We start from the raw sequence: 55,809 nt of genomic DNA, 5'->3' as shown, positions 1-55,809 counted from the left end.
TTAACACATTACTGTCTTAATATTCATCCAAACTTTGATAAACCTTTTTCATTAGAATTGACCAAAACGAAGTTATGTATTTGAGGGCGGATGTGGCTGAGGGGTAGAGTGGTTGTCCTCCAACCTGAAGGTCAGCAGTTCGATCCCCAGTCTGACCCATATGCATGCAGAAGTGTCCTTGGGCAAGATGCTGAACCCCGAATGGCCCCCCATAGAATAACAAAGTTCTGCAAATAGATGCACTGTATGAATGTGTGTGTGAATGTAGAACTGTACTGTAAAGCACTTTGAGTGGTCATCAAGACCAGAAAAGCGCTATATAAATACAAAACCATTTACCATTTACAACTTGATGTGATGTGCCTTGGACTTTAACTGTGCACTTGCAAAAACGATTAGATGAGAGTTGCACACATCTATTTTGAATTATCACAATTTCATAATTTTATATAATATAATAATTTAGGCATTATAGCAACATGAATTAATGCAAATAATCAGTGGTTAAGAGTCTGTAAAATGTCCTCGGAACCCAGATAGTTGTTCTCTAAAACTATTTAACAGGATCCTATGTCATTGAGTACGTTTAATTGCAGTTATGGACAAATATGTAGTTAAAAACAAAATACAAACAATACATGGTATAAAAAACCCTTTTCTGTGGTCATATTTCCTTCCTGCATTGTTGCTGGGGGTTTCTATCAGCTCTTGTGTTTGTGTCTTTATCTCTCTATAAACGCTGCAGTTGTCACCTCTTGTCAGAATGAGGATCCTGGCCCTCGGCCTCGTCTGCCTGTTTTGTTGTAATGCAGTTCGGGTTGAAAGGCGTCGTCCCGGCTCAATCATGTCCAGAAGGAAGAATGAGACTGATGTCCAAACCAAAGCAGCACGTGAGTCATTAGTAAAATCTATGTTGGTTTCATCCTCAATTTCTCTCACAAAATCAAATAGATCTTTAAATCTGGTTTAGATTACGGCTTGAGGTCACTTAATCACAATGTACCTCCATGTCTTTCATCACAGAGAACCCTTGCAAGGCCATCCCACTGGATTTTGTCTTTGTCATCGACAGCTCCAGAAGCATCCGTCCCAATGACTATGAGAAGGTAAAAACCTTCATCATCAACGTGATTCAGTTCTTCACGATTGGCCCTGATGCGACACGGGTTGGTCTGCTCCAGTATGGCAGCGTGGTCCAGCCTGAGTTCTCCCTCAACAACTACACCAATAAGGCAGAAGTGGAGCAGGCAGTGAGGAACATGGAGCACCTTGCCTCAGGGACCATGACCGGTCTGGCCATTCAGTACACCATGGAGACTGCCTTCACAGAGGAAGAGGGAGCACGGCCGGCAAACCTGCACATCCCACGAATTGCTATGATTGTGACTGATGGGAGGCCACAGGACACGGTAGAGGAGCCTGCAGCTCAGGCGAGGCAGGTTGGCATCCAGATCTTTGCTATCGGAGTGGGCAGGGTGGATATGAACACCCTGAAGGCCATAGGGAGCGAGCCTCACTCTGAGCATGTTCACCTGGTGGCCAACTTCAGCCAGATAGAAACCCTCATCTCTGTGTTCCAGTCCAAACTGTGTGGAGGTGACGAATTCCATATACTTCTCTTTTCAATCATTTATGCAAGCATGTGCAAATCCATGAGTTTGAGTCTATGTGTCACGTATATCCCTGCATGCATTAGTTTCGGAGATGTGTGAGGTTTTGGACCATCGGTGCCAACATTTCTGTGTGAGCAGCCCTGCTTCGTACCGGTGCCAGTGCAGGGAAGGGTTCATCCTAAACCCTGATGGAAAGACATGTACAGGTGAAGGAACTGTTTTTTTTGACACACTCACGTCAACAAAGCAGCTTCACTTTCCTAGACAATATAATGAAGGGATGATTAATGGAATTTCCAACATAACAAGCCCTCTTGTAACTCTACTTTGAAATGGTGCATTTAAGGTAAGAGAAATGGAAAGTCGTCTATTTGCTGCGCATTCGTCTATTTGCAGCGCGTGTGTCTATTTGCAGCGTGTTTCTGTAATGTGTTGTGTTGTGTTGTGAAATTGATGAAGATGTTTTCTTACTTTGCTTGTGTTTTGTCAACTTTCATGTGTTTTGTCAACTTGCATGTGTTTTCTTAAGTTGCTTTTCGTTGAGCTCTCAGGGCCACCGTAAATTTCTATGGGTGTGTGTTTTGGTGCAGCAGCAGACACAGTTAGAGCTGGAAAACATGGTGGAGCAAAAGAGCTAAAGAGACAAACACTTCTCTCAGCAGATGCGGGAGACCAAAACAGAACTGAAAGTAGCATGAATACTATTCTGTATGTAGTGGACTTGTGAACAATTTGTTTGCTGATACTTAACAGATGATAATCAATATATCAGTGTCTTGTTTACGGCTTGTTTTGCCTGACAAATCAAGCAGTTGTTGCAGTTTTGATTCCTGTGTAGATGGAGGATTTCTCTCCATGTTGTCAATGTGGTGGATCAGCTGTGAACACATCTGTACTCACCTGCCTGATGACTACAAGTGTCACTGTCGGCCAGGTTATCAACTCAACATAGACCTAGACATATAAAAATACATCTCTTAGTTTACTGGGCACTTTTTCCATCTTTCTTCATCTTGATTTCTTTAGTCCTACCAATTAACTGCATATTGTATTTGAATATGATTGCCTCTAAAGCCCTATAATCCCTAAATAACCATAACAAAATTATATACAGTTGCATAGACATGACAATATTTTCAGCTTCATTCAATCAGCGTCTTTAAATTCCTTGAACCAGACCGACTGAGGATTTTTTAATTTTGAAAGCAGACCAGCCATACAAATTATAATAATCTTATATTATATTATAATCATTTTAGTTTTGATGTAATATTGTGTTCCCTCAGTAGATAATGTTCACCACCTCAATATGGAAAATATGAGACTTTAAGTTTTTGCTGAATAAGCAATGGTGCGTTAGGATAAATATGGGCAACATGTGTCATTTTGATGGGCATCCAATTTGAAGTCAGCATTCCTCTTACTAGAAAGGAACCTCCACCCACGGCTGGAAAACGTGTCTTTTGCTACTCTGTAGGCCATTAACAGAGATGAAGTGGGGGAGTTTTCCTGAAGGAAGTGTGCTTTTGCTATCATCAGGGTGGATGGTGAAACGTGGAGGTGTATCCAGGGTGTCATAGTTTCTCCAAATCAAAACAGGTATAAAGTTTGGATCTTTCCTGTCTTGGGTTCCAACACTGCTACTTTACCAGAGTGAACATTGATTTTGAGTTGAAGGATGATTTATACTGGTCTTTTGTCCATTTTGTTCTTGTATAGTGGTTAGACTATACACAGTATGTGTCAATTCGCAAGTCCTTAATTTTGCAAAAGCTGTATCAAAAGATATCCTAGTAAATCCAGCAGCAGCACTAGAAGTAGAGCAATGAGATGAGTCTCCCTTTGGAAATAAACCACTGGGACCAGGGGAGCTGTGACTGTAAGTATGTGTCAGTCCTACATCTGCATGGATATGAGTGGGGGTAAATGACTGCAGTAAATGACTTTGTCATGCAGCAATCAGGTAAAAGTGACTAAAAAACAGCCACATACAGCATCAGCAGACCAACGAGGAGCAGGTTGACACAAGGCAAATGAAGACTACAAATGAAGTCTGACTTATTTGAGTCCCCACAGAAACTTACAATCTCTCTGCTCTTTTCTGTTTCTATCTAATGGCATTCAGAAATTGATTACTGTGCTGACGGCACCCATGGCTGTGAGCAGGAGTTTATTAACACCAACGACTCCTGTGTGTGTAAATGCAGAAAAGGCTACATACTCAACCCTGACGGAAAAACTTGCAAGAGTAAGTGTCAGATGCTTTTTATCCAGAACTTACGCTATATTTGAAAAATTAACTATTTTCTTTATACTTTTAAAGCAAGACAGCACTTTGAAAAAAGATGAGTTATTAATGTGTAAAGCTGTCCAGATGTGTATATATTGCAGATGGCCTTGTTATCCTACTTTAGTATAAGTTTTATACAATTTGTCTCGAAGTAGAGAAATAGTGCAATGGGGGAGGAGGCATATTGATGATTTGTCAGGAGTTAGATCTTGATTCATGTAAACAAAGCAACAATCTCTCTGCTCATCTCTAATTTTATTTATTTTGTCCATTGTCCCCCAGAGATTGATCACTGTGCTGATGGTTCTCATGGCTGTGAACAGGAGTTTGAAAATAAAGACGACTCATGTGTGTGCAAATGCAGACAAGGCTACACACTCAGGCCTGATGGGAAAACATGCAAGAGTAAGAATCCAAATGCTTCTCTCCTTGTTTTGCTGTAATGAGAGACAGATTTGCATCAGATTCTCAGTGTAAGACAGCAGCTCTACCACAATGAAGTCTTATTGATTTATAAATATGCTCAAAATGAATATCTGATGTAGATTTCCTTGATCCTATGTTGCATTAGTAGAAGAACAATTTGAATTTTGGGTTGAGTCCAAATGCCCAACATGACAAAAAGCATTTTAAACTATTTTTCAACTAAATTCTAATAATTATTTAAATTTGATAATTAGCTGGTCACTCTATTGGCTTAAATGCTAAAGTTGGTCACGATCAGATACCAGCCTGATCATTATATATTTGTCTGGGGTTAAATCTTTCTTTTATGATAAATGGGCTATTTTTGTATAGTGCTCCAGTCTTATTGACAGTAAATGCTTTATAGTACAACCCACATTCACCCATTCACAGCACTATTATATGCTGCATTACAATATTTACTATTTACACACTTTCGGCATAACCGTCATATATTTATGATCAATATCTTGACCAATTAACTTTCATGAGGCAGACTTGATCAAATCACAGACCTGGTGAGTGGACGACCTGCCTCCTGAGCCACAGTCTCTGACAGATTGGAATGAAACCTACAACCAGCAAGTTGATGCTGCTGAGAAGAAATATTATTTTTTTATGAATGTAATTTTGCATCGACATAACATCATAAATGTTATTTATCATGCCAGTCGATGCAAAACATTTCTCACCAGCCATGAGGGGTTGAAATGTGTTTTTACACATCACAGTAGGAAGATCTTTTGTTAAACGTTATAACTGTGGAATAACTTCTGGGAGTGATCAGAAACTTCATCAGGTATCATCCTCCATCGATAATGAATGTACTCGTAAATGTTGCACAATCTGTTCCAGTTGTAGAATCTAATGGTGGCTACAAATTTGCTAATGATGATAATGTGGTTGTGAAGGTCACTTGCTTTTTGAGATATCTCACTGTGGACCGGAGTTTTGTCTGGACAGATGAAGACCCATCCACAATATACTCACAAAATATAAAATACCTTTTCTGTAGTTCTTTTTAAGTATTTATATAGCACTTTTCTAATCTTGATGAGCTCTCAAAGTGCTTTACAGTACAGTTTATTCCCACACAAATGAAAACAGTGCATCGATTAGCAGCACTTTTTTAATTAGGGGAAATCCGGGGTATCTTGCCCAAGGAAACTTCGGCATACAAATGGGGAAGAAGGGGATCGGACCGCCTACCTTCTGGTTGTAGGAGGAACATGCTACACATTCTACCCCTTTAGCCACAGCCGCCTACAAATATGTTTTTGACTGATGCTGTTCAGATGATACATTCAATCACCACTGGTGATAAATCCTTTGTGTGGGTCACACTGGCAAGCAGTTTAGAGATGTTTTTCATTTTCTCAGTAATTACTCCTCATCTGACTGTACTCCCTGCAGATACTTATCACTGTGCTAATGGGAAACATGGCTGTGAGCACGACTTCATGAACACTGAGGATTCATGTGTGTGTAAATGCAGAGAAGGATACACACTGCGACCTGATGGCAAAACATGTCAGAGTGAGTCCAAGTAAAATGCACATAAAAGATATTTCATGTTAGCATATTTATTTGCAATATTACAATTTAATTCTACCAATAAGTCTACATATACATACAAGTTATCCTACACCTATATGTATACATATACATATACAGTACATACAAATACACTGAATGGCTTGATTATACATTTAACCTTCTAAAAAAGACAGAAACCTATTTCAGAAGTTAAACATCCATCTGCATGTTTTCAAATGTTGCTCTGAATGTTTCTCCGCCCTGCTGCACTAGTTATATGTTAAATCATTTTGAATGAATTTATTATCCAGTCGAGAGGTCGGTGTTATCCCCAGCCCTCACTAAAAAGACAAACTTTTCCTTTTCCTAGATGAATGGAATATTCTGTGTTCACCATGATGAATGTCTTCAAGTTGATAATGTTGAAAAAGGATGACGTAAAATAGCAAACAACAAACAGCCAAAAAATAATTAATTTTTATAGTTTTAATTCATTTTAAAGATAACAACACCCTTAATTTATTTTATAAATGTATTTGTCTCTGTTAAATTAAACTAATAGGTCTGGATCTATGTCAGACTGTGGACCATGGCTGTGAACATCAGTGTGTCAGCACCACTGATTCTTACGTCTGCAGATGTTTTGAAGGATATATCTTGGCTGAGGATGGGAAGAGCTGCAAAAGTATGATCTTAAACGCCTTTAATACAGACCATCATCTTTAAATGTTCACTTATGTACTGATAAATTAACCATATTTTTTTATATCCGTGTGTCTGACAGAGCCAGAGTGTGGCCATGGAGTCATGGATCTGGTTTTTGTGATCGATGGCTCGAAGAGTCTGGGCCCTGCCAACTTTGAGCTTGTGAAACACTTTGTAAACGGCATTGTGGACTCGCTGGACATTTCCAAGACAGGTACACACGTCGGCCTTCTTCAGTATTCCACCAAAGTCAGGACCCAGTTCACCCTGGGCCAGTACACCAGAGCGCAGGACGTCAAACAGGCTGTGGCCCGGATGCAGTACATGGGGAGAGGTTCTATGACGGGCTCAGCCTTACGTCACATGTTTGAGTTTAGCTTTTCAGTCAAAGAGGGTGCCAGGCCAAACACTCCACGTGTCACTGTTGTGGTCACTGATGGGAGATCCCAGGATGATGTCTCTGAATGGGCGACTAAAGCAAAGAACTCTGGTTAGTTTTACATTGGAAATTGGACAATTTGTGGCGTTACAAATTTTAATTAAATTAACTTTGCTCCTATGGCCATTTGCTGCTCATCATGTTTTCTTTTACTTCCAGGGATCACCATGTATGCCTTGGGTGTTGGGAAAGCCATTGAGCCGGAGCTGAGAGAAATAGCCTCCGAGCCTGATGAAAAGCATCTTTACTATGCAGAGGATTTTGAAAAGATGGGAGAAATTAAAAAGAAGCTCAAATCCAGGATATGTAAAGGTACACACACACAGCTAAGGTATCTGAACTACTCTGTCAAACCATGAGTCAATCAATTAAAAATGTATTTGTTTAGCACATATTCACAAATCTCGATTTGGGGTTTACAAGGTGCAACATAATAGCTCCTTAATCCTCGACTTCAGTAAGGAAAATTAACCCCAAAAAACCACAGTGCTCTATTAACCAAAAACCAGCTATTTTAACACAACAGGCTCCAAAATGTTCGCCAACATCCCTGCTCAGTAGTCTTGGCTTTAAGTTGAGTAAATAATGTTGAATCACTGCCACCTGCTGTGTGTTCATAGCATAATGCACTTACTATATCTCTCCCAGCTTCACTGCATCGGGGGAGGAAAAGGGTAAGAGAGTGAAGGTGAGACAAGAGAAACTGATTCAAGGACAAGAAGATTTTTCATCTTGTTTATTTTCCCCCCACAGACAAACCAGCTGATGAAAACATGTGCCAGTGTGAGAACGTGATCATGTTTCAAAACCAGGTCACTGAGAAGCTGAAGAACCTATTCCAGAATAATATCCTTTTCTTCATAATTATACAAACATTCAGCATAGGTTTGATGGTAAGTTTCTGGGGTATATTCTAATTAGAGGAGCTTTCTAAATAAAGTTTGTGTATCTGCCTCTAAAAAGAGACACCAGGGACATAGGAGACACATTAGCACTTTTTGTTGTTTCACACACACTGCACCTCCAGTAGTGCAAAAAAGACTCATGTGACACTTGTAATACAAAATGGAATCATGATCTAGACAAACACTATACAATTATGACTTTTGTCTGATGAATTTAGAAGAAAACATGACAGAGCTTTAAAGGAATAGTTCACCTTAAAATGCACTCATTCTCTACCCCTATGCCGATCGAAGAGTGGGTGAAAAGTCCACAAAACACTTCTGGAACTTCAGAGGTAAACAGCGTAGTAGCCAGGTAGCAGCCGAATCTAATACAAATGAAGATATTAGTGAGGATTAGTGGGTTTGTGGACACTTTACAACTGAAGATAGCTCACTAATATCTTCAGCTGTATTTGATTTGGCTGCTACTCTGTTTACCCCTGAAACTCCAGAATTGTTTTGTGGACCCAAACACTTCACCCACTCCATTTATATAGGTGAAGGAAAAATAAAACAACATGTATGAAGCTATAAACTAAGCTCCCTCATAAATACTGATGGGTTGGTTCTGACTAATCACAACACCTACAGTATAGAAACAACAGCCAATGGGCTCCAATGCAAATACAAGTTGTGCATTTGTTATCATACTTAAGTATAAGTACAAAAGTATTGACAACAACATAGGTACAGGTTTAACATTAAATGGCACCTGAGACTGGTATACATTTTACAGTATACAGTATATCAAGCTCAAGCTTCTTACTTTGCATACAGATAGCTAGTTAAGTCAAGTTGTAAAATGTTGAGTAAAATGTTTTTGATAGTTTTACAGTTATTTGGATTAAACTATTTGAGAAATTTAAATACAATGAAAATGTATTCGATTCAATAATCGAAATATTAATTTGTATCTGACACAGGTTATCTGAAACATTTGGGCGCAACGTAAACGCTGTTTGGAACTAGTACTTTAACATAACAAATAGATTGTACACACAATGGTAATCTGAAAAGAAACTAAGCTATAAGATAAATGTAGAGGGGTCTATTTGTCTCTGAAATGTTCAAATATAAAGGAGGTCATATATACATCATGAGATAGGTAGAACATATTACTATATTATTAAGATAAATAATGCTAAAAATGATAAGAAGTGACTATATATATAATGATAATATAAAATAGAAGAATCACCTTTGGCAATCCTTGTTTTTACTTTTGTGATAGTTTAAACATAAAGTATTAGAAACTTATGTACATATGTTGTGTCTTCATTTGGATCTGTGTCTTTCCTTAATCTGCCTACTTGAGACCATGTCCAAAAAGCTGGAGAAACTGGAGAATCAAGTTGTGCACAAATAAAAGGCTGAAACTCATCCATCAGCATCTTCAGGATCCCTTGAATCCTGCTCGGCAAGTTACAGAAATGCAATGCTTTCTGCGGAAGCTATTTAAACACTCTTGTATGCAACACAATGTATTCTGTGTGTTTTCGGTATGTAATGGTCTTTATTGTATTATGCCAAGTCAATTATTAACTCTCTGACACAGAAAAGTGACAAATAAAAACTCATCATGTTTTTATCAGGTTTTGTGATGATGTCTATTGGGGACTTATTGTCACAGAAAGTACAGAATGTACTAAAAGCTGCCTTGTCAATATTTAAACAGCACACCTTCAGTGACTCCAAAAATAGAGTCAGTAGAGAGGGAATGCCTTGTTAATGTGTTTCTCGAAAGTCAGAGGGGGCACTCCTATAAAGGGGAGGACACACTTCATGCACATGTTTGTCTCCTCCTCCCCCTCCTGTATGAATAGAGTGACTGAGCAGGAATCAGTCTAGGAACGTTCAGCTGGAGTTGCCTGTGCTGCTCTATATGCTCACAACAGATCCTTTTCTGGGGCCAGAGGGCAGGAGGCCATGCGCAAACACACAGACAGAGAGATAATGGTGCCCAGTTACTCTTAGAAACTAAAGAGAGATTCACTGTCCATGTTTTTATTGCTTGGAAGTCTTTGTTTAAAGAGAGCACTAGGACTTGTGTTGGCTCCTCAATAGCTTCCAGGTTCTTGGATCACCTCAATCCTTATTGTCAAACATGGGGTGCTCCTCATCCAGTGCACAGACTGTGGATCAAGAGAAAAGACCAGGTACAAAGCCAGAGGAGAGCAATGGAGACACAGCAGGTAAGAAGAGATCACATTTATGTTGAGTAATGTATCTTTGAGTTAGCTTTGAAATATGATATATGCCAGCATATATGTGTGTGTGCGCGTTTTACTCTATATATATTCACGCTGAGGCTGATCATACATAGAGATGTGCAGTAGTTGCTCTTTACTTTCTGAGTCAAGCCTTGCTAAGGGGTGCATGCTGCTGGTACGTCTGGAACACTGTGTGCTTTTTCAATTATTCTGCTGCACAGCATTCTGCAGTGGACAGAGAACTGTGGACATGTTGAGCCATTTTCTCATCACTCTCCAGAAGTGGTTGGTATTTTAGTCTGTCATTGTTTTGCATGACTTACTCTGATTTATAAAAACTGTAAAACTGAAGTGAATGAATGAAACATGAGAAGGAGCTGACTTGCATGATCATGTGTTACTTTACTTTATTCTACATCATTCCATAAAGTGAATGGGGATCAGATTTATATAAATTGCTAGATTTTAGCTCAGGCTGAATACAGCTTCTTCAGTAGCACAGAGTGAATCAACCTGGGAACTCCTAGCAGTCTCTCCTGAGGCTGGAGATGTGGCCCAGCCTGTTTGCTGCCACACTGCAGTGGTGTGATTTGTGACTTCAGATACCTTTAAAGCTTTGCACATGGAATCTATGTTCAAGCCTATGTAGACGCCCACCAAGAAGCCTGACACAGTCCATGATTGTCCATTCATAGGTTCGACAGCCCATTGGCATGTGGCATTGTCATGCCAGGCACAGCTGCATGTACAGTATGTTCTCACTGCATTCCACCCACCCCCTCCCTATACATACAACATGACATTTACTCCCCTTGTCTTTTTCACATGTGATGTGCTTTTGTTATAGTCAAATTAATGATTTAATTTGCATAAGGAAAATATGATAATAGTTGTTTCTGAGAATGTTTTTCCTAAAGTATTCCATATACTTATTAGAGGTGGCCAAGTTACTCTGTGTTAAAGTAGTGCATTTCCATCTTCCACTTTGTCACAGTGTGATGTTTGTGTTGGGGCATTGTCTCTACAGCTGCCCAGCCAGGGTCACCTGGAGGAGCTTGGATCACTTTCCAGGCTCTGACATCAGCCCAACAAGAAAACCACTTATTGTCCAGGCAGTCATTTGTAAAAAGTGGAGTTAAATCACACAGTATACAGTCTGTTTAACAAATCAACTGTATTCCGTCCAAGTCACCACTGGTCCCATCCCCCGTCAGACCCCTCTCTCCCCCGCCCACTTGTGCCTCTGGCGAGCCATGCCACTGTTTTGACTGGTATCTCTGTCATCTTTGGCTGCTAAATCATGTTGACACACAAGCCATCCATGTCTGGAGGGATTGTCTCTGTCTCGACCCAACCATACACTTTGACTTTCCAGCACCAGTTCTGGCCCAGTTCTCAAACAGCCTTCTATTCTGTGTCATATTTGGTCCAAGAGGTAGATTTCTGGCTAACAGTTGGAGATTGATTCTGGAAATCTTTTAAATAGAGTCGAATCACTTCACAAGCATTTCCAAATTGCAGAAGAAGCACTATCCAAGGCTTCACAACATTAGAAATGTCATAATCTCCGCTCAAATGAGAAAGTTTAAAACCGGTCTCACTAAACCTAGAGACCCAACTTGCGTGTTCTTCCACTGGCTTATTGTCATTCGAGTTGCCAGGCCGTCACATTCCCTTCCACCCATCACTCTCAGCTCTTTTCACCCCTTCTGACAGACTGATAAAATCAGGAAGATGCAGTGTCGAAACCATCTGCTCATTCAGCCGACTGCACCCCTCTAGGTGATCTCATTTGTTAACAATGTCCACCCAGTTATCTGCAAAATAATAATATACCTCAAAAGTTTCTGTTGTAACTGAGATGTGCATTGACATTCGTGACATTTGAGTGAAAGTAGCCAACCTCACTATAGCCAAGCTTTACTTTTACCGGGGATTGTTCACACGCACAGCTTTAAGAACAGGGTTCAGTAGATAAGAATGAAAACATAATCATTTCTCTGAAGGCTGGAAAGCCATTGTCATATGCATCTTATTTCCTTTGAGAAATACTTACTTGTCCTCAGGGCTTTTGGGAAAACACAGGCTTCAATAAATCACTCTTTCAGCCACGGAAATGAAAGGATGCTTTTCTCAGCACGCACTCTGTTTGCCCCATATTTCTTATTTCCTGCATTCCACGTTGAGTTATATGCTGCATCTGCTTCATTCATAGAGTGAGGTTTTACATGTTTAATGAGTTAAAGTAATCCAAATTAATACATCATTGCTCATCTGCACATAAAATGGATTATTGGATTTATATGAAATTATCAAATTGAAATCTGTTTAAAAATAAGTATAATGTATTTAATCAAGAAAGGACAATACAGAAACATATTGCAACTAACACCTTGCAATTTGCTCAGATAATACAATTTCTTACTCTGATTTCATGGTATGAAAATAGTTAAATTAATGAGGGATGTGGTAATTAATTAACTAAACCATACAGACTAGTTTTTATTCAGAATCCCTATCAAGTTTACAACTATTTATGTAAGTAACATTCCCGAAGGCTTGTTTTGTTGCTCACTGTTGTCTTCTAATTAATGTTATATATTAACAGGGCATAAACAATTGGGCTGATGTGTCTGGGCTGATGAGTATTGATCAGTGTCACAGGGTTAAAAATATTCAAGCTTTTGCTGTTCGTGTCTTGACAGGAGTCAGAAATGGTATCATTGCAGAAGATGCACAAACCATCAAGGACCAGATGCAGCTGCCTGTGCAGACTGCCTTACCAGATGATCTTCAACCAGGAACTGATGATGAGGCAGAGGCTGTGTTAGTGGCCCTGGAGGCCCAGGAGGATCTTGGCTCTGGAGAGGACCTTCTAGCTGCTATGGATCCACAGCCAGAACCTGCTGCTCCTGAAGAGCCAGCTCTAGAGGCTCCAGCTGCTGGTCCAGCAGAAGTCTCCCCTAAAGCTGAGACTGCTGTTGTGGCATTGGAGGCATTAACCCCAGGGGATGAAGCTTATCCTGTAGAAACTGTAGTGACTGAGGCCACACCTGAGGTCAGAGAGGAGTCTCCCAAAGTTGATTATGTTGTACTGGAGCAGGCAGAGGCCCCTGCATTTGTTGAGGAGGTTTCTGTTGTGCCGGCTGAGGCCTCCCCTGAACCCTCTACCCCTGCTATTGAACCTGTATCTGAGCCAGCAGAGGCCCTAGTGGTGTTGGAGGAGGCAGCAACTGAGGTTGCTGAGGCTCCTGCAGAAGAGTTTTCTCCTGTGGAGGCAGAGGCTCCACCTGACAATGCAGGAGCAGTGTCTCCTGTAGCAACACCAACTGAATCCTCAGATGAAAGTTCAGCACCAGCACCAACTGAGGCTGCAGCACCAAGTGAAACTTTCGAACCTGCTGTGGCTTCAGCCCCAACTGATGCTGCAGCCCCAGGCGAAGCTGTAGAACCAGCTGAGACTGCAGCACCAGCCCCAACTGAGGCTGAAGCACAAGGCGAAGCTGTAGAACCAGCTGAGGCTGCAGCACCAGCCCCAACTGAGGCTGCAGCACCAGGCAAAGCTGTAGAACCAGCTGAGGCTGCAGCCACAGCCCCAACTGAGGCTGCAGCACCAGGCGAAGCTGTAGAACCAGCTGAGGCTGCAGCGCCAGCACCAAATGAGGCTGCAGCACCAGCACCAAATGAGGCTGCAGCACCAGCACCAAATGAGGCTGCAGCACCAGCACCAACTGAGGCTGCAGCACCAGCATTAACTGAGGCTGCAGCACCAACTGAGGCTGCAGCATCAGCTGAGGCTGCAGCACCAGCACCAACTGAGGCTGCAGCACCAGCACCAACTGAGGCTCCAGTACCAGCCCCAACTGAGGCTGCAGCACCAGCTGAGGCTACAGTACCAGCCCCAACTGAGACTGCAACACCAGCACCAACTGAGGCTACAGCACCAGCACCAACTGAGGCTGCAGCACCAATACCAACAGAGGCCCCAGTACCAGCACCAACTGAGGCTGTTGAACCAGCACCAACTGAGGCTGCAACCCCAGGCGAAGTTGTGGAACCAACTGAGGCTTCAGCACCAAGTGGATCTTCAGCTCCTGTAGAGGCTGCAGAGCCTGTAATAGACACTGAGATTGCTGCGGCTACTATTCCAGAGATGCTTGCATTATCTCCTGTCACAGATAAAGCAAGCACTGGGACTCAGCCAGCTGATACTGCCCCACCAGCCATTTCAAAGCTGCCCGCAGAAGTAGCCCCTGAAGCTTTACCAGCAACTGTGACCTCTGAGTGCAAGGTGGACAACGCAACTGTAGCCCCTGTGGCTGACCCAGCCCCTGAAGCAGAATTATCAGGTATGCCTAAAGATGACTCTTTTTTTCCCATCCAAACATATATTCAATTGTCTGCTTGACATGACCTAATTAAGAAACTCCTCCTAAAGCAAATTGTATCTATTGCAATTTAAAACTGTATTTAAAGCAGTATATTTTTTTATTAGCTACATGTGACAGATGAACAACCTGAATGTGGTGTAACAGCAATGGTTCACTGAAGGGTGAAAAGAATAGGATTCCAGTGGACAATATCTCAATGATTAGAGATTGCAATGACTGTGGCAGGTTTCTGATGCTCAGTGATTTACGTGATCAGACCGAACTGTTTAGCAAGACAAACCTGTCATGCTACGTTTGGCTTTAAGAGATCATCGCTTCTTTTAACCAGCCAATTCCTCTTCTTACCACACCTGCACCACAAGATAGACAGGGTTAAACAACATCACTCCCTTACAGGTACTGCAATTGGTAACTAAGCGAGTATCCAACACATAAATGACAAGCAACACTACTCTCTCACTGAACCATTCAGCTGTTGTGCTGAACAATCCCTCACATAGGGTCCCGTTTGAGCCCCTCTGATTGGTTGATAGTGACAGGATGAATTGGATATTGTTGGGCGCATGAGGCTGAACTGTTAACGTAGTGTGAGACACAGAAAGCAACCATACACACTCGTCTTGAATTTGTCGATCATAGCAGTAACATATTGTCAGCACAACAGCTCCAGTCACGAAACACTCACTCATTGTGCTCATTGTGAGCTGCCAACACAATGACTATGCTCTGCAGCTTCTAAGTATGTAAAACAATACAAACATCATACAGGCCTTACAGCATTTCAGTCACCAAGATCAGAACTCATTCTTGGAGAAATGTAGGTGATTGCTGTAGGATGATGCAAGATTGTGCCCTTTAGTTTATTTCAGCTATAACTTGTATGTATACAGTATTTTCTCATAAATTAAACCAATGTATTTCATTGCATATATGGTTCAGACCATAGAAGCAACAAACTAGAAACAACTGTTGGGTTATTTCAGAAGAAAGGTCAGGCCAAAGAAACCAACTATCCATTGTATCGATTTTCACAGTTTATCAAGCACATGTATAAGGATAACCACATCCTAGTTCTCAGTGAAGAATACAGCCCATTCTTGCCTGTCAAAGAACATGCTGTACTTTTTAGGGCAGCACGTGTGGAAAACGGGTCTGGTGTGGATGAGCTTGCATAACTCCTGCAAGACTCCTTCGCTAGAGGCTACGCTGCGTGCATGCCAGACCAATCACCATACAGCACAATGCGTGTGTGTGCGTGCTCGACCACAAGTAAACCAGTTTGACAGAAGCAGATGTGGTTAAGGAGGAATGTTACCTTTTTTTCCTTCACCCCTGTGGGCTATTATGACACCACTTCCAACAAGTTTGATTTCAAAGACGCTCTCAAAGTGACCTCAGCATGAAAGGCAAGAATGTGGCTTGTTTTGAATAATCATGTCATATATTGGTTTTCTCTTCTTTTTTCTCTTGTGTGTGCACGCAGTGGTGTCTGAAACAGGAGCTACAGAGAGCAAGATAACCAAAGAAGGTTGAGTTGGTAAGTGCACAATCACAAACCACACCAACTCCAATGCCAACACTGAGGGATCAGAAACACACATTCATTCACTCACTGACGTGTGAGGGGAGCCATCACATGCTTTGTAACCCTGCAGAACTGCAAATCAGTGGTGGAATCAGATGTAAGAAAGTACATTTATTTATTTACTGTACACTTTTAATGTGTCTATAATTTACATTAGTAGCTTTGTTTCAAGGTACTTTTTGCTTTTACTTCACTACATATATTGGCAAATATCTTAACTTTCACTACATTTTCACAAAACATTGTGAGCGTTTACCTATGAAATGGAATTCTGATGCATTCAGAGTCGTAAGGTAACATTAGACCCGGTCTCCTTCAGCATCAGTGACAATACACTTGAAATGGGTTTGGAAGAAGCCACCACCAAGACTCTGCCATGAAATAATATGACATGAAATGTTTTCACTAGCATCATCTGCAGCATTCTTTATTAAAAGGACGGAGTCTGTGCCTGTATTAAACAAAAGATGAAGTAGACACAGTTAATTATTTAAGGAATAGGCTACACTCTGCAAATACATTTATTTTTAATACTTAAATTAAGTATATTTAAAAGCAAGTACTCCCTACTTTTAAGTGGTACTTTAAATAAACTTGATTACATTATTGCCTTTTTAATTGCACTTTTACTAAGTTAAATATTTTTTTACTTTCTCCATCACTGATGAGTAAACTGTATAATGCAGAGCAGCATGAACAGAAAATGTATTGTTAATTTAATTATATGACAATAAAGTCACTTAATTGGTAATGATATTTGACACAGAGAAACATTTGAATGCGGATAATAGACCTGAATGTCAGATGTTTCATTCGTCTTATTTTCTTATCCTTATCCAGGTGGCCGAAATCAACCAAATAATGAAAACTCCCTATAACCTACAAATTCAATGTGAACTGGAAGGAAAGAAAGACAAAGCGACCAAACAAACACTACATTTACAGGATTGTCTCTTTAGCTCTAACCAAACCAAACTACACCAGATACAGTAATATGAAATGTGCCTTAATAACTTGTCTTATAGGAAAAGATCAGGATTTTTCCTACCTTTTGTAAATAATAAACCTTCATGGTGAGTTTTCTTATTGAGACCGGAAGTGCCATGAGCCAAGTGTGGGATTATGTATGCAAATAATCACAGGTAAAATGACAGGACGGTGCAATACAGTGGAGCTAAAGCGAACTCTGCTTTAGCTAAAGCGGCTGTCGAGAATGATCATTAGATAATTTAAAGTAAAGCTTCTGAGGAATACAAGCCAAACACAACTGTGAATAAAATTGTGCAAAGAGATTGAGGTAACACCAAAGTGTCATGATTTTAAAATTACCACATTTTCACAGATTGAATTTGTACTGTTTCTGAAATGTATGATCTGCCCCTTGTACTCAATTTTAATTTCTGCCTTTCTAATGATAATAATTTGATTAATAGAAATGTCAGTGCTAAGTGTTGAGTGTACAAAGTAATAAAGCTAAGCACTGGAGTCAAATCCATGCATTCTTAAAAAATCGATAATTTTTTAGTTTACATTGAGAAAGCTTGAATAAATGCGTTTTGTAAGGGAATACAAATACACACATGGAAGTTGTTGAGTATGTAGATAATCCAGGTATTAATATAACGTCTTGCCATGTGTGCAGCTGCACTATACCTGACAGACATTCATACAATTATCTCCCAGAAAAATAAGGGCATTTCCAAAATTTAAAAATGTCTCGAGGCCTGGCAACTCTGGTGTACGGTTTTTGCTCTGATTTATTTTTTCCTCTAGGTGAATGTGTACCAAAGTAAGAAATCACTTAGTGGACATTGTATCCAAACCCTGCACACTGTGTTGATCAAGGTCTTCGGAAATTATTTAAATTGCACAAGATGTGTCAAGAACTCTATTGTAACAAAAATGTCTGTTAAGATGTCGGATATCTTCATCTGTATCTTCCTCTGTTATGTATTCCTTCTCTGAGCAGTCTGTGATTCTGCTAACCTCTTAGTGTACAGAATAAAGTTTTACTTACTAATACATGTGTTGTTGTTTATTAACTGAAGTTGGACTGTGTGATGTTTACTTTGCATAAAAGCTGCCTCACCCTCTCGTCTTCAATTTGTCAGATGATGCCACATGATGCAACAAACCCATTAACTCAATTTGATCCTCCATCATTTGGCATTAGGATAACCTGATGGGTATAGCTCGTGATGACACATGCTGCCTGAGAAGATCAATACAGCAATGAGCCTGACTGCATATAGTCTGCAATGTGACCCACGGCACACATTTATTTGTGACAACAATACATAATATTGATCTATAATAAAAATGATGTATACTAGTATGAACATGCTATACAAGATTGATGTCTTATCAATTCCATTGGTTGGTCTACAAAGCAAGGCACATGTATTTTTATCATTGTAGGATTTCCAGATTTCTTTTTAATTTTTTGTTAGGAAACAGTGGACAGAGGGCCCAAAACAGCAATTGCTTCAATCTCAACCAGTCCACCCTACAAAGAGAGACAGGGAGAAAAAAACACAGCTTTGGGTTTGGTTGAATTCACAAGAAAGAAAACCAAATGAAAAGAGCTTTAAATCCTTAAAAAACATAACATACTCTCGGGAGTGCAGCAACCTGGTAGGCAGCTCTGGCTGGGTAGTTACTGCTGAAGACTAGCGAAAGCAGCACAGAAAATGACAAGGTTAAGTGAGTGACACATGATTCTTTCAAGAACTAGCCAGTGTTGTCCCCCTCTGATGTAAATGTATAATCATCAGCAACCCGTATAATAAAAAGTTTATTTTGGCTCTTTCTCTTACAAACTGATATAAAACAAACCGTTTTGTAAAAGAAAAATTTGTTTGTTCCATTGTCCATCAGTGTGTGCAAGCAAGCACTCGTCGTATTAATTCTTAATATGCCAGATATTTAAATACATGCTTTGTATAAATTGCTAAAACCTGTAATGTAAAGTGCTTTGAGTGGTCATCAAGACCAGAAAAAAGTGTGTAACTACAGACTAATAACCATCTGGATAATCTCTTCAGAAGTTCACAAATCAAATCAAAATACACACTAACAAAGCTAAAGAGAGAAGAAAAAATCCTGGATTAACTCCCTTAATGGGAAACCGCTTGAAAGGTGAACACGCTCTTGGTCCATACCCTACCATTAAAATTTCTATGGAATCAGTTCAGTAGTTTATGTAATCCTGCTAACAGACAAACAAACAGCAATGAACACATAACCTTGTTTGTGGAGGGAGTAATTGGGCAACTCATATTCAAAATCAAAAACAACCACATTATGTGACATATGATGATAAAAAGATTTCTGGGAAATGTGTGTGCAATCAAAGGATAACTACATACAGTAAGAGTCCAGCACACAGTTTGAATGTGTCACTGCATTTGTTTCACTGCATCTATTCAAAGGTCATGTACAACGCATACTGACAATGTCTCTGATCCTTCTCTTCTTAGTTGTGCTGAACCTGTAGCAGAATTTAAAGATTTGTCATTCTTACTGGTTTGAAACATTTAGGTGACGTGTAAATCCACCATAGCTCAACCAGACTTCCACCTCATAGGAGAAAGTGGTAGTATCTTTAAGTTTTCAGTATGTACAAAGGCAGTGAACAGGGTCTGTGTCCAAAACAACATAAGAAATGTCACCTACTCAGTAATGAGGTCCACCACATCTAGATCATGCAGTGCATCTAGATTAGCCTGACACCCAGTGGCAAAGTCTAGACAGTACACTCTAAGTGATGAAGCTTTGCTTGTGGTAGCGATCATGATCATGGCAAGGTTTAGACTAGGAATAATGATCAGAGTCAAAACGACATGTAAGCAGTGAAAAACTAGCAAAGATAATATGCATGACATTAAATGAATCCACCATACTTACACTGCTTGTAAACATTGTTGACATTAGTGAAGTCGTTCATGTCAGCAAGGAGCACTGTGGTTTTGACAACTGCAGGAAGGAAAGATTTGATGTTCAGTCAGAAGTTAAAGTTTTCCTATGAAGCAATTTTATAAGTCACTTAAAATATAAAACTTCTGAGAAAGATAGTTTTTTCTCACCATTCTCATAACCGCAGCCAGCAGCTTTAAGGATTTCATCCATATTTTCAAGAGCCTGGGGGAAAAGTTGTTTTAGTATAGGTGCTTTGCTCTTCAAGCTTTTATTTTGTTGTGCCATTTATAAAAGAAGTAGTACAAAAATGGAAATTATATGTTCTGTAAAGCGAGGTTAAAATCCCTGAGCTTTCCAATAATAAGTTAAAGTTACATACTGTGTGTAGTCATATTGTCGTACCATCTTAATGGATGGAGAGAATAATTGAACATACTTCAAGTGACCAAGCAATCACATTATTATCATCTTTACAGTGGTGAAAAACTAAATTTAGTAATGTGCTCTACAGTTTCCTGGTTGGTTTTGTGAAGGGTCACCTGTCTGGTCTGAGCCTGAACACAACCTTCCACCAACTGACAACTGGCAGGATCCATCCCCAGCTGTCCCGAGATGTACACTGTCCGATCTACCACCACTGCTTGGCTGGAACACACACACAGACACACACACAAACACACACACACAGACAGACACAGACAGACACTCACATTCAATCACACACACACACACACACACACACAGACAGACACAGATAGACACTCACATTTACACACACACACAAATTAGTATCCCCATTAGACTAAAACGCTGCTTTAAGGTTTAAAGTATTCTTGACATTACAATAGTGCCATTTGTAGAAAGCAGATAGTAAATCCAGGAAAGAGGACACAGTTTAAATTTACCAAAGATGAGGAACTGAGTTTGGGCAAGAGAAAGAAATTGTGTTACATTTTTTATCATCATTATTTTTATTTAAAAAACACCCATTGCCAATCAGAAGCTATACAATTTGACCAAACATTAGAAGTTAAAGTTTCAAATATATAGGAGAAAACTGAAAACTATGAGTATAGTCTGCTGTTAATCTTAAAGGCTTGGTGTGTAAAATTTACTGATATCTAGTGGAGAAGCTGCATGTTGCAGCTGAATACCCCTCAACTCACCCTCCCCTTTTGTCGACGTGACAATAGAAACTGTGGTAGTCTTCAGTTGTCATGAAAACTCAAAAGGTGTTCATTTTGTCCGCTCTGCTCTACCGTAAAAATCATGTCGGCCTCCTGATGTAAATATACATGATTTAAATATAAAGGGCCCATTCTACAGTCAAGAAAACAACAGTTCATACACTAACACGAAATACACTAGTGAAAATACCACTAGCATTATTTATTTTATATTCAATTTCTGCCAGTAGATACCTTTACCTTCACCTTTAATGGTTTAATCTTTCAGTCTTTACAATCCAGACAGCTGCACTCTGAGCCTAAAGGCTCATGTCATTGGGTGACCACTGCTCCACCTCCAGCAACATGTCAGCCTCTGAACGGAACAGCGAGTTAAATAATGTAACACAACTGTGTGATCATGCTGTCAAACTTGGTCACCAGCACTCTCTCTACATGTTACCATCTATCTGGGCCTTTAACGTGCTTTGTTGACATGGCTGGGTCACACAGCTCTTCTCACCTGTACGAGCAGATAGCAGCAGGAGCTCTGGATGTGCTGATAATCCTCCTGATCAATGCAGCCATTTCCCTGAGGCCAGCAGCACAACCACAGACAGTGTTGAACTGGGTGAAGTTGTGAGGAGAGGAGGAGTTGAGAGGATCACTGGAGGACGTCAGGGCGGATTTACCGTAAGTAATGTTAAAGACTCACAAATTACTATCACTGGAGGACGTCAGGGCGGATTTACCGTAAGTAATGTTAAAGACTCACAAATTACTTTTTTATTCTCTTCATTTTATCACCAGTGAAGGTATACAGAAGTGTTGCACACTCATATTGAACCAAAGTGTCTGGAGAAATAACACGATTAAGATGGAAAACACGTTTAAGTTTTTGATCTGGATATCGTTTATGTCGTTGCGCCGATAAACTACAAACCCCATGAGCATCACATATCCGGAAGCCAACACTCGTCAGCCAGCGTGTAGGGAATTCACATGGTAGCGTTCAACAGAGAGGAGGCTCCTTTTCGGAACATACAGTCCTGTTCCTGAACATATAGGTGAACATATGTTATGTCGTTAACATGAGTGTCATTTGTTTTCACATGTTTTATTCTTATCTTGTTCATTAAAGAAACGTTTCGCTTCTACGTGGAGTAACGTGACGTGGTGTGCTAGCCGCCATTAGCAGCAGGCATGGTGGCAACTCATGCAGCCACTGAAAGACAGCCTTTCGTTTGGCAAACAACACGTGTTTTTGCTGACGTCTCAAACGTGCTCTCCTGTAGGAAATGTCCGCTGCTAAAGTGAAGATGCGGGCGAAGAAGCTGAGGGACCAGCCCGCCAGTGTGCAGTACCCGTCCTCTCCCGTGACTGTGGAGAGCAGCACACAGAACGGAGGAGACCCTCGGGACACTGGTACCTTCTCTCTTCACTGTGTTTCTTGATGTGTCCTTTGTGCAACTCATCCATTTCTCCACTAGAATCCGTGCTGCTGCATAGTCAACGTTTCATAGGGTCAGCAAAAGTCACCTGATCAGTGACTTTGGATGTGATTTCATTAAATGTTAAAGGTTCCTCAGGAATCTTAGCACCTATTGGTATACTATCCATTACAGCAAGTTAAAAACTCTCTGCAGGAATGTCTGACTCCAGAGCTGCAGGATAACTATTATTATTAAATATAATACCTATTATTACTTAATTACTCTATGAACTGTTGCTGCTATCATTAATAATCAATAGCTTATTTACACTCTTACTGTTTTAATTAGAGCTAGTCAGAGCTGATACCTGATGCTTCACATGCTTTATTTTTCTTCAGGTGTGAAAAGGCCTTCAAAGACAGGGCCACATGATTATGTAACTATAAATACAGGTGCCACTGTAAGACCCTTACTATTTCCACTTTTATTTTTCTCTATCATCAAACCAACACCACCCCTAAGGGGTCACAGCCCCAGGTCTTTTATGCCTAATCTAGCATTGGACGCAAATTCATATTTGTCTGTACTGCTGCTTATATGGTAAAATAATCATCTTCCCAAAGGTGCAACTGGAGGTGAAGGTGCAACTGGAGGTGATGATCCATCTGACGTGAAGTTACCTGTAGAGAGGCAGAAGAACCGTCACCAGCGGGATGGGTGGGTCCGTGGACACCAGAAAGATGGAGCCGTCTACGCCAAAGACATGTCCAAGTACATCTCTGGTAAAGACCTTGTCCGAAGTGGATTTGCATAATACTGTCACTACCCAGTGGTTGTACACTGGTCTGCTGGTTATAGGGGATCATAATTTATCATTCATTATAGTGCATGCCACCAAATATGTTCTCCTTAATAATTATATTTTCACTTTCCTGTGCTGCAGTTGTTCTGTTCTTCTTCTGTTCATCTGAGAATTTAGAAAGTCACAAAATGAAAGACACAAATCATGAAATTGCTCATGAATTTAAATCAATGTCAGTCAGATTAATGGTGTCTCAAATTTCACTCTCCTACCCAGGTGGGGCTTTTGCGAGGGCCAGGGCAGCAGAGGTGAAAACCATGTTAAAAGCTGTCAACAGGACAACAGGCAGCTGCCATGTGTTTGGAGCCCTGCCTAAACACATGAGGAGACGGGCCATGGGCCACAGCGTAAAGCGGCTCCCTCGCAGACTGAGAGATGTGGCCAACAGAATGGTAAGAACATGTTTATGTGTAGCATCCTAATGTCTTACCTCACATTCAACGTGTCTTGTTTCATACACAAAGGCTGTTCTCCTCTGAGTACCTTTATGACTTATTTTGTTTCCTTCCTCCTGTAGCATGAGAAGAGCCTCCAGGCTGGCTCAAAGAAGAAGAAGGAACAGACAAAGAGCAAGAGCCGTAAGGCGCGCCGCCGGCATGGAAACCTGCTGCTTGAGTTCAACCGGCGTCAGAGGAAGAACATATGGCTGGAGACGCACATTTGGCACGCCAAGCGCTTCCACGTGGTTAAAAAGTGGGGATACTGCCTCGGGGACAGACCCACGTACAAATGTTACCGCCCGTGCTATAGAGCCATGAGCACCCACTGTTTGCTGCAGGTGACCACACAAACATTCCTTGCTTCACATATTTAGGATTGTATTTAAAGGGCCCATATTGTGTGATGTACATTTTCTGGGCTTTTACTATCTACAATTACTTGAAGGGGGTCAATAGGGACCCTCAAAGTATGAAAACAATGAAAACAGTCACTTCGCAGACTTTTTCTCTCAGTCCATTCTAAGAAATATATTATCAAAACGTCTCGTTTCCTACTTCCTATCTGTCATTCGGGATCCCACCCACCCGGTAACAGTCCAGCGTCCGAACCCACCACCCATCCACACCGAACGTGACACCATGCAGACATATTGCTGAGCTAGCAGCTTGTTAACTACCACAGGCTAACCACAACAAACAACACTGAAGAAACAGTGGAAAGTGGAGGGATGCAAGGAAGCAAATTTGTCCGTGCACATTCCTCCTACGTTAATGTTCAAGAACAGCGGTTACGCTTTATTTCTTCTGCTGTTTCTTGTCGGTGTGCTCTGAAACTCTGTATTTAAACTCCTTATTTGAACTATGTTGTGAAACTCCGTACTGTAACTCGGGACGTTACTCATACATTGGCCCACTGTCCTGCTAAAACTTGAACAAACAAGAGGACAGTGTAACTTACTGTTCAGCAACATCCTGTTGTAACCGACTGTAAATATGTGAATGGTCTTCTATGGCTGTATCAAGTTAATGGAGTGGCTCAAGTGGCAGGCAAAACAGCCTGTTCTGTCTGCAGCTCCGGAGAAGGGCAGTAGAGAGGACATGGAAATACACATTGCAGTATAAACCAATGATATATCATCTTAGGGGTACCAATACCTAAAGTGTAATCCCAGAAAGGGATACAATTTGGGCCCTTTAAGGGATATTCAATATCTCAAATAAACTCATCTCAAATAAACTCATCTTAAACCTTCTGGTTCTGTCCTCTCAGGACCTTACATATCACTGCTGCATAGAGCTTCAGGGAGAGGAAGACAATCTGCTGGCATGTCTGTCACAACTGACAAGCAAGGAAGCTGGTAAGTATACTGCCCAATTGCTAATACATGTTATTTTGTCTTTCTTCCCCTCCACACTTCAAAATTACCAGGAGAATATTTTCCCTCAAGCACTCTTCCTCTTTGATTTAATTTGTAAGGCTGCACGATTGATCACATTAACATCCTGATCTTGATTCAGACCCACAGGCAATCTAATATCTAAATACAACCATGCTACTGCCTTTATTTAGGGAGTTTAGCTGCACTACAAAACAAGCACTACTACTTTCTTGCTCAACCAATGACAACATCTCCTCATGGGATTTAGAGTAGCACAAAACTAGCAGTGAAATAGAGGTAGTGAGAGAAAAGCAGAAAAAAAGTTTGTTAAGGACAAAAATTCTACCAAAAAATGAATCTAGTAGATCCAAGCAATAAGAGACCTACTGTGTTTGAATTAAAAAAATATTGCCTTGTTCAGAGCTAGTATTAACATCCATCCTTTAATGTGTCTCCTGTGACAACATGTGATCAGGTCTCCCTTCCCCCACTGTATGTACAAATAATCATGTTTATAATTTGTGTTTTACCCAGCTTTATTTCTCTTATATTTGAGAGAAAATAATGATCTCAATACTAAGCAAGAAACTCTTGGTGGTGGTGTGTGTTTTCAGGTCCTACATTTGCCGCAGCACTGTGTATATCAGGGCGAAGACAGGGCAGTGTGGTGGTGTACAGAGCGGGACTTTACCCCTCGCAGCCATTGGGCCCTGTTACCTTTCTCTGGAGACCCCGTACACAGGGCTCAACTCACAGACAGCTGTGGATCTGGGCTCATCCCTCTATTAAACAGGTATGCAGGCTTTTTAAAGGTCTGAATAATCGCTGTTGACTCATGCATGCGTGTATATATTATGCAAATGACAGATAGATTTTTGGAAAATATTAGTTAGTGGAGAAACAAGGTTCTTGACTTATACTGTACACTCCTTCCAGGACCTTCTCTCTGAATTACAAGGGGTGTGTCAGTGTTTTGAGGCTGTCGTCCCTCCAGTTGTGCCTGTGGTTACACCTGCTGAGGTTGTCCCCAGCCTAGAACCAGAGCTTCAATCTGAAAAGGCCCCTGAGGCCACACAGACCCTCAGGACCAAGAGAAAGCGGAACTGTAAGGATGCCAGTGAACCTCCTGCCAAAAAGATCCTGGGAGATGGAACTAGATCTCCCATCACCCCGGTCACATGGAGGTCCAGCTCAACTGGAATAGTCATAAAGTCAGTATTATTTACAGGTTTGATTCAGGTACAAACTGAGCACAACATATGAATTTCTGTTTTATTTGCAGTGTTTGTATTTCACTTGTGAATTTCTTTCAGTGATCTCACAATGGAGATTGTACGCTATCGCCTGATTGGACCACAGTCCCATTCTGTTCTAGCAGAAACTTTGGAAGCTGCTTCAGTCTGTGATGTAAGGATTTTGGTGTTTTCAATGTGAAATCAGAGAGCCTTAGATATATATGTATTTCCAACCTATAAGTGTGTTTTTCTTTATTCTTCTCTTAAGGAAATTAATAAATCCCAGCCATCCTCCCTTTGGTGGCCTGAGCACTGCAAAGATGAAAGCAAGATGAATCTGCATCAACAACAAGCTGACATCTTTCATATACTGAAAGGTTTATTATTATTTCTCAGTGTGAATTAAATATTATTTTAGTATCTCTGGATTAAAATTGTAACATCTGACATGTATATATATCTAACAGTGAATGTTTCAATTCACCCAGACATCTATTCAACTGGAGAGCTCCCCTCAGGCACAGTGCTGGGTCTGACTGTAGATGACCCCAGGCTGACTTTACCCACCAAGAAGGTTAAAGCTTTGCCCTGTGTAGAGTCAACACAAGGTAAAATCTGACCAACCAGACAGGTAGAGATCTGGGCAGTTGCTTTACAGTTGGAGATTATTCAAGGACATACAATTTACAGATTTTTTTCAAAGACTTGAATCATTCTATAATTATTCTATCATGCTCTGTTTCCTAACGTGGTCTTGTATGTCATATGGTGTGCAGATGGATGTAATATTCCCTTGCATACACTATATGCCAGAATAAGGCTAACTATTTAATATCACATGTATTGGTAAGCCAAGAATCCATCTGTTGCATCCTTTCCTGAGGTTGTTTCAGTGAGTGCACATCTGGTTCTGAGCTCCGGGGGGCCTCTGCCTGGCCATGCAGATGTTCTAGGTTCGAATCCTGGCAGGACCCTGTACTCCAAACACAGCCTCAGGGACTCTCAGCAGCTGATTCACTGGTTTTACCATCACAGTGATCTTGAAAGTGTTATGTCAGTGATGATACCATAGGCAGTATTGTCTGGTGCTATGTCATTGCTCACACACAGCCTTATTTATTTAGCTGGTTGTTTGTAAAAGGGTTGATGCCTTCGAAGGGAAGCTATTCACTAACTGGGCAACCCTATGAAAATATAAAGGTACTGCTTTAAATTTGATATTCAAAAGATCAGCATCTGCAGCCAGGATAAAATGATCATGGCTTAAAATAACCAAGTAAAATAGTCTCTTCCTCAGTTTCTCTGTAGTTTTTTTTTATTGATCTGCTTACTGGATGACATACAACCCCATGCCTTCTCACAGTCTGTAACTCAGTAGCCTGTAGTCCTTTTCAAATTCATCCCATGGCTCCAAGAATCAGGTTACAGAGTTACCCTTTTCCATTTCGGGGGTTTTATACTTACGATTTGCACGTAAGTATATAAGAAAATAGAATCACTTACTATATGGGCTGTCCTCATGTCCTTTAATGGAATAACAAATTCTATTTATTTATTATATTCCATATTAATCGTTAAATACACTTTGAAAGACTCTTTAAGCGGATTATCGGACACCATAGACTTCATTAAGGCCATGGCTGAGGGGTAGAGTGGTCGTCCTCCAACCTGAAGGTCCCCAGTCTGACCCATCTGCATGCCGAAGTGTCCTTGGGCAAGATGCTGAACTCTGAATGGCTCCCATAGAATAACAAAGTGCTGCGAATAGATGCACTGTATGAATGTGTGTGTGAATGGGTGAATGTAAAACTGTACTGTAAAGAGCTTTGAGTGGCCATCAAGACTTAAAAAGCGCTATATAAATACAAAACCATTACCTTAACCATTTCACACGATAAAATCTAGCACACATGTATTTTTTTTCTGTGATAAAGAATGCATGGGTATTGTATCTACAGGATGCATATTTTACATCTCAACAATCCTTTCTTGCAAAGAATGACTACTCCATTAGGGGTATTGTTGGTAAATAATATGAGAATGAGGTGCTAGTAGAGCAGTGTTAATTTCGTTGACGAAGACGATGACGAAATATATTCGTTAACTACCCTTTTTTCCGTGACGAAGACGAGACGAAGACGTAACGAAAACGAATCTTTGAAAATAACAACTATGACGAAATTTATTTTAATTTTCGTTGACGAGACGAGACGAAAATGTTGGTGGATGACTAAGTCACAATAATTTTTAAAACATCATCTGGTCAGGCTGTCATGAAGTATCAGGAGCGGGCGAGTGAGTGTTTCTGTGTGTGTCTGTGTGTGTGTGCGCCCCAGATAGCGCTCCAGTCCGTAGCTCCGCCCCCCCGCCCTGCGCACTCGCTCAGAGAGACACAGTGAAAGCAGAGCACGTTCTCGTGGAGCAGCCTCTCAGTGACCGACTGCTTCTTAACTATGGAAACAGTGAAAACAAAGAGTTTCTCTGGTCTCAGCTGCTCAGAGATCAGCCCTTCAGCTTCTTCATCAGAGCAGAAGCTGCAGTTGGTTTGTACCGATGTTCAGTTTCTGTGTCCGGCTCCAGTCTGACCTGCTCTCCCTTTTTGTTTTCACATTTAAAACTAAATATATATTTTTAAGCTATTAGGCTGCAGCTATATGTTTTTATAGAAAAGGAGTTTAATGTGGCTATTAAATGTGACTAAAACTAGACTAAAACTAAGAAGGATAAAAATGACTAAATGTGACTAAAACTAGACTAAAATGGAATTTGTTTTCGTCGACTAAAACTAGACTAAAATGTAATTTGTTTTAGTCGACTAAAACTAGACTACAACTAAGAAGGATAAAAATGACTAAAGCTGACTAAAGTGACTAAAACTAAAATGCATTTTCGTCAAAAGACTAAGACTAAGACTAAATCAAAAATAGCTGCCAAAATTAACACTGTAGTAGAGCAAGTTGTTCTTTCCACTGCAGGAAGAGTTTTAGTTTCATTTGGATTTTGGGTTATTAATCATTAGAGAACTTCATATGTCAGTGATGTTACTGATTTTGGTCATACAGCAGCATGCCATGTGTTTGTGTTATGTGCTTCTTCCAGATGTGGACGAGGAGAGGATGAAAGAGCTTGTTTTGCGAGGAGTACCAGAACACTGTTGTCAGAGTTTCTTGTGGGAGCAGTCTGTGCGAGACAACGTCACTGATAACAAGATGTCAGAGCAGGTGCATTGTCTTTTCTTAATGCCAGAGTTGTTCAGTAATTATTCAGTAATCATTCTTTCATATTTAAGCCAGCTCCTGTATTTTTTGAAATCTTGGATAATCTAAAACGTTATTCTAACCCTGTGTTTGATCTACAGGAGTTGAACCATAAGAGAAGCGAGGTGCTGGTGCCGGGCTCCAGGCTGAGCCCCACTCCCCTACAGGGTAGAGTCCCCATCCTCCTGGTTCACCAGCCTGGCAAGCAGGTGGGACATGAAATGACCTCCTGGGGTGCTGGATGGGACCTGCTGCTTCCTAAAGGCTGGGGCATGGCATTCTGGATTCCACTGGTAGGTAGCAAGGACAGTTCTTTCATTTGACTGAAACAGACTTTTGTTTTGGCTCAGGTTCGGCAAGGACTCGGAGCAATTTTAGTTTTTACAACAGTGATTTGCGGAGATAAGATTCCCTGTTTCCTTTGCATCTTGGATGTGTATACTAACAAAGTTCTTCCATTTAGTACATTGTCCACTACATCTAGTCCAAATGTTGAAACAATTCAAATGAAGTGAAATGTGGATTTTTTTAAACAGGTGCTATGTGGATGCCTGTACATACACTCCTGATCAAAATCTTAAGACCAGTTAGAAAATTGCATGAATTTGCATTTTGCACTGTTGGATCTTAGGAAGGTTCTAAGTAGAGCTTCAAAATGCAAAAAGAAGAAATGGGAACAAGAGACCAAAAGTTGTGAGCAGGCAATTTATTGAAAACAACAATTTAACTCAAATAGGCTGTTCATCAGCTGATCAAAGGTTTAAGACCACAGCCTTTAAAAGCCAAAATCTGTGCAAAAATGTGGATTCCATGTCATTTCCTGTCAAGTAATCACACTGTGAAGATCTCTTGATGGCAAAGGCAAAAAAGCTCACCGTCTTTGAACGTGGTAGGATTGTTGAACTGCATAAACAAGGCCTCTCACAACGTGCCATCGCTGCTGAGGTTGGACGCAGTAAGACAGTCATTTTGCATTTCTTAAAGATCCTCAGGGTTATGGAACAAAAAAATCAAGTGGTAGACCCAAAAAAATCTCAGCGGCGCTGAGCCGGAGGATCCGAATGGCTGTCCGTCAAGACACGGGACGATCCTCGTCCCAAATTAAGGCCATTACTGGTGCTGACTGCAGCCCAATAACCATCAGGCGGCATCTGCGAAGGAAGGGCTTCAAAAACAAGAAACATCTTCAAAGCCCACGTCTCCTTCAACGCCACAAAATTGCCCGTTTAGACTTTGCAAGGGAGCACCAAACATGGGACATTCAAAAGGTGGAAGAAAGTTTTATTCTCTGACGAGAAAAAATTTAATCTTGATGGTCCTGATGGCTTCCAACGTTACTTGCATGACAAGGAGATGCCACCTGAGATGTTTTCTACGCGGCACAGTGGAGGGGGCACCATCATGATCTGGGGTGCTTTTTACTTCAATGGAACAATGGAGCTCCAGGTCCAAAATGCAAAAAGAAGAAATGGGAACAAGAGACCAAAAGTTGTGAGCAGGCAATTTATTGAAAACAACAATTTAACTGAAGTAGGCTGTTCATCAGCTGATCAAAAGTTTAAGACCAGAGCTAAAAAAAAACCTCCTAAAACAAGTGTCGAAAACTGACTCAGTAATGAGTAGCTGCACCATTATTTTTGATCACTTCAAAAATTCGTTTTGGCATGCTTGATGCAAGGGTTTCCAAAAGGCTAGTGCGAATGTTGTGCGAAGTGGTGAAGATGGTTTCACGAAGGGCATCCACTGTCTGGAACTGAAGTCCATTTTTGTAAACTTCCCTTGCCATCCATCCCCAAATATTCTCAATTGGATTAAGATCAGGGGAACACGCAGGATGGTCCAGAAGAGTGATGTTATTCTCCTGGAAAAAAGTCTTGGTCAGACGGGCATTTTGAATTGGAGCGTTGTCCTGCTGAAAAACCCAGTCGTTACCACACAGACGAGGGCCCTCAGTCTTGAGGGATGCCCGCTGCAACATCTCCACATAGCCAGCTGCTGTTTGACGCCCCTTCACAACCTGGAGCTCCATTGTTCCATTGAAGTAAAAAGCACCCCAGATCATGATGGTGCCCCCTCCACTGTGCCACGTAGAAAACATCTCAGGTGGCATCTCCTTGTCATGCAAGTAACGTTGGAAGCCATCAGGACCATCAAGATTAAATTTTTTCTCGTCAGAGAATAAAACTTTCTTCCACCTTTTGAATGTCCCATGTTTGGTGCTCCCTTGCAAAGTCTAAACGGGCAATTTTGTGGCGTTGAAGGAGACGTGGGCTTTGAAGATGTTTCTTGTTTTTGAAGCCCTTCCTTCGCAGATGCCGCCTGATGGTTATTGGGCTGCAGTCAGCACCAGTAATGGCCTTAATTTGGGACGAGGATCGTCCCGTGTCTTGACGGACAGCCATTCGGATCCTCCGGCTCAGCGCCGCTGAGATTTTTTTGGGTCTACCACTTGATTTTTTTGTTCCATAACCCTGAGGATCTTTAAGAAATGCAAAATGACTGTCTTACTGCGTCCAACCTCAGCAGCGATGGCACGTTGTGAGAGGCCTTGTTTATGCAGTTCAACAATCCTACCACGTTCAAAGACGGTGAGCTTTTTTGCCTTTGCCATCAAGAGATCTTCACAGTGTGATTACTTGACAGGAAATGACATGGAATCCACATTTTTGCACAGATTTTGGCTTTTAAAGGCTGTGGTCTTAAACCTTTGATCAGCTGATGAACAGCCTATTTGAGTTAAATTGTTGTTTTCAATAAATTGCCTGCTCACAACTTTTGGTCTCTTGTTCCCATTTCTTCTTTTTGCATTTTGAAGCTCTACTTAGAACCTTCCTAAGATCCAACAGTGCAAAATGCAAATTCATGCAATTTTCTAACTGGTCTTAAGATTTTGATCAGGAGTTTATACTATGTAACTTTCATGACTCAAAAGTACCTTTTTAATGTCATACTGGAAGCTTTCAGGTTTGATTTATTTGTCCTCTTTATTTATTTCTCCCCTAACCAGGTGTACAGAGGGGTTCGAATCGGTGGGCTGAATATGAGTCTGAAACACTCTCAGAATAAAGGAACCCCTCACTTCCCCCATGATTACCCAGACTGTCCAGCAGGCATTCGTTTTCAGGAAGAGCAAGAGACCGAGCTCCTGGACAAGTTCAAGAGGTCAGCTAAAAACTGAAGCTGAGTTTAGCAGAAGCAAACTTAAAGTCAAGGGAGCCAAGTTGTTAAATAAAAAAAGAAATGTGACGATGAGGCTCTGATTGAAACATGCGTTGTTGGGGACTGTTACTGTGTGAAAGGAAAGTATGTTATTCAGTCAAACTACTGGGTGTGATTGTCAGATTGTCATGTCCCTGTCAGTTAGAGGCTTTGATTGAGGGAAGCTCTGTACCCAGTTCATTTCCAATATGGAGATCGTTCTCACCAGGCAGACGAGATGGTTATACAGCTGCAGACTGCAAGTCTTCTACTAAGCGCTGCTCAGCAGTCCTGATTTGATGGATAAATTGGCACTGTTGCCCCAACAGTTTGACAAGGGTCTGACCTTCCGACCTCTTCTGTAGGCGGCCACCTGCCAAAAGGACCAATTTCGTTAAACATGGATGTCTGGCCCCGTTCCGTTGCCCGTGGCAACAGCTGGCCGAAGAGTGGGAGCTTATCACAAAGGAAGGAAGAGTGGAGGAGAAAAGAGACGAACAGACCCAAACCACAACAAACACAGACACAGTTATGGAGGAAGAGATGACATCACATCTCACTGTGACAAAGACCCAGAGCTGCATAACTGTACTGAGGTGAATGTTTTCTTTTAACTATTTTAGACTGAAGATTTATTATTTTTCTATCTTCCTATTTTGTTTCATGTGAACTTAGTGTTGAATCAAACACACACCCACAGCAGGTTTACACTGGGGTCCCTTTAGATATTTAGATATTTTGGCCTCTAATCATCACTTCTTTCCTCTTTTTATTAAAGAGCCCAGTGCAGCTTTTGACAAGCTTGATATATGGCACTTTGCTAGTCTTCCTCCTTTTCATCATAATGTCCCTAGCCTGGATGCCAGACGAACTTAGCCCCGCCCACAACATTTGAGGTCGGGAAGTTCGGTCTGGAGTCGCTCCGTTGGGGAGAAATTATGCCCGACCGGGCCAATCAGATTGTCAGGGTGGGCTTTATACGATGATGGACAGATGAACAACGGTTACGTAATCAACCACGTCATCAAAGTGCCCTTGGGTTGAATTTGTTTTCAACAAACATGCCTGCCGCTGGAGAGCTCAAATGTGTAGATGCTGCCATTGAGTCTGTTTTAGAAGACATCGACAGCGCATTCATTTTGAAAGAGGAATGGAGAACGTGGAGGCGACACCAAAGCACCGCGCTAATCCCTATCGTGCCGGCGCTTGGTTGTTCACACCGGACACTGAAGCGACGCTGAACCGCAGGGCAGCGCTAATAATATCACCTGTTGATCCAGTAGATTAAAAGCATATACTTACTTGTTGCTCCAACATTAAGCAACAGCGTCCCAACATTTGTCTTTCTTGGTGTTGTCTTTATACAACATGTTCCGAGGATCATACAACTCACTGCACTTCTCCACTTCAATTATTAATTTAATGTCATCCATGTTGAAGAACTTCGCTGTTTGCTCTGTTAAATGTCGGGTGTCGAGGGTAAATTACGTATTCTCCACTACAAGTATTCTCCGCCTACAGTGCCTTGCATATGTATTCACCCCCCTTGGACTTTTTCCCATTATGTACTGTTACTAACTGGAATTCAAATACACTTAAATAAACTTTTTCCCGTTTGATCAACAAAACATGCATAGTACTTTGGAGGTGCAAAATAAATTTGATTGTGACACAAACAATAATGAGAACAAAAAAGTTGACATCTGTTGGGTGCATAAGTATTCACCCCCCTGTGTCAATACTTGGTAGAACCCCCTTTTGCTGCAATTACAGCTGCAAGTCTATTGGGGTATGTCTCTACCAGCTTTGCACATCTAGAGATGGAAAGGTTTGTCCATTCTTCTTGGCAAAAAAGATGAAGCTCAGTCAGATTGGATGGAGACCGTCTGTGAACCGCAATCTTCAAGTCTTGCCATAGATTCTCTATTGGATTGAGGTCTGGGCTTTGACTGGGCCATTTTAAGACATTAACATTCTTTAATCCAAACCATTCCTTTGTAGCTCTGGCTGTATGTTTAGGGTCATTGTCCTGCTGGAAGATGAACCTCCGCCCCAGTCCCAAGTCTTTTGCAGACTGAATCAGATTTTCTTCAAGGATTTCCCTGTATTTGGCTCCATCCATCTTTCCCTCTATTCTGACCAGTTTCCCTGTACCTGCTGAAGAGAAGCATCCCCACAGCATGATGCTACCACCACCATGTTTCACTGTTGGGATGGTGTGCTCAGGGTGATGGGCAGTGTTGGGTTTTCGCCACACATAGCATTTTGCATTGAGGCCAAAAAGTTCAATTTTGGTCTCATCTGACCAGAGCATCTTCTTCCACATGTTTGCTGTGTCTCCCACATGGCTTCTGGCAAACTCCAAACGGGATTTTTTATGGATCCCTTTCAACAATGGCTTTCTTCTTGCCACTCTTCCATAAAGGCCAGATTTGTGGAGTAGACGACTAATAGTTGTCCTGTGGACAGATTCTCCCACCTCAGCTGTGGATCTCTGCAACTCCTCCAGAGTAACCATGGGCCTCCTGGTTGCTTCTCTGATTAATTTTCTCCTTGTCCAACTCTTCAGTTTGGGTGGACGGCCTCCTCTTGGTAGGTTTGCGGTTGTGCCATATTCTTTCCATTTTCTTATGATGGATTTTATGGTGCTCAGAGAGATGTTCAAAGCTCTGGATATTTTTTTATAACCTAACCCTGCTTCATATTTCTCCACAACTTTATCACTGACCTGTTTGGTGAGCTCCTTGGTCCGTCACAGAACAGGTTTATTTATACTGAGATTAAATTGCAGACAGGTGGACCCTATTTACTAATTATGTGACTTTCAAATGTGACTTGTGAATGCAATTGGTCGCACCAGATCTTTGTTAGGGGTTTCACAGTAAAGTGGGTGAATACATATGCACTCAACACTTTTCAGATTTTTATTTGTAAATAATTGTGAAATCCATGTAATATTCCCCCCCACTTCCAAATGATGCACTATTTTGTGTTGGTCCATTACATAAACTCACGATGAAATAAATTTTAATCTGTGGTTATACCATGACAAAATGTAGAAAAGTCCTAAGGGGGTGAATACTTATGCAAGGCACTGTATGTGGAGAATTCGTAGCCCCCCTCTCTCTCTTTATCACTGCTTGTGTGGCTGTAGTGGATGGGCAGAGGGGGACATTTAATAATGTCATTGGTCAAATTAAAACTCCAGGACAACAAAAGGGGACTTCAAAGTATGAGATGCATATTTGATCATTTATATAATATAAAATATGTCATCAATATAGTTTAAAATTGTTTTTCAGTGTGTTTCCTGGTGCGATACACTCGAGTCAAGCGCAAAAAATAGACTCGACGCCGAAACGATCGCTGCACGGCGCGAGGCAGCCATGGCGCAGCGCCTAGCTTCAGCCTACGGTGTGACCCGCACAAAGTTTTAACATGGGAGTGGATGGGAGCCAGCTGTTATTTAAGGCTTGGCTCTGCGTCCTGTGTGAACCCGGCGTTAGTAAATAACTCACAATGCGTTGCTTAACATACATCACATACTACGTTGCTCTGATTGGTTGTAGGTCTATCCAATTGAGCGAAGAGGAATTTTATTTCCTGGTCAGTTGAAGCACGCCCCATAGTCACAGCCCAATGGAGCGGTCTCAGACTCACATTCTGACTAGAATTGTGAGTCTGACAACGTCAGGCTATAATGTCCCTGATGAGAATCCCCAGAGTACATCCAACCTTAAATTGCTGCAATACATCACAGAGATTAGTGGAGGGGGAAAGTTGCATCTGTTCCGATAAAACCATCACACAAGCTTTGAGTAATGACTGACTTTATGAGAAAGAAATTGGAGTGATTTTCCCTGCTCATCAGCTGCCTTTTAGTTTGTGCATTAGAAATAATTAGAATTACTAAATTGAATGTCTCCCAGGGCGCCTAATGGAGCCCATGAAAATCTAACCATTCATATCAATTCCCATCACTTGTTATAAGTGCACATTGTTTCTTTGCTTCCCAGGAACAGAAAGTCTTTGAAGCTGCTCTCTGGTTGGTGCAGGCCCACAACATCTAAAGGTCAGAGGTCGTGCCGTGTCGGCCAGGTGCCGCCTCTCTCCTCAGCTGTGAGCTTGTTTCTCACAGAGCATGGAATGAGTCTGGTGTGGGTGCGTCTGTCTTTGCTGTCGAAGGGTAAACCAGAGCTCCATGCTATGGTGTGTGTGCCAGTCCCAGAGGACCTAAAGCTGCTGAGCAAGAAGTCTGACAGCAGCTGCCCCCAGGAGCCACTGCACAGAAACCACTTCAAAAGCAGAATCAAATGCAGAAACAAAGGCTCCAAGAAAGCTGCTACATCCTCTTCATCCACTGATAAAACTGAGGGTAAGGGCTCGGACCTTCCCTCTGCCTCTGTACCAAAACTCAGCACTTCTACTGAAGATCCCCAATCATCTTCCGAGTCCTCCACAGATCTCATCTTTGGGCTGTGGCCAGATCCTCTGCCGAGCATCACCTCTCACTGCTCCAGAGTGTCTCTAGGCTGGGTTACGCAGGGGGACTTTTCCTTGTCTGCGGGCTGCGGGGAGGCTCTGGGGTTTGTCAGTGTCGCTGGTCTCCTCAACACCCTTCTCAACCAGCCGATGGAACACAGAGGAATGGTGCTGCTGCGCAACCCTGCCTCTCTGCATTACCGCTTCGCAAAAATCAACATAGAGGTCTGATGGAAGCATGTGATGCTATGGAGAACCTAATTCCCAAAGAAGCATTGGATTCTGCATCATCATGTTCTTCATGCCTGAAGACTCTATAATATGCCCAAGGAATGACTACCAGCTTCCAGGTGTCAGTGCTGAAGACACTTTTTATTTGTGTGTATTTTACTTTGAGAGACATCCTCATTGTTTTTGAATGCTGTTTTTCATACTAATTCATTTGTCAGGGGAATGTTTCACAGCGACTCATTAATTAATGCACCTTGGTTTTGGTTAAAAATATTAGTTCAGCCTTTTATCAACTGGTTTTCCAAAGGTATTAGCTTTTTTTTTCATCCTTTTTATATCCAGGCTTAATCGTGCACAGAGTATTTATGTTGTGGTTTTCAATTGTCATATTATTGGGGTGGAATTCAGAACTCTGTCAGTTTCTTTTTAACAGTGCCACAGCACTGAAAAGGTTTTGTTTGAACAAAATTAAATAGTGCACTTGACAAAATGTCATAAAAAAACTGGTACTGTAACTTCTTTATACTTGCTGTCAATTTGCCTGTGCACTGCTTAGACGTGTACTGGTGGTTGAAGAGTCCTTTTCAAGGGTGCGCGCACATTTAAAATTCCTGCTGAACATGTCTGTTTTGTCAGGGGCAAAGAGCTCACTGGAGTTCACTTGTAAAAACTAAATAAGCTATTCAGCTCAAACTTCAATTTCACTGAGAATTACTGGTAGGAAACAAGTCATCAGCTGATATAGCATCTAAACAACTGTGATCTTTGTGCTGATGGGACGCCAGTATTACACAGAGCAATTCAACAGAAATGAGCCATCACAATACAAATAGAAGTACTCACCGCACAGAGTGGCATCAAGACTGAGGCTCCTGAAAACAGACAAATCTCCTCACATATTTGCAGATTCCTGCACACTTTTGCTGCTATTATTGGGAAATGTAGCCAAAGTAGAAAAAACCCTAACTGAGAGATCGCCTGAGCAGAAACTGATAACTCTGTATTTTCAGGTCTTCAAGCAAAATACCATACCATTAATCTCCATGTATGTGTTTATTTACAGATATAAATACACTAAATTCTGAATACATATTTAAAGATATATATATTTATTCTTTACACATTTTCAGATCATATTACACACACACTCAATACAAATACATGTACACATTCACAATTTTTTTTGACACATTTGGAGATTATTCTACACAGAAAACTGAGTACACACAGACAGATAGAGACTCACATTTCACAGTTGTTTTGCTACAATAATGGCCTCATAAAGGACTGTTTAAAAAGCAATTTATCTTTATGTTTCTGTATACCAGGGATCTAAAGGACTGTAAAATGAGACACTGAACAGTCAACAGTCATGTGAATAGATCTGCAGGAATAGCTTTTTGTAGTAACAGATGTTCTGGCAAAGTGGTTTCACCCAAGCCAGATGAAACTGCTCATTATCTGGCAGCTGTTTTAAATATGGAAGGTTCTTTTTTAGATTTAATAATACAATCCTGTCTGATTTCCGTTATTCCCACTCACTTGTAGGTATTTGGAGGAACCAAAACCTGAGTTCAAGATCAAGTGCTCCCTTTACAGGACACTGTTTATTATACTTGACACGATTAACATGATTAAAGGTATGTTAGTTACTTTTGTAGTTTGGAAAAACGAAGACAGGAGAGGAATGCAGTTAATGCTCCTGTGATTAATCATTGCACCGATCCTATTCAGAGAAAGCACACAAGGCCCTTAATAATATGTTACCAACACCCCTTTAAAAGCTGATAGTACCATATCACCCCACTAGAGCACTGTGCTCCCAGAATTCAGGCTAACTTGTCTCTAAAAGTAGAGTAGGAACCAGAGCTTTCAGTTATCAAGCATCTCTCCTGTGGAATCATGTCCCTGTTTAATTTCGGGAGGCAGACAGCATCTGTATGTTTAAGAGTAGACTTAAAACCTTCCTTTACGATAAAGCTTACAGTTAAAGCCGGTCCAGGCTTGTCTTGGACCTGCTCTTAGTTATGCTGCTATAGGTCTAGAACAGTGGTTCCCAGCGAACACTCTCCGGGGGGGGGGCACGTTACCTAAATACCTAAAGTTTAGAGGTTATCTTCCATTTCTCAAAAGCATCAGGGCTGTAAATGAGAATAAATGTGGGTTAATGGTAATTCATGATCACCCCTTAATTCCTATTCATGCCATGCCAATTAAGGATGAAGTCAAATATCTGGGTATCACTATTTCAAAAGATTTACACTAGAGTAAAAGCCTTGTAAGCAATGAAAGTATTTTGAAGAAGAGTTAAATGATTTTGAATATATGGTTACAAAGGGATATTTCTATATTTGGTAGGATTCAAGGAAGCCTTATCAAGGCTTATTTAGCCTGCCTACTCTATAGGTATCACTGATTATATGATTAAAACAATCAACCAGAATATCTTAAGTCCTCAGAAGTGAATTGATGTCACAAGGGATTTGAAAATGTATTCTTGAGATTAAAGTGTACCCACTAGTGATCGGACGTACCCACTATCCGAAAACATTATGCCTCTGTCCACTAGGTATTCAGCGGCTGCCATAATAAGACCTGTTTGAATTTTTAAATGATAAGTAGAAGAGCTTCAATGTTTCCTAGCTTATCTCCTTTAGCATTGCAAACATCGGACCAGTCTTTATGAAAGAAAAGGAGAAAACGCCTTTCCACAATTCTTTGTGGCAGTAACATTTAAAGCGACACACCCACGCTAATATAAAATAAACAGAACAGTTGTTTTATTCCAATGAGTCATTCCAGAGCTGATGTAAATGGTTTTGTATTCACTTTTCTAGTCTTGACCTCTCAAAGCTCTTTTCAGTACAGTTTTACATTCACCCATTCACAAACATAGTCCATCTATAAGCAGCACTTTGTTTTGAGCTCCTGTCCAGGGAACAACAAGCATATTGAACTTATAGATCACAATATAATCATCAGAACTAAATACAAATATAAAGTGCTTTTAATCTGCATTTATATGGGTACCACTAGCAGACCCCTACCCGGTGATCCCAGGGGTCTTGTACATTATATTGGAATAACATGTGTATATACAACCCCAAACTCAGAAAAAGTTATGATGGTATGGAAAATGCAAGACATCAGTGATTCCTCATTTAATTTGACTTGTATTTCAATTCAACGTGGGGTTTTGACAGTGCCCTTGGCAAAGGTAGCTTACACTTCTGTGATGGCACCATTAATGCTGAAACATACATAGAGATTTTGGAGCAGCATATGCTGCCTTCAAGACAACATCTTTTCCAGAGACATCCATGCATGTTTCAACAAGACAATGTAAAACCACATTGTGCACATATTACAAAGGCATGGCTGCAGATAAAAAGGATGGAGGAGCTGGACCGGCTTGCGAGCAGTCCCCACTTGGCCACAATAGAGAATATGTGGCGCCTTTTGAAACACAAAATGCGACAACGCAGACACTGTACTGTTGTACACCTTAAGACTTGTTGGCAGGAAGAATGGGACAAAATGACACCTGAAACACCTCATCACTTGGTGTCTTGAGTCCCTAAACCTCTTTAAATTATTTTGAAAAGAAATGGCAACATTACAAAGTTGTAAATGCTTATATTGTTGCAATATGTTGCAAGACATTTATGAGGTCAACATCAAATAATGTGCTTCTGTATTGTTTTATTTTAATACAGGTAAAAGATAATTTATAAATCACTGCTCTCAGTTTAATTTGAAATGTAACAACCCTTCGCAACTAGAAGAAGAAGACTTTTGACTTTTGAATAACTTTATTTAAGTTACATTGTCAAAAGAAATCCTTAATTATTCAAAATTATGTGTCACAGAAAATGTTAAAAACATTCCAGGCACACATACATCATACACCAACGATAAAATTTCCAGATGTTCTGTTAAAATTTTAAAACCAGAGACCGGTTGTCTCCCAGTGAGCAAAGGACCTGTCCCACCCCCCACACAGCCCTGAAACCCTCCAGATTGTCCGTCAGTGTAAAATACGAATGTTCAATTCTGAGCCTAGCTGCCACCAAACCCCTCAGGCAGAGCAGTGGATCTGTCCAGCCTCCCCCCGCCATTTTGTTTTTCTATTAACCCAGATTGCTATCTTGGCATTAGCAAAAATAAAATTCATTAAAACCATAGAGTTCTTTTTTCTTGCCAAGTACTTGGGTCCAAAAACAAAGAGTGGTAGCGAGAAGGCCTCTCCTAAACCCCCCACCCACTCCTGTAGCTGTTTAAAAGTGTCAGCTAACCTGGGACACGGCACTACTAAGTGCTCCAGGGTCTCTGGCAGCGAGCAGAAAGGACACCCCCCCTCAGTGCTTGGGTCCAGGTGAGCTCTGTATCTGTTTGTAGCTAGAGCTCTGTGTATATTTCTCCACTGGATGTCTGCCAACCGTTTCTCCACAGGAGGTTTATACAGGACCCGCCAGCTGCCACTAGGGGAATAATCTGAGCCAAAAACCTCCGTCCATTTCGACACCCCGACTCCTTCAAGAGAACGACAGTTGAGGACCTTCACACAGCTGCAGTAAGCTGTTTCCCTGCAGAGGTGTTGAAAGGGCCCAGTGCTGGAGTCCTGAGGGTTAGCAGTCGGCCGCTCTCTTCTCTCCACTCCCCCACTGCAGGACTCACATTCAGGATAGGAAACTGGTATTCTTCTGTTTTTGTCCACTGGTCAGCCTGTCTTTGGCTCTGGGCGAAGGTCCGAAGAGGCTGGGGCAGTGACTGCCACACCTCGTCCACGGGGCTCAGCAGCATCCTGGTAGATCTTATACCTGTCACCTCCGCCAGCCTCTCCAGTGATGTCCGTGTCAGGTGGCCCAGCTTGACTATTTCTGCCTCCCTGAATTTGTTTTGTACTGTCGTTGATGTGGATGTTAGGACCAGGAAACCATTGTTAAACAGTGGCTCCTCAAAGAGCCACATCCCAGGCGTTGGGTCAGGAGGCCTTGTGATGGTGAGAGTCCTCCAGGCATCTAATACGGATGTATAGAAAAGACTGAGCCCAGTCAGTCTGTGTAGAGGAGAGTTCAACAGGAACAGCTGTTTGTCGTACCCGAGGCCCCCGGCTCTCCAGAGCAGCAGGCGGGCCACAGCCGACCAGCACAGTGTGGAGCCGTACAGCAGCCTCTGGTCTGCCTGCAGTCTGAAAGCAGCAGTCCTGGATATGATGTCTGTCAGTCCATGGCCCCCCTCTGCCACAGGGAGGTACAGCACGGACGCCCGCACCCAGTGATGACCCGACCAGAAGAAGTCCACCAGCAGCCTCTGTAGTTGTTGCAGGAGTCCCTGTGGAGGAGTCAGCACCTGGAGTCTGTGCCACAGGGACGCTGCAACCAGGTTATTGACGATCAGAGTTCTTCCCCTGTAGGACAGCTGGGGTAGCAACCATTTCCATTTAGACAACTTGAGCTGCACCTTCCCCAGCACTCCCTCCCAGTTCTGGCTTTCTATATCTTCACTGCCTAAAAACAAACCGAGGACTTTTAACCCTTTTACTCCCCATGTCAGGTTCCCAGGGAGACGTTGTACTCTCCCTGCGTCCCACTGACCAATCACACATGCCTCGCTCTTTTCCCAGTTCACCATGGCTGTCGTAGCCTTTGCATACAATGCCAGACTGCCCTCTAATTCCTGTATGTCCCCCTGATCCCGGACAAGAATGTTTACGTCATCAGCATAAGCTGATATTATTATTGGGGGACTTTGAGGCAGCTCTGGCAGACGCAGGCCTTTCAGCCGAGTTCTGAGGTGACACAGGAGAGGTTCGATGGCCACGCTGTAGAGCTGGCCTGATATTGGACATCCCTGCCTGATCCCTCTCAGGACTGGTACCTGTCTGCTCAGCCCTCCCCCAACCTTCACCACACAACATGTATCATTATATAATAACTTCACTCAGGACAGAAAGTGCTCCCCGACACCAAAACCCTCTAGTGTGGCAAACAAGAATGCACGTTCGACACAATCAAAGGCTTTTTCTTGGTCAATGGAAATAATGCCAATATTAATGCTATATGTTGCTCACTTTCTTCAGTAGCAGTGATATTACCGCCCGTCTGCAGGAGGCTGGAAGAAGCCCTTTAGCAAAGGCCTCCTTCAAGACATCCAGCAGTTACTGTCCCATACTGTTCCAGAAATGTTTTTAAAAATCTGCTGGTAATCCATCCAACCTGGTGACTTGCCTGCAGCCATCTGAGATACTGCAGTGGTCAGCTCCTCCAGCGTGATGTCAGCACTCAGGGTGTCTCGCTCACCTGGACTCAGCTGTGGGAGGTCCTGCAGCAGATCGGCCACAGCTTCCCCGTCACACTCCTCTGCCCCAAACAGGTCGGTATAAAAGTCCACCGCGTTTCTCCTCATCTCTGCTGGTTCAGATGTAATATTCCCATCCCGCAGCCGGAGAACCACCATTTGCTTCCCCTGGGCCACGGATCTCTCCAGTTTAAAAAAGAACGTGGTAGGTGCATCTATGTCTTTTAATTTCTGGAACCGAGCTCGGACCAGAGCTCCTTTGGCCTTCTCCTGGAGAAAGGAGTTCAGTTGTTGTCTTTTAGCTTTTAATTTCTCTGTGTTGGTAGGTACGCTCTCCAGCTCCTTAATGTCTTCCTCCAACTGCTCCATCGCTCTTTTAATGTTTCTTGTATGCAGTGTACTGCTGGCAGAAGACCTTAATTTGACCCTTGCCAACCTCCCACCACTGACCCAGGGAGGGAAACGAGTCTTTCTTGGAACACCAGTTGGCCCAGAACAGTTTAAAATTCTCGCAGAAATGTAAATCATTTAAAAGCTTAACATTAAAATGCCAGAAGGATCCAGGGTCTCTAGCAGGAGATAAAAGTAGCTCTACTAAAACCAAATGATGGTCTGTGAAACCAACCGGGTGGATTTGACAGTTTGTCACACACGTGTGATAAAAGGAGCGAATATGTAAAATCTGTCCAGCCGGGCCCCACTGACCCTGCCATCTGTTATTTTGATCCAGGTATACTGCCTGGTTGAAGGATGTTTCCTCCTCCACACGTCCACTAGATCTGCCTCTTTGAATGTCTGGCCCAGAAAAGAGGAGGACTGCAATGGAGCTCCTGTCCTGTTTGGTCTAAAGTGACGTCTGTGCAGCAGTTCCAATCCCCCCCCCATTATTATACACTCCCCTTGACCCACACTGTCCAACTAGTTTTTTAATAATTAAAAAAGAGTAACACGTTCAGGACCGTGGTTTGGTGCATACACGTTGACTAGATTAAAAATAATACCGTGTATTTCCACTCTTTTACTCAGAACCCTGCCTGCCACGATCTCTGTGCTGGATAGAAAAGTCATGTTTAATGAGGGAGAAAATAAAACAGCGACTCCAGCGCTCAGGTTAGAGCCATGGCTGAGTATGTGCTGACCCCCCCACAATACTCCCCAGTCTGTTACATTCAGTGAATCACTGTGAGTCTCCTGTAAAAAAAGGACATCCAGCTTTTTTACTTTAAAAAGTTCTTAATGCCATGAGAGGATAAAAAATACAGCGTAATAGGACAAACAGGTGAACACAGCAGAAAGAAAACACCCAGTGATGAATGGTCATGGTCATCTTTATTTACAGTTTTTCCTCCTCTTTGACCGTATTTTACATGGAAGACCTTTTTTTTGCTGCAGTCACATGCTTCCTGAGTCTATATCTACGTTTTTCATCCAGGACATCCGTCCCACCTCTTTCTGGAGGGTACTGACTGTTTGTATGAATTTTTTAATATCTGGGAAATACTCTGCCACCTAAACTGCTTTTCCAAATGATTCATCTAAAAACTCATTGACCTCCTTTAATGAATATAAATCTGTGCTAATTGAGACGCTGTCAGCTAGAGACACATTGTCCGATTCATAGTCCTCCTCCACGTCCATCTCACTAACCTGACTGCTGTCTAATTCAGCCTGCTGTGCAGAACCACACTGACCCCTGCTCCGGGTTGGCAACCAACCCCTTTTTTATTACGAGCTGTTCCTCATTTCTCTTCTCTTGCCTCGCCAAGGACTCAGAAACAGGCGCAGCAGAGGGAACGTCTGCGCCCCTCACTACAGCCGGCTCCGGCCCGGGACCCACCGTGCCGCAGCCACCGGCACTCTCGCGGCCGGAACCGCTGCATCAGAATCATCAGCCGCAGAGGACGCAGCAGCACCGTAATCCCCCCGGCGCTGCCCTCCCCTCCCTCCGCTCCAGCGGACTCCGCCGCCCGTCTCCCGTGCGGGCACGTCACTTTCTTGTGTCCCACTTCTCCACACTGAAAACACTTCATGCTTCCCGAGCTCGCGTACACCATATAGAATTGTTCCTCATATCGAACCCGGAAAGACACGTCTAGTGTGTGAGACTCATTATCTAAAAACATGAAAGCTTGCCTCTCTTCGCTTCAGGTCTTTGCAGCCCAGACCCACCGCGCGGAACCCACTCGCGAACTTCCCGAAGCGCCGCAGCTCTCGCTCCAGCGCCTCATTGGGTATGAACGGAGGGACACCTGACACGGTGATCCGGGTGGAAGCTACCGCTAACGGGGACACCTGAATGAACTCCTCCTCTACTGTAACCCCGCTTTCAATGAGCTTAGTGACCGAGTCTGGATCCTTAAAGAAGATCACCAGCGCCTTGTTCATCCTGGAAGCGTAGGTGATGTTCCCGTGCCCTACCTGCTCCCCCACGGCCAACAGCACCTGCTCCACTGTGGAGCTGAGCTGAGGCACCAGCCTGACGCCCTGTCTCAGGGACATCGGCGGCGTCCCTGCGGACGCCATCCCCGCCACGAGACACGCACAACACACAGAAAACTACACTACACGTACACAAACGATACAAAACAATGATCAAACAATAAACATATATAAACCTGAAAAAGTTGAACGTGCTTTCCTTCACCTCCTCTCTTCACAACTACTCCTCCACCAACGAAGAAGAAGAATGGCCTTGATTAAGTGTTTTGTGAGGCCACTGTGACCTTTGACAAATTCTGATCCGGACATCCTTGTGTCCAAGCGAATGTTTGTAGGAATGGACAGACTGTAAGGTATGTGATAAGGTTTGGACCCCAAAGGAGACACGAACGAGTTGTTGTGAAAGAGGTAGTAGAGTTTATTTGCAGGCGAAGCAGGCTGGAGTGGCAGGGTGCTGGCTGGCTGGGAGATCCAGGATGAGGCGAGGATGAGATGCCGAGCGGTAAAGCCTGAAACATGCTTCTGCGTTTTCACGGGCCCGTAAGCGCAAGAGCCCTTCCGGGTCCCTTACGTGCTTATGTATCCCTCCTTACGTGCTGACGGGTGTCGACCCCTATGGTCGACCCCCTTTTCTAAAATTTACGGCAAAGCTCCTCAAGCTCACTCAGCCCGCAAGGCTGTGATTGGTCTGCTCTACATCCCTTCTGGGGCTGCATTTCCGGTTTCATGCGCCATAACACCGGCAGAAATCACGGAAGATTTAGAAGAACGAATATGGACCAAATAGAAGAGCACTTGGCAGAAGATATCCGATAGTATGATCACTTGTATAACCTGTCACTGACTGGCGGATTTGTCCGCCAGAAAAAGGCTACGAGGAGCCGCAGTGGCTATGTAAATAAACAATCGACGAAGAAGAAAGAAGGCGTCTCTAAGGTCGTCTCGACAAAAAGCATTACTCCGCCTAGTGTTCTGGCGCGGAATTGCTTTGTAAGACGCGCAACGGTTGGGGAAGCATGAATGAAAACGAGTCTTGCGCCACAGCGGCGTGAAAAGACGCAGACGCAGTCGCAGAAGCATGTTTCAGGCTTTAAGGCACACAGAGGTTCTGAGCAGAATAATGAAACACAGGAGTTAGTAGAACTATGAGAAGACCGGAGGGTCTAGAGTAGCAACAGCTACCGGAGTAGACGGAATAATCTGGCGCCAGAGTGTTGAGCGGATCAGGTCTTTATAGAGGGGATGAGGTGGATTGAGAACAGGTGTGCCTCGTCCGCTGCAGCTAGGAACCAGCCACGCCCCCTGCCACTAACAAAACCTGCACAGGGAGACAGAGAAAGGGAGGAGAGACAACAAACAAAACACTAACAGAATCCTCACACAGACAGATGAATAGAAACAAATGCACCACCCATCTTTACCTTGAATAAACCTCATTCAACACACTCAACTGAGCCATTATACTTTAGTGTAGCCAGGCAACAAAGTTCTTATCTGCCACCTACACATTATGGGATATGAGGAAAAGCACTGTTCATGTCAGAGTAAATATAAAAAATATACTATTACCAGTTGTTTCAGGCAGTTGTGTATAAGGGTTGGTGGTAAAATTACTAAGTGTGCTGTAATGCAACTGTGGTTTCACCCAGGTAAAAGTGACAGAACTGCACAACTTTAGTGCACAACTTTATTTACTTATGTTCAAACAAAACCTTTTCAGTGTTGTATGATTGTCAATTGAGACTGACACAGTTCTAAAATTCTGTGAGATCACTTCTTTACTGAAGCATCATGCAACTTAATTGCACCTGGCCGACACGGCACGACCTCTGACCTTTAGATGTTGTGTGCACCAACCAGAGAGCAGCTTCAAAGACTTTCTGTTCCTGGGAGGCAAAGAAAGAAATATCCATTTATAACAAGTGATTGGTATAGAAAGAAATGGTCGAATTTTCATTGGCCCCATTAGGCGCCCTGGGAGACGTTCAATTTAGTAATATATTCTTTATTTCTAAAGCACAAACTAAAAGGCAGCTGATGAGCAGGGATATTAACTCCAATTATTTTCTCATAAAGAAAGAAATTACTCAAAGCTTGTGTGATGGTTTTATCGGAACAGATGCAGCTCTCCCCCTCCACTAATCTCTGTGATGTATTGCAGCAATTTAAGGATGTAAGTACTCTGGGGATTCTCATCAGGGACATTATGATGAAAAGGAAGTAGACTAGCAAAGTGCCATATATCAAGCTTGTCAAAAACTGCACTGGGCTCTTTAATAAAAAGAGGAAAGAAGTGATGATTAGAGGCCAAAATATCTAAATATCTAAAGTGACCCCAGTGTAAACCGGCTGTGGGTGGGTGTTTGATTCAACACTAAGTTCACATGAAACAAAATAGGAAGATAGAAAAATAATAAATCTTCAGTCTAAAATAATTAAAAGAAAACATTCACCTCAGTACAGTTATGCAGCTCTGGGTCTTTGTCACAGTGAGATGTGATGTCATCTCTTCCTCCATAACTGTGTCGGTGTTTGTTGTGGTTTGGGTATGGTCGTCTCTTTTCTCCTCCTCTCTTCCTTCCTTTGTGATAAGCCCCCACTCCTCGGCCAGCTGTTGCCACAGGCAACGGAACGAAACCAGTCATCCGTGTTTAATGTCATTGGTCCTTTTGGTGGGTGGACGGCTACAGAATAATAATAATATAATAATAAACTTAATTTATTTAGCACTTCTTAAAAATAAAGTTTACAAAGTGCTTTGACAACTAAGAAGAAAAGTAAATACAAACTTGAACACGTTAAAGCATTAAAATGAAAATAAAAATAAGCGAACAAGTCAAATAAAAGGTGAATAGAAAGCAATAAAATTACAGTATCACATGAAAGCAACTCTATAAAAGTGAGTTTTAAGAAGTGATTTAAAAGAAGTCACTGACTCAGCCTTTTCTCCTCAGGTAGGCCGTTCCAAAGCCGAGGGGCCCTGATGGGAAAAGCACGGCCACCTTTGGTTTTCAACCTCGACTTTGGAACAGTGAGCAGGGCTCAACCTGAGGATCTAAGACTGCGCGGAGGCACATAAGGGGTCAGTAATTCTGTGATGTAGCTTGGGGCCAGACCCTTGCATGCTTCAATAGTGATCAGTAAAATCTTAAAATCAATGATGATAATGCCTTTTAAGAACCGTGAGAAGCCAGGCAGCTGCGTTCTGAACCAGTTGAGTTACCTTTGGCTGATGCCATAGAGCAGGGGTTTTCAACTGGTTTTTATCCCAGGGACCACTATTCTGACTAGAAAGTAATCCGCGGCCCACTGATGTGCCTACACATGCGCGTGCCTGTGTGTGTGTGTGTGTGTGTGTGTGTGTGTGTGTGTGTGTGTGTGTGTGTGTGTGTGTGTGTGTGTGTGTGTGTGTGTGTGTGTGTGTGTGTGTGTGTGCGTGTGCGTGTGCGTGCGTGCGCGCGCGCGTGCGTGCGTGCGCAAGTGGATAGAAGGAAGTATTTACATTTGGTTTTCCATGTTTTATTTAAAAACCTCAAACAAATCTACAAAAATGTGTAAAAAACAAATAAACGGTTGATTTTCAGTGCTTAAGAATTGAAAACAAAATTAAAATGCAGTTTGTAGTTGTACTGCATCTCAGAACCATATGTACGTCAATATATAATGTTCATGACTTAAATGTACAGACATGTAGCTGACATGTTGAGAGAACGTTAAAGTAACGGTGATCAATAACAATCAACATAATCTTGGGCTACAACTGAATAGGGAAGATGACAGAGTAATGCAGAATATGTCATAAATGATAAGCATACAATATCACACAAACAATTGAGGCCTACTTAAGTCTAACCTCATGATCACCAGCAGCAAATCCCACCTAATGCGTGAGTAGTACTTCTGTGTGTGTGTGTTTAGAGCTCTCCTAAGAAATTGTTTCTCAACCAGCGAAAGTGGTAAAGTTGACTGTTATTGCAATTAATTGTTTTGGCTATTATGCAAATTAATTTTTCTTATTACAAAGTATTTGTTTTTCACTCTTTTGTTTTATTTAATATTTTCGATATTAATTCTGCCCTTTTGGGCCTTCTTTTTGGGATATAAAAATTCCCATCATACAAACTACATCTCCAAGACTCCTGAGAGTTTTTCTACCTAGCTCAACTACTCTTCTACATCTACCTTTAACACACATGCACAGGGGAAAACTACTGGCAGTTTCTAGCCCCAAACCGGTTTCAAGGTTCCCCTCATCACCTTTATATTATTTTAGACATATTTTTCTTATTTTAAATATTTTAGTAATCTGGAAATGTTGAAATATCAAAGCAAATTTCGCGGACCCCCTGCAATGCCGTTGCGGACCACCAGGGGGCCGCGGACCCCTAGTTGAAAACCCCTGCCATAGAGGAGGGAGTTACAGGAGTCCAGTCCAGAGAAGACTGTGGATTGAATAATAATATTTCTGACTTTAAGTTGTTGAGTTTCAAATAGTTTTACGCCATCCAACTATTGATATCATTAAGACTAAAAAAGTAGCCAGGCTTTCAGGGTCATCAAGTCTCATTTGAAGGTAAATATGTTTGTCATCTGCATAGCAGTGGAAGGAGAGGTGGATTTGGCCAAGAGAAAGCACATAAATAGAAAATAAAATTGGGCCTCAAATTGAACCTTGTTGTACACCAGAGGTAACATTTGTTATAGAGGATGTGTAATTAACTATGGGTACCAGGCGATAATTTCTAAAAGGTAAGAATCAAACCAAGGATATCAAGGATTCCTAACTGCAGTATCCTTGATGCCAAGCCAGGTTTTACAATGGTCAATTAAAATGGCAAGATCTACAGTGTCAAGGCTGCACTTAGCTACTAAAAGAAGATCATTGGTTACTTGGAGGAGGGAAATTTCTGTACTGTGTAATCCTCTTAAACCTGATCTAAATTTCTCAAAGATGTAATAATGACACATAAAAGCTTGAAGTTGGGGTTAACCACTTTTTCAACCACTTTTGATAAAAATGGAAGTTGAGAGATCGACCTAAAATTGTTAAGAACAGAGGGATCAAGGTTAGGTTTCTTAGAGGTTGGACCACAGCATGTTTACAACTGGAAGGAAAGATTCCCTCTGGTAGGGATCTATTAAGAATCATTACAAATACTGGAACCATCTGTGTTGATTGGTGGGAATGATCAATCAATCAAGGCTGCATGTAGTTGGTTTCATGTTGGTTATGATATCAGATAAAAACTACATTGAGACGGATTCATATTTGCAAAATGTCCCTATTGGCATTAAAATGCATTCAGAGGGAATGATTTGTTGCATTATGTCTTTCACTCAGTAAAGGCATTTAAAAAAACTTGCACACATCTCTTGTGAGGCGTGTGTTAAATGAGAGGGGGAGGGGTTGATGATGGAATATATTATTTTTAATAAAAGTCTGGGATTAACTGAGTAATTGATTAAAATCAAGTTTAAAAAGAAGGATGCTTTGGCATCTTTAGCGGTCACTTGGTGGGTTATCATTGCAGATTTCCAGATGTCATAGGATACATTTAAACCTGTTTTCTCCATTTTCTTTCCTTTCTCCTACAGTCTCTTTTTAATGCCTGGGTTGTTAATTTAGCCAGGGGTGGGGGGCAATCTTGGATTTGTTGTCACTTTAGGGGGCTACAGAGTCCCGGTCTTTTTGGCAGGTTTGATTAAAAAGGGAGAGCAGCCCCTCTGTGTTAAATTTGTGATTAAAGCAGTAAGAGGAGCAGAGGTAAAAAGCTCAGATAACTGTCGCCACTGTAGTGTCCTTGGAAAAGTCAAGTTTCAGTGATGATAAAAAAAGTCAAATCACCAAAGGTTTAAAAGTGTAAAAAGACAACCTTTTACTGGAGTGGAACTCCAGAGGTGGTTAGATGAGGTTGTCAGGGTACTTGAATTCAATGGTTATAAATTGCACCAGAGGGCTGTGATTTTGAGCGTGCTGAAGATGTTCTGTGATGGGTAATGATGGTGATTATTGCTGTATTTTGGAGATATCCGTGTTGGTCCTAGTCCAGAAGAGAAGTGACCTATATTTGATGTGAATCCTTTAAGACAGGGACAGGGACTTATCCCTTTTTTAGGGGTCGGAAGGTCAGACCCTTGTCAAACTGTTGGGGCAACAGTGCCAATTTATCTATCAATTCAGGACTGCTGAGCAGTGGGTAATAGAAGACTGCAGTGTGCAGCCGTATAACCATCTCATCTGACCTCTTGAACTTGTCCAGGAGCTCGATCTCTTGCTCTTCCTGAAAACGAAGGCCTGCAGGACAGTCTGAGTAATCATGGGGGAAGTGAGGGGTTCCTTGATTCTGAGAGTGTTTCAGACTTATATTCAGCCCACCGATGTGAACCCCTCTGTACACCTGGTTGAGGGAGAAATAAATAAAGAGGCCAAATAAAGCAAACCTGAGAGCTTCCAGTATGACTTTAAAATGTACTTTTAAGTAATCCTAGTAATGGATTACACAGTATAATGTACATACACACGCACAGCACCTGTTCTCACAAATTCAACAAGTTCAAAGACTTAGAAACACATACATTTGGGGTTTTAATAAAATCCACATTTCCCATATTTTCACATGAATTGTGTCAATATTTGGACTAGATGGACAATGTATTAAATAGTATTTTGTCAGTAAGCACATTGAAGATGCAAAGGAAACAAAGAAAAAGGAAATCTCATCTGTGCATCGATTTTACACTGAAATATCCCTAACTGAATCGATTCAAATCAAATTGAGACATTGTGAATTTGAATCAGATTGATTAGGGAAATCAGGGTCTATACCCAGCCTTAATCAGCGTTTACTGAAAGTGCAGAATAGCCAATTACAATGTAATATGAGAGGATTCTCAGCAATGAAGAGGAATAAATCTGATGTCAGAGGGTTCCTGCATGTGGACACAGTGGAGGACCTGATTAGATTAAGTCATGAAGGAACTAGCTTTGAGGAGTTTGATGCCAAGGAGGTAGAGTGGTCGTCCTCCAACCTGAAGTTCGGCAGTTCGATCGCCAGTCTGACCCATCTGCATGCCGAAGTGTCCTTGGGCAAGATGCTGAACCCTGAATGGCCCCCTTAGAATAACAAAGTGCTGTGAATAGATGCACCGTATGAATGTGTGTGTGAATGAGTGAATGTAAAACTGTACTGTCAAGCGCCTTGAGTGGTAAACAAGACTAGAAAAGACTTATATAAATACAAAACCAGCAGAGTCAGTGTGATGCAGGGGGCTTTTTTGTGAGCCCCACTGCCATAGGGAAAAAAGTTTCAAAATGACAAACCTTTTGACAAAAAATGACAAATCTTTAAATTCTGCTACCCTAACAGGTTCAGCACATCTGAGACAAGGATGCGAGACATTGTCATCCTGCCTTGACTGTATACGCCCTCTGAAGAGATGCAATTGAACAAATGACGACGCACTCAAACTCTGTGCTGGACCTTATTGTAGTTAATCATGTTTGATTTTACAACATTTACCATTTCTCTTGTTCATCATATTTCCAATAGTGTGTTGTTTTTTATAGATGAAACGTGACTTTCAAAACACAAGTTATCTTATAATTACCTCCACAAAGGAGGTTAAGTTTTTTCAGCGGTTTGTCTGTCTGATAGCAGGATAACACAAAAATGACTGAACTGATTTTATTGAACTTGGAGGACAGGTGGATTATGAAAAAATAAAACTGTTGGAGATAATTTTCATTAAGGGAATGTAACAGGATTTCCTTCCCCCTATTCCTTAACTTTTTGTGCGCATTTTGACATTTTTTATAGATTTTGATGAAAAAAAAATACACTTTACGAATACAATATGATATTGTATTCGTACAGATTAATTGTTCCATTGTTTGACAGAGTAGTTTAGTACTGCTCTTTACAGTTGTGTGTGAGTACCTTTACTTATCCTGGATCAGTGAGTGAATGGGGTGAATGTTAATAAACTGTAAATAGCTTTGAGTGGTCATCAAGACTAGAAGAGCTCTATATAAATATAGACAATAGCTATATTCTGCATTTATAGGTATTAAGTGTTCATGGACAGGTCTTCACCTGTCCATGCAAAATCCTTGGTCCACAGTGAGATATGCCAAAAAGCAAGTTGCCCAAATGATAAAATCTGAACCTTTTTTAGTGACCTCCACCAGTATTAGCATCATTATGAACACTGATGAAGGTGCGGATCACATCCAGAATTTAAACTTATTCAACAGTTGTAAAAATTTTACCCAAAATCTTCCTAGTGTGAAGTGTAAAAACATATTTAATGGCTGGTAAAACTTTTTGCAAATGTTAAATGTTATTTATACAAGTAAATGCAATGTTTCATCCACCTTTCACTTTTACTCCCCAGTAGCTACGATTCTACGATTAATGTGACAAGTATTTTAAGCAAGCGGAGTTGTCCAGCTGACGGTGGCTGGTTAGAGCCCTGACGGCATGTGTATACGGTCACATACGGTTAACATGAACTTTCATAACACCGCTAGCGAGCTAGCCACCATGCTAACTGCACTGGTAACTGTGAAAAAACATGCTGTCACGACTTTAATTCAACGGCTATCATTAGACTGTTTCTCAAACACAGACAGGTTAGAAGCAAATACTTGGGGGGGAAGCTAGCTGCCTCCGTGTAGCTTCAAGCTGTTGAATTAGCAATGCAGTTCGGAAACAAGACCGGGGAACCGCTGCGCTAATAAACTATATCATAAGCATTATGACCCGCTGGGTGTCACTTTATTTTATATAGTTGCCATCGTACACTGTGTGTGTGAAAAGCCGGGAGCAGGTAAATAATGAACGTGGACTTCTTCTGAGAACTCATGAGGTAGGCTTCTCTAAGCTCGTCTTCCGTTGCGCCACCTACTGTTCTGGCATCCAATTGTTTTCAGCAACGGAGGACTATAAATCAAAAAGTGTCCGTTCGATCCGTCCATCCGTAACGGACTCTGTTGGTGATGTCCTGCAGGCCTCTCCAAACTGATGAAGGGTCGTTAGGTGAAACCTGTATTTCAGCTTTTCAGAGAAGCTTCTCTTTGCTACTCTGATCTCCTTAAGGCCGAATTATAGTCCTGGGACTGCAACCGCGGAAGGCCACACAGTTGCATCGACAGACTCGTTTTGGTTTATGCTTCACTTACGTGTTGCGCGTGTTGCAATGCAATTCATCACCAGAACACTAGGCGGAGTAACGTTGTTTGTCGAAGACAAAACACACAAAGACGAGACGTCTTCTTCTTCGTCGACT

At 41.8% G+C, this 55,809-nt stretch overlaps 4 protein-coding genes across 5 annotated transcripts; 3 read left to right on the top strand and 1 right to left on the bottom strand.

Moving 5' to 3' along the window:
• Nucleotides 1–763: 763 nt before the first annotated feature.
• On the top strand, nucleotides 764–9,361 carry LOC133964920 (matrilin-2-like). The gene is made up of 10 exons (XM_062399250.1): nucleotides 764–890; nucleotides 1,024–1,596; nucleotides 1,697–1,819; nucleotides 3,739–3,861; nucleotides 5,782–5,904; nucleotides 6,467–6,589; nucleotides 6,689–7,099; nucleotides 7,208–7,360; nucleotides 7,802–7,894; nucleotides 9,306–9,361. Exons 1-10 carry the CDS (start codon nucleotides 764–766, stop codon nucleotides 9,359–9,361), a joined length of 1,905 nt encoding a protein of 634 aa, XP_062255234.1.
• A 482-nt stretch (nucleotides 9,362–9,843) lies between these two features.
• Nucleotides 9,844–18,203, top strand: LOC133964919 (skin secretory protein xP2-like). Its single transcript, XM_062399249.1, has 4 exons — nucleotides 9,844–10,187; nucleotides 12,911–14,554; nucleotides 16,080–16,133; nucleotides 17,022–18,203. Exons 1-3 carry the CDS (start codon nucleotides 10,100–10,102, stop codon nucleotides 16,127–16,129), a joined length of 1,782 nt encoding a protein of 593 aa, XP_062255233.1. The 5' UTR covers nucleotides 9,844–10,099; the 3' UTR covers nucleotides 16,130–16,133; nucleotides 17,022–18,203.
• A 227-nt stretch (nucleotides 18,204–18,430) lies between these two features.
• LOC133964923 (2-iminobutanoate/2-iminopropanoate deaminase-like) lies at nucleotides 18,431–21,897 on the bottom strand. Of its 2 annotated transcripts, XM_062399252.1 has the most exons (6): nucleotides 21,789–21,897; nucleotides 20,639–20,744; nucleotides 20,267–20,321; nucleotides 20,088–20,156; nucleotides 18,795–18,850; nucleotides 18,431–18,687 (listed from the first exon to the last, which is right to left on the bottom strand). In XM_062399252.1, exons 1-6 carry the CDS (start codon nucleotides 21,851–21,853, stop codon nucleotides 18,628–18,630), a joined length of 411 nt encoding a protein of 136 aa, XP_062255236.1. In that variant the 5' UTR covers nucleotides 21,854–21,897; the 3' UTR covers nucleotides 18,431–18,627. The 2 variants fall into 2 exon arrangements, with proteins under 2 accessions (XP_062255236.1, XP_062255237.1); XM_062399253.1 differs by lacking the exons at nucleotides 18,431–18,687; nucleotides 18,795–18,850 and adding an exon at nucleotides 18,857–19,671.
• A 343-nt stretch (nucleotides 21,898–22,240) lies between these two features.
• On the top strand, nucleotides 22,241–38,285 carry pop1 (POP1 homolog, ribonuclease P/MRP subunit). The gene is made up of 16 exons (XM_062399152.1): nucleotides 22,241–22,332; nucleotides 22,561–22,690; nucleotides 23,322–23,480; nucleotides 23,777–23,952; nucleotides 24,078–24,338; nucleotides 25,271–25,358; nucleotides 25,994–26,172; nucleotides 26,316–26,590; nucleotides 26,693–26,786; nucleotides 26,883–26,991; nucleotides 27,103–27,222; nucleotides 29,714–29,835; nucleotides 29,973–30,164; nucleotides 32,879–33,033; nucleotides 33,435–33,665; nucleotides 37,086–38,285. Exons 2-16 carry the CDS (start codon nucleotides 22,564–22,566, stop codon nucleotides 37,780–37,782), a joined length of 2,985 nt encoding a protein of 994 aa, XP_062255136.1. The 5' UTR covers nucleotides 22,241–22,332; nucleotides 22,561–22,563; the 3' UTR covers nucleotides 37,783–38,285.
• The last annotated feature ends 17,524 nt before the right edge of the window (nucleotides 38,286–55,809 follow it).

Source organism: Platichthys flesus, chromosome 11 (genome assembly GCF_949316205.1).
Source record: "Platichthys flesus chromosome 11, fPlaFle2.1, whole genome shotgun sequence".
Taxonomy (NCBI): Eukaryota; Metazoa; Chordata; class Actinopteri; order Pleuronectiformes; family Pleuronectidae; genus Platichthys; species Platichthys flesus.
Note: the sequence above shows the minus strand (reverse complement) of the source record. Positions and strands in the feature narration are given on the sequence as shown.

Excerpts from the sequence above, each read along its gene's own strand:
- LOC133964920 (XM_062399250.1), top strand. The coding sequence starts at position 764 with ATGAGGATCCTGGCCCTCGGCCTCGTCTGCCTGTTTTGTTGTAATGCA. Across the intron at positions 3,862-5,781 it reads TGACGGAAAAACTTGCAAGA|ATACTTATCACTGTGCTAAT; the intron begins GTAAGTGTCAGA and ends TACTCCCTGCAG. Across the intron at positions 7,100-7,207 it reads GACTAAAGCAAAGAACTCTG|GGATCACCATGTATGCCTTG; the intron begins GTTAGTTTTACA and ends TTTTACTTCCAG.
- LOC133964919 (XM_062399249.1), top strand. The coding sequence starts at position 10,100 with ATGGGGTGCTCCTCATCCAGTGCACAGACTGTGGATCAAGAGAAAAGA. Across the intron at positions 10,188-12,910 it reads GAGCAATGGAGACACAGCAG|GAGTCAGAAATGGTATCATT; the intron begins GTAAGAAGAGAT and ends GTGTCTTGACAG. Across the intron at positions 14,555-16,079 it reads CCCTGAAGCAGAATTATCAG|TGGTGTCTGAAACAGGAGCT; the intron begins GTATGCCTAAAG and ends GTGTGCACGCAG.
- LOC133964923 (XM_062399252.1), bottom strand. The coding sequence starts at position 21,853 with ATGGCTGCATTGATCAGGAGGATTATCAGCACATCCAGAGCTCCTGCT. Across the intron at positions 20,745-21,788 it reads GCTGCTATCTGCTCGTACAG|CCAAGCAGTGGTGGTAGATC; the intron begins GTGAGAAGAGCT and ends TGTGTGTTCCAG. Across the intron at positions 20,322-20,638 it reads TTCAGGCTCAGACCAGACAG|GCTCTTGAAAATATGGATGA; the intron begins GTGACCCTTCAC and ends CTTTTCCCCCAG.
- pop1 (XM_062399152.1), top strand. The coding sequence starts at position 22,564 with ATGTCCGCTGCTAAAGTGAAGATGCGGGCGAAGAAGCTGAGGGACCAG. Across the intron at positions 23,953-24,077 it reads GAGATGTGGCCAACAGAATG|CATGAGAAGAGCCTCCAGGC; the intron begins GTAAGAACATGT and ends TTCCTCCTGTAG. Across the intron at positions 26,173-26,315 it reads CTCATCCCTCTATTAAACAG|GACCTTCTCTCTGAATTACA; the intron begins GTATGCAGGCTT and ends CACTCCTTCCAG.